The sequence below is a fragment of the Notolabrus celidotus genome, chromosome 9 (assembly GCF_009762535.1).
Source record: "Notolabrus celidotus isolate fNotCel1 chromosome 9, fNotCel1.pri, whole genome shotgun sequence".
Lineage (NCBI taxonomy): Eukaryota > Metazoa > Chordata > Actinopteri > Labriformes > Labridae > Notolabrus > Notolabrus celidotus.
In genome coordinates this window covers 17,934,388-17,995,335 of record NC_048280.1, presented here as the reverse complement: position 1 = coordinate 17,995,335, position 60,948 = coordinate 17,934,388, and the positions used below count along the sequence as shown (strand labels likewise).

The window sequence follows — 60,948 nt, the reverse complement described above, 5'->3', positions numbered from 1 at the left end:
TCTTCTGAATGTAGTGGAGTAAAAGTAATAAGTTCCCCCCAAAAATAATACTCAAGTAAAGATACTCAAAAATGTACTTAAGTACAGTACTCAAGTAAATTTACTGTCTTACTGTCCACCACTGACTGTATCCTCTTTACTTTTCTGACCAAAGTTCCCAGCCTTTGACGTTTTGAGTTTACGAGGCGTCCCTGAAGGCGGCGTAGCCTGTCCGAATAAACAGTAGGTGGAGCCAGACGAAGGTGTACACGGTGTACGCCAAGCACGCCAACACTGGAACTGAGAAGACGGGCACACAAGAAAATTAGATGTGATAAATCTTAGGTTTTACATCAAGCTGGAGCTAAAGTCAATACGTTTTTTTATTCAAGACGGGAAGTCCGGACTACAGCACTGAAAACACCCAACAGTCCTGTTCACACAGCCGCAGAATGGACGCTGCTCCAGGATAAAGTGAATCATGTCTCCTGCTGTTTATCTGTCACTTCTGGTTGTGTTATCGTGTCACCAGAGGATCTGCTCGGGATCCCATGTCCTCAGGTTCCAGGCAGGGTGGTCTTCAGACACAACACTAACCATGATGTATCAAAGCAACGAAGACAAGGTTTGTAAGACCCGATAGCACTCAACAAAACACCTTCTTTAGCTTACTGTCAGTGTTGTGTGATTTGTTTTCCAGGTGAGTGTGTGTTTATTGAGCACGGCGTGACTTCAGTGAGGCAGGTTGTCAGCAGGTTTTCCCGACTGTCACATGACATAGGAAATAACAGACACGATTAAGTTTAACAGCTCTGTTAAATGTGACATGTGCACGTTCACATGACGTCTGACATCATGGTCCCCTGATTGCCTCTGGACAGGTAGAAGTGTGCTATAGGCGTTTACTGTTGGTCTTTAGTATGAAGTGAGGACCGTGAGATGAACGGGGTCATTAGCCTGTTTTCACCTGTCTCTCTTTTTTATGGTGATTGACTTCATATAAAAACAACAGACATTCCCTCTCAACTAACCAGACCTTGTCAGACATTCAGGGGTCACAAAGCTCCATAGACCGAAATACTTAGCAGAGTAAATTTACTTGAGTACTGTACTTTACTTGAGTATTATTTTGGGGGGAACTTATTACTTTTACTCCACTACATTCAGAAGACAATTATTGTACTTTTTACTCCACTACATTTCTATCAATGCTCTAGTTACTCACTACTTTTGCTTTGAAGTCAGCTCGTGAATTTCCCTCTCTTTTCTGAAATCTGATCCCTAAGAAAGTCAAATGTGTTTGTGTAGTTCTGTTTGTCTCAGTGGTTTAGTCATACCTATATATTGTGCGTCTCCATGGTTAAACGTGGGGCAAACACAGAGCAAATTTCACTCAGATCAGGCAGTTCATTTAGAGGTGGTAATGATGGCTTTAATTCTCCACCTGAGCACCTATGGCCATATCTTCAGCCCATGTTAGAGGTTTTTAAAAAATTAAGAATGAATCGTATCATTTGAAATGTTCTTCCTGTTTCCCACTCTGCCCAAAAATACAAAAATTCACTGTCCAACCTGAGAAAGCGTGTTGAGCTATAGAACATTTGTTTCATTCCAGATGAACATTTCAAACTAAGCTGTCTGTGCTTGGAGTAACTTAGTTTCTGCTTTTATTCCATGGTATAGTTTTTAGAGATTTCAAGTAATGGTTTCTAGATAAACATAATGTTACAGAAAGTACTCCTATGTATACTTGACTGCACTCATGTATTGTGATAATACAACGTTTTGAAATTTTTTAAGAAGTACTTTGAATACTTAAGTATTTTTAAAAGCAAGTACTCCAGTACTTTAAATCAAGTAATGATTTGACTGAGTAACTTTCACTTGTATTGGAGTAATATTTGACATGGAGTATCTATACTTTGACTTAAGTAATGAAGCTGTGTACTTTGTCCACCACTGAATTTAACTGAAATGCTAAAGTCAGACTCAAAACCATAACCTAACTTATGTGAAGCGGAACCTTGTGGGGAGTTTTTGAGGCCAATTTTAGAAGCTTTATTATTTCACAACTAATATTAGGGCCTGAGCGGCTGCTTTATTAGGTACAACTTTTTAATCCAATGCAATCCACTGCAACCACTCTTCCACTCATTTACTTTCAAGAAGCTTAAATGACCAGCACCTAGTCAAACTTTCATTTAACTTTTAATTCATCATCACCACTGCAAACTACAACCTCAATAGTATACATATGGTGACATGAATATCAAAACAAAACATCAAGATCAAGTAAGAGAATAGATAATCAGATGTATGGATGATCTGGTGCATTTGTTTGCACTTCATCTCACACATGTTGCTTGCAAAGAAGCTATCGTGTAAGTGTTATGTATTAAATTCATCTTCTCTATGTATTTGAGGCCGGAGGAGTGTTGAGAATCAATAATCAGGATTGCTTTAAACCAACATTGAATTGTTCCAACGTTAATGCTTGTAGCAACATTTCGAGGAATCTAGACCAGTTAGAAAGAAGAATGATTATTTCTCTTTGTTTGTGTCTGTGTGTGTTTAGTGTGACCTTGTGATGAACCTCAACTCTTCAGAGCGTTGTGCCTTCGTGAAGAACACATCGGACTGTGACATGGAAGATGGCTTCATCAACTACATTAAAGTGGCCTTCTGTCTTCTTCCTACCAACCTCACACCTCTCGTCATTACCCTCTGTGTAAGACCTGCATGTGTGTGTAGTGTTTGTTTGTGGTTGTGTGTAGTGTGGGAGAGAGTGAAACTGATTCCTTGCACCAGCTAATAATTTGAGGAAGTTAACTTTGCTAAGGGCGTAACAGAGTTATCAGACTTAAGTCATTTCACTCTTTGCTTAATAATGGTTTTTTTGTATCAATAAGTGACCTGCTTGAATATCCCTGTTTGCAACATAAGTAATAATACTGTAACACTGCAAGACGCATAAATCTGTCTGTGTATAAAACTACATTTCAGATTAGGAACAACAGGATCAATGTGGTCACATAAGGCTGTGTTTTTACGGTTCAACGTATTTAGCCTGGCTCTTGTTTGCTTACCTGAGTGTGACTGACCCAAGCAGTTCTTGTGTTTTCTCTGAGAGTGTGTTAACACAACTTGCCATTATTCTGCTTCTTCACAGATTATATGGCTGCTCTTTTTGTTCCTCATTCTTGGACTCACAGCGTCTAAATTGTAAGTGTTGCTCACACTGTTTGTGGCAATATGTGTGTTGCACATATTGTTTCCCTTTTGTGTGTCTGAAACCAGCCCCTAACAGCTTGAGTAGATCATTAATTCTGTATTGATCTGTGTCAGCCATGGAAAGTGAAACAGCATATTTACAAGCCCTCATGTGCAGACCACACTTTCACACAAACACACTCGTGCCCTCAGTTTGTTTAGCTTAACGGTCAGATGACTTGTTCAATGCTGAAGTGTGAGATTTTATCAAAGGAAGTACAGTTTGTTCTGCATTTTTTCCCTGCATGCTTTTACTTAATTGAAAACTAGAAGCTCTAAAGGGTGCTTTGTAAATCTCTTTTCATTTTGAGCAAACAATCTTTTTTTCCCACAGTTTTTGTCCCAACCTGTCGGCCATCTCTACCAGTCTGCACCTCACTCACAACGTGGCTGTATCCTTTCCATTAAGCGGTCTTCTGTAATCTCCTCACCCGGTCTAGATTTGTTAGGATTTTATGTTGAATCAGTTCAAAACAGTCAGACTGCTGACTCGCTGAAACAGTTCCTCTCTGAGGTATATTTTTTTGAAGTTGTGAAATTATTCTCTAAAGAATACTCTCCTTGACTTGCTGAGGGTGTGACATTCCTCGCTCTCGGTAACGGGGCTCCTGATATCTTCAGTGCCATTGCGGCTTTCTCCAACCCGCACACTGCCGGGCTGGCTGTCGGAGCCTTATTTGGTAAGCACAGCCACATTATGATAAATTAATAACCCACATTTTATTAATATTAAAACCAATTGGTTGTTCTTTCCCTCATCATGCTCAATCTCTCCTCTCATTTAGGAGCCGGGATATTTGTTACCACAGTGGTTGCGGGAAGTGTAGCTCTGGTGAAGCCTTTCCCTGTTGCCTCACGTCCATTTCTGCGTGATGTCACCTTTTATATGGTGGCTGTGTTTTGGACTTTCCTCATGTTGTACAGAGGAACCACAACACTGAAAGAAACACTTGGTACACACACACTCACACACATCTCTGGATGGTTACTCATTTTAAACAGTATATGTGTGATCTTAGTTTTCTAGATAACAATAATATATTTTTTCTGGATGGATGGATAATGGATAATTTTACAGAAAAATATGTTTCCCCTGGTGTTGTTCTCCCTCAGCCCTCAACGTTTCCAGCCACTACATTCAAAGCCATTGTCTGTTCTCCTATCTTTTTAAATCTAAAACATGTCTTATTGAAATTCTGAAAACCGGTTATGATTGGTTATAAATGTCAAAGATTCTGCAGCCTTGCAAAGCGATGTGTCTCTGGGTGATTTCATGCTCTGGAGCAAACATCTACAGTACTGCCCCGGGATGTAATCTTAGCTGCTTAATGGAAAAATAAATCCCAGAATGCTTTCATTGCTCTCTGGGTGAAAGGAGTACTCAGACAGGAGCAACACCGTAGTGTAAGAATAAACGGTTTTATGTGCTCAGTGACTCGAAATCTTAAGTAAAAGCTCACAAATATTTACATGGAGATAAACACACTAGACCAGGGGTTCCCATACTTTTCAGCCCGCAACCCCAAAAATAGCAGTGCTGGAGTCCAGCGCCCCCCACTGTTCCTGGACGAGGTTAAAGTTCCTCACTGCCATGGGAATACACTAATAGACAAACCCTAAGATACTTCATTTAGCCGGTCGGTATAAATTTGGACTACCTATGTGCTCATATTGCTGTCACCTCAGGGGTCTTGAGGCAATGAAGAAAAGTGGAAAACAGATCAGACATTTTTCATTTGCATGGTGTTGTTTTAAATGTAACCACTATTATTGTTTACATTTTTATAATTGTTGATAAACTATGCAATTTTAAATTGGTTTTGTTTTTGGAAGGCATTACGCAACACCCCTATTAGTGTTTCCCGATCCCCACTTTGGGAACCACTGCACTAGACCAAAATTAAAATGACTTATCATGCACAATGGCCTTTTTCAGATACTGAATGTCATGCGATTATAATTAATGATGCATTGAAGTTCAAAGCTGGGACTGAGTTTCATCCCTCCTATACATGTAGCTTAACCCTCCTGTTATGTTAGTTATGTTAGTTTCTCTGGAACAGCAATAATGTTCCTGGGTCAATTTGTACTGCTTTGTACTGTTGGCACATGAGGTAAAGAAGCCAATAAAAACTCATAACATATCTTCTACTTTTTTTCCCAGCAAAAAAATTGTTTGCATAAGCCTTGGAACAACTTTCAGGTTTCATTCCAAGTTCTTAGTATTCTCCAAACACATCTTGAGCTTCTCTTTATTGCTTCATTTCCTCTCTCTAGGCTACCTGGCCCTCTATGTGGTGTATGTGTTGACTGTTATCATCAGTGCATATATCTACAACCGACAGAAACATTCAATGAATTCGAGTGACCACACTGTTGCACGTATTCCAGGTAAAAAATACAACAACACAAGTATTCTCACACAGACAAATTAAAGAAAGTGTTGCAACATTGAAAGTGTAAATATTTTTGTCTCTGCAGCAGAGTTTAGCTCTTCTGACTCATCTGATGACGACGTGCCCTGTGTGCTTGATGGATCCATCCAGCAGGAGTATGGTAGGAATGCATTACCCTACTATAAATAAGTTGACTTACACCAAAATGTTGCATGTACAAGACAAAAATATGAGTGCGTGTGTGCGTTTCAGAGTCAGAGTACAGACCACTTCTGCCATACACTGAGAGCACAGCTCAGATCCTGCTGAGTGCTCTGAACCCAGTCGACAGCAGGAAGTGGAGGAGGAAATCATGGAGGTGGAGAACTCTCAAAGTTCTGAAGGTTTGTTTGATTTCAAACTGACATTAGGGAAGTGTAAAAAAGCTGAATGTATGCATGAATTTGTTCCTGTTGTTTCTGATATTTGTGTTTGACACTCCTCAGACACCTTTAGAGGTTCTCCTACTGCTCTGTATCCCTGTGGTTGACCCTGATAAAGAGGACAAGAACTGGAGACGGCCATTAAACTGCCTCCATCTTATCACTTCTCCCTTGGTGTGTGTGCTTGCCTTCCAGTCTGGAATATGTAAGTGTGTCCCTACTCATGATAAATGCTAAGAAAGTGCTGTGGCAGATGAAAGACATCATCAAAAATCTTTTGCTTTTTCACCACATTTCTTGTCTAGATGGAAGTTACATGATCAAAGGGCAGTTTCCCCTGTGGCTGCTGATTCTGCTTTTGGGACTTTTCCTGTCTGCCATTGTCTTCTGTACCACCACAAATGACTGTCCTCCAAGATATCATTCAGTAAGCGACAGGGAGTGACACTGCTGGGAGGGTGTGGGAAACTTTCAGATCTTGTTATGTAAGAGTATGTAGTTGATGATTTTTACAAGAAAAATAGAACTTAAGAGTTAAAAGTATGAACTTATTGACCTTTTTGGGATAATGAGTGTCTGTAAAAAATTGAATAACATTTGTGTTTTGATGATGAAACATGCTTTCTTGCTCAGGGTCATGTCTGTTTGATTTTCCTACTGCAGTTGTTTGCTCTCCTGGGCTTCGTTGTGAGTGCTGTGCTGATCAGTGCAGCAGCCTCTGAAGTGGTCAGCCTTCTGCACATGCTCGGTGTGGTGCTGAGTCTCAGTAACACTGTGTTGGGTCTGACTCTGTTGGCCTGGGGAAACAGCATAGGAGGTGATATCCATGAACCCGTTTATTTGCTTGAATTTAACCTATGAATGCAAATAAACTTTAACATATAATCCTTGCATATTTTCTCTCTTTGACAGACTGTTTTTCTGACATTACCATTGCCCGGCAGGGCTACCCACGCATGGCCATATCTGCCTGCTTTGGAGGCATCATTTTCAGTATCCTTGTCTTTTTATGAGAGCATGTGGAAGTTTAAAACATACTGTTTTCACATGTATAGCGATTACTTTGTCCTTAACTGCTTTTCCTTCAGACATGCTGTTTGGAGTGGGGTTAGGGTGTCTGTTTCAAATATATAAAACACATTCTTATGTGCAGGTACTCTCAAACTTTAAGAAAGTTAAAAGTTAATGATTGCAGTTGATTACTGAAGTAGATGAGCATGTTTCATCTCTGACTCTGCCTCCTCCTCCTCAGTTTGAAATCGAGGGTTTACTGACGTGGATTCTCGCGGGGTCTCTGGGTTTATCTTTGGTCCTGTCCTTCATCATTGTTCCACTGTGCCAGTTCCACCTGGGTCGGCCATACGGGATCTTCCTCCTCTTCTTCTATGCCGTCTTTCTTGTCATTGCACTGCTCACGGAGTTCGGAGAGATCCACATGGTATAAATCTGACACTGAGGCCAGTCTGCAGCAAGGGATCCTTTTCCATGAAGCAACTTGAACAGAGGCAGCACTGACCTACACATGATATTAATGCACTATTTATATAAGAATCATGATTACACTCTGTGCACTGGCCTGCTGTTGAAAAACCAAAAGAGGCAACTTCTCAACAAACTCTTCTGCTCAGAGCTGAAACGAATCATCGCATTGTGCCTTTATTACAACTACTTATTTGTGCTGACTGAAGCTGTGACGGCACTTTGAGAGTCCACAGGGAAGACACATATATTTGTAAATTAAAACATTGGGTATGCACTAAATGCACTGTAAATCAAACTGTTAAATGACCCTGTACGAAGCTGCATTTGGGGCATTAAAATAATCTGGGTTTGGTATTTGCTTTTACATGTTATACAGCAGCAATGCTATGCTTATCTTTCTTCATTTTCTGTATCAGGTCATACAGCATGAGGAGTTCCCAACATCATGATAGTACAGCAAAAATACATTAATGCACATAAAAATTTTAACAGTTTAATAAAATTTCTTATCAACTAACTAAAATACATTACAGAATATGAAGTTATAAAAAAGTAAAACACTTGAAAGTTTTTGGAGACATGAGTTAGGAGAAACATTGGAGTGGTACTGTCGGGGCAGAGCTAAAAGGAGTGTGATGGTTTGAATTTTGGTCTTTATGTTATAGTAGAAGTTAATACCATTTGTATGAGCCACTGATCTAAGGCATCAGGTTACAGTTCTATGATGATTAATAGGAGGCCTTCAGCGGCATACGTACACAACATACTGTAATAGCTCAGGCTCCCTGCCCGGGTTTCCTGCAGTCTTCAAAAAGGCCAACAGAGGGCATCATTCCCACTTCACTGGTCCATCAACACACAGTGAAGTCTGTCTGTCAGTCTGAACTGATGGCTCCAGGCTCCTTTAATTCATCTCAATCTTACATGAGTTCAAAAGGTCCAGCATTTTTCTCCAGCTGTGGTAAAAAAAATGAGAACATGGGAAGAGGTGGAGAGCTTCTGGTTTTGTAGCATTATTATAACACCGATACTGTGGTGTGTATGTGTTGCTGGGAGTTAGTTGATGCTGTGAGGTCCAGTCTGTGAGTTGAGCTGAAGCTCAGGGAAGGAAGACAGGTCAGAGATGGGACTGTCCAGCTCCTGTTCTAGGCTTTGGTCTGTCTGAGGCAGGTTTTCCCTCGAGTACTCTGCATACCACTCCTGGAGGAGAAGTGTGGAGAAGGTTTGGAGAATGCCACATACACAGAGCTCTTAGTATTCAAGACAAGTCTTTCAGTTTCTTACCTGTATCTCCTCCTCGTACATCTTCATACTGAGGTCACTCTTTGTTCTTGACCTGCGGCCAAGGTACACCAGAGAAGTGTGCTGTACACACAAAAAACAGGAGGGGAAGCCAGTTAGTGGGACTCCAAGTGAAGAGCAGAGGTCCAGAGAGGTTTAGCTCTTACCCCGCTCCTGTCCATGGCTTGTAGGACTCCCTGAAGAGAGCTGAGGGAGGACAGTCCAGAGCAGATCTGTTTGTACAGCTCCAGAGTGGCCAGAGATTCATCACGACTCACCTCAACCTCGAACACAATCCCATTCTCATCTAAAGAAAGCACACAGAGATTAGAATGACTCACACACTTCACCAGCAGTCAAGTTTTAATTTACATGAGCTATATTCATCTAATATATGTGCAAAAAATACTGAAAATATTTCAAAATTCAAAAGCATGTTGTTTTGAAGTACCATACAGTGTGTAAACTAATGCATAACACCAGCACATGCAAAAATTCACACTAACACTCTGTCTCACCCTCTGGGTTCTCCACTGGTTCTCTGTTCTTGCGGCTGTAGTTCATGCGGAACACAAACGCATCCAAAATGAAGGCCACAATAATGGTCATCACCACCTTCAGAAGGACACGCAGAAATATAACACATGCATGATCACATTCACAAGCAGATTTCACACACACACACAGACACACACACACACACTAGCGCGCACACACACACACACACACACACAACACACACACACACAACACACACACACACACACACACACACACACACACACACACACACACACACACACACACACACACACACACACACACACACACACACAAACAACAGAATCCTCCAGCAGACACAACTGCACAGGCCTCCTCACCATGGTAACGATGTAGAAAGTCATGAAGTACAGCCGGCTCCAGTGGCTCGTCATAGAAGTGACTCCTTCCTATGGGAGAGTGGACAAGGGAGTGATCAAACAGTGACACCCACTGATCAATGACAAGACTGCAGAGCAGTGACAGATGATAGGGTTCAGAGGAGTGATGTGATCTCACCATGGTGATGTACCAGTTGTTGACCACAGTCAGCTCAAACAGAGTCACTGAAGGAAAAAACACATGAGAGTTATGCACAAATAAAAAAAAAGAAAGAATGCACACCTTGGGAGGAAAATACACAATTCTATCCCTGCAAGCAGTATGACTTTGAGAAGGGGGTCCCAAACTTTTTAGCCTGCAACCCCACAAATATAGGTGCCATAGACTTGCGACCCCCATTGTCCCTCAAAGTTATGTAATGTGGCTTCATTTAGCTGGGGTGTAGAAAACTGGCCTACCTACATGAGCACGTAGCTGTGTTTCCTGTGCCTTTATGAATTAACCTGCTGCTACTGATGCTTTGATAATTAACTGTTCACTAACCCTAAACTTAGCAGCATCTGGCAACAAAGAAAGGCAGGAAACTCATTACTTTTTCTATTTTCAAGATTTTATTTCAAGCTTAGCTACTATCTCAGACATCTCACGACCCCCCATTTGTGTCTCGTGACCCCCCCGGCAGAACCCCTGACTTAGAGGTTAGAGCTCATTTCAGTTCAGGGCCACATACAGCCCAAGTTGTTCTGAAGTGGGCCAGACCAGTAAAATTATAACATAATAACCTATAAATAAAGAAAAAAAAGTCCCGGAAAAAAGTGCCGTTCAGGTCCGCTCCGTCAGCACTATGATTTTATGCACCCCCCCCAGAGGACACATTTAAAATAGTTAATTTTATTGAAAAATTGCAGTTAATGTCTTCTCTGTAATTTATTCACTTTGTAAAGTTGTTCCGCGGGCCATGTTGGAACCTCTGGCGGGCAGGTTTTGGCCCGCGGGCCACATGTTCTCACCCCTGGGTTAGAGGTTTGGGATGCTCAACCATGTGCAGCCCCTCACTCTGACATCGGTCATTTGAAGCATGTTCTTGGGCTCCTATCTGTGCATGTGTGTGTTTCAGCTGTGTGTGTGGTATAGTTTAACAACAGGGTGAAAACATTGAATTACACCTCAGGAGTTAATCAAGTATATCTTCTTCTTCTGTGTTACAGATTTAGTTGAAGAAGTCTGACAGATGGATTATTGCCCAGCACATTTTAAGTATTTTATGGGTTTTATTGACAGTAACAACGATAGTACATTATACCTGTACAACCTAAAAATGAGAGGACTTACCGAAGCTGCTAAGAATGTTGTTGAAGTTGTTTAGATAATAGTAGCCCTCTTCCAACACTGTTTTGTTGCCAACTGTGTTGTTGATCAGTCTGTAGGAGTCTGCCACTGTGCTGGTGCTGAGAGACGAGGGATCAAAGTATATTGATAGTAAGTTGATGCCATTATTCACCATTAGCTTTTATACGTCCAAATCAGTCAATATGTAGACAAGAGAAATAAAGTGAGTATCTCAGAACAATGATGATGTAATGGCTCACTTGCAGCAGTTTGGATAAACCACGTCAGCAAAGAACTCCATCCCCACGATGGCAAAGGAGTAGTAGAAGATGATCAGAGTCAGACCCAGACTTGCCATCCTGGGGAAAAGCTCAAACATGGTGTCCAACACGTTACGATACCTCTGCTTTATCTTAAACAACCTGTGAGAGGTAACAGAGCGAGATTCAGACATCAAGTAAAGCATGAAGTAGTGCATATGTACACCAATCAGTCATAACTTTATGACCACCTGCCTAATATTGTGTACACCCCCCTCTCACCGGCCCTGATCTGAAGAGACATGGACTCTACAAGACCTCTACAGGTGTGCAGAGGTATCTGGCACCAGTATGTTAGGGCCTGGATGTTGCATGGTGATGCTTCCATGCACTGTACTTGCACTGTAACACTTTACACAGATTCAGGATTGAATTGAGATCCGTGGGAATTTGGACATCAAGTCAATACTGTCGTGTTTCTCCAGGCAACCCTGTTCCATTGCTTTGTTGTCCAGTTCTGAAGCGCATATGCCCACTGTAGGCACTTTGATCAGTAGTCAGCATGGTCACCCTGACCGCTCTGCAGCTACACAGCTGGTTAAACAACGAGCTATGCTGCAGCGTGTTCTGACAGCATTCACTTTTTCAGCAGTTTGAGCTCCAGTAGTTCTTCCGGATTGGACCACACGGGACAGCCTTAACTCCCCAAGTGCATCAGGGAGAGCAGCTGTTTTGGAGATGCTCTGACCGAATCGTGTAAACATCTTAGTTTGGTCCTTGTCAAAGTTGCTCACATCCTTACACTTACACATTTTTTCTGCTTCAAATACACAAATTCTAAGGACAAAATGTCCACTTACTGCCTAACATATCCCTCCTACCGGCAGGTGTCATCATAATGCAATAATCTGTGATATTAAAACTTGTCAGTGGTCATGATGTTATGGCTGATTGGCGTAAATATGCTTATATATACATATATGGATGCATACCGCAGCAGCTGGAGTGGTCTGAGAACTACAATGAAGTAAAAAGGCTCCATATCGAAGGCAAGAGCAATCAGGCCCAGGAATGCAAACACAGTCACAAAGAAGTCAAACCTAGAACAAAGAATATATAAAGGGAACATTTTTATTGTGTTTTTACTAAAACAGCCATATCAAAATTACAGATGTCTGATTGCTAGAGCTGAATTCAAATTCATAGACTAAAACAGGCTCTACCTATAGATATATCCCGTCTTATGCTCACTGTACTGCTCTCTATAACCTGCTTTTGTGAGTCTCAAATACTGCAAAGTCTATCTTTTCTGAAGTTTTGTATTCATCTCATTCACCCAGTATCCAAGTTATTACTCACAGATTCCACCCAGAGCTGAAATAAGCCATCGGGCCCAAACCGGAAATTTTCAATAACACCTCTACACCATAAACTACAAGTGGAAAGACAGAGGCAGAGTTAATGTAAGCATAGGTGAGTACAAGTTAGTATATGCTTCAAATACCCTCATGCTGTATGTGAACGCTGAGCCTACAGCATACTCACTGGTCAGGAAAACAATGTAACTCCAGGGGACGAATAGAGACCAGGAAAATCCACCTGTACAAGAAGAGAAGGTGAGAGAATCTGCTGTGCAAAAACACTCCTCACTCTTCAGTGACATTGTGTGTATTTAAAGGGGATTGATCTTACTATTCAGAGTGTACGTCTCCACAAGGATCCACACACCGTTGATGGCCACCACCACACCTGCAGCCACAAGATATGGATGAAAAGTTTAGGGGAAGCTTTGTCTCAGTGTGTAGGTGGTCAACTGAGTAAATGATTACACTTACACATGGCATACTGGAAGCCCTTTGACTTCACAAGCAGGTTGATGCCTATCAGAGTAGAAAGAGAAAGCACTGAAGACAAGGAAGAGAAACTGAATTCTTCCGCAATATGAAATAATGAAGTAAAAGGAGCAAAATAACAGAACTTGCCTTTGAAAATGAGGAAGGTTGTGTGTGGAAGGTCATCAAACCAGTGCTCTCCACTGCGTCGTGCCTGAACGTCACACAGAAACAGTACATGCATTTTAAATACAGCCTTAACTAAATACAGTGAATCAATTCTACATGCTACTTCTTACCTTCCATTTGAGGCCAGTGACCTCATAAAACTTATAAAAGTCCTGTAGACTGTAGCAGAAAAGACTCCCATTAGATTAAGTTCTATGAAACTGCAAAATGCATCAGACTGTGTCAAGCAGTCACCTGAGCATGGGAGCCCCCGAGGTGTTCAGAGCTTTATATGTGAGGAAACGATCCCGTGCAGACATCCGCGGTCTGTAAAACCGCATCAAACCGTCAAACTGTTTGAGCGACACGCCCATCGGCCTCTGGATAAACAGCAAATACAAGCAACACAAATTAACACATCTGCCATGATGGATTAATTAAAAGAAAAGGGCTTCAGATCAAATGTGTATTTAGACTATACAGGATAGTGAGTCCGTACCTGCCGACTGACTAGCAGCTGAAATGCGTGGTCAATCGCTGAGCGCTTGTGAAGCAGAAGAGATTTAAACTTCATCTTCTCAACATCGTTAAACGTATCAAACACCACGGCTAACAGCTGGAGCGGACAGAGAAAGTAACAGTGAAGTGAGTATAATAGTATTCATATATCAGTTGACATAAGTCCTGTTGTTGTATAGGATGCCATGTTTACCAGGTTCATGATGAAATAAAGCTCTATGGAGAGGTAAACAATGAAGAAAACACAGGACCAGCGGTTCTTCGAGTAAGACGGCATCATCACGTCAGGGAAACTACGATAAAAAGAGAAGCAATGGGTACAGTCCCAAGATACGTGCTTAAAACTGTGGACTCAGCCTAAACACACATGTAGTGAGGCAATACCACATGAAAAATGAGCACTGAAAATAGGAAGTACGGCTGCCATGCTGCGTATGTAAGATAATGTGCTTACTTTGCTGTGGTCAGCAGCACAAACAGACTGACCAGGCTGTTCTCCAGAGTTCTGAAGTACTGTGGTAAGAGGAAAGGGGTAAGTCAAGTCCCAAAACATTCAGAAATGAGACAAAGTAAGGACAGAAGGTTACAACACAAGTGGTTAATGAGGACATATATAACCCCTGAGAAACTCAATAAATGGTCCCCTGACATTCCAGATACATGTGTGAAATGTTCGGTTGAGAAAGGTACTTTGATTCATTGTGTATGGAGATGTTCTAAGCTGGTAGCTTTTTGGAAAATCACAGGTATTCAGGTACCCTGTGTAGCAAAACTTTGTATCTTAGGGATATACCCAGATTGCTTTCCTGTTAACTCTAAGTGTAAGACTCTGGTCAACTTTGGCATCCTGCAGGCCAGGAGGATGGTTGCTCTATCTTGGAGAGAGACAGAAGTATCCTCTGCACAATCTTGGATTAGAGAGATGGCAATGTGTGTTACACTAAAAGAGTTAACCTGTGTAATTAGGGGTAAAATGCAAGAATTTGAAGAGGTGTGGGCACCCTTAATGGACTTTCTCAGGCAACATTAGATTATACTTGTGAAAATTTTATTTTATTTTTCTTAATTTTATTTTATTATTAATATTAGTGTGTGTGTTTGTGTGTATGCAGCGAGGGCTGCTTGTATTTTATTTTGCAACTGGTGTGGTATGTGGTGATGTTTTCTGTATGTTCTTATTGAAAATCAATAAAAATATTGTTTAAAAAAAAAATGTAAGGACAGAAAAACTTAACACTCCACATACCGGGTCAGATGTGTTCGTGGAGAAGAGACAGAAACCTGGAGAGTGACAAAAGAACAGTCAAACACAGAAAAGCAGAGAACTCTCTGAAGACAGAAGGTGTCTCTCCCTTCATTTTTTTTTTTAATTTGAAGTACTAAAGAGCAAAAGAAGAAACAACTATTTGAATTAACATGCAGTAAATACTTTTTCTTACCTAACATAGCAAATATAACCATGAAGAAGAGCAGCAGAAGGAGGATGTCAATAAAAGGTGGGAGGGACTGGAAGATCTGACGCAAGTTTCTGATTGGATAAAAGAACCAAGTCGTGATGAGCGACATCAGTGAAAACATGGAAAGCGACAACACCAGTTCACCAAGTTTTAGAAATATGTTTTACAATCTCACTGTGGGATTTAAAAGTTAAATATGCTGGTGATAAGGTAGTACAGAAGCACCTTACAGTTGTATTTTAACTCTAATAGTTCTCGTTCTTTCTTCACACCCTGACCTTTACCTGACCAGTGTGTATCTGTGTGTGTGTGTCTGTGTGTTTGGGTCATTATGTACCTGCGCACAGCACCACAGTATCGACAGTCCACCAGGAAAATTGGTCTGAGGGCTCTGGTCACCCGCACATGCGACGTCTGTCTGATCAGAACCACTATAGCCTCCACGAACTGCAGCAGCAACACACAAGTCTGTACAAGAAAAGGAGACAACATGAACAGTGCACACAGATGGAAGTTAGATCCCAAACTATAATCTGGGCCCTGTAAATAGTAGTGGAACTTGGCTTTAAAAGAGTAAGCATTTAGGGTATTAAGGTTAAAGACCCTGACAAGAACAGGATTTAACTATGATCATCCCAGGTTTACTACTTTTTTACTCACCTTAACCATGGTCCTCTTGTGTCGTATGAAGGTGTGGAAGCCTAACCAGCGCAGTTTCATGCAAAGCTCAAATGCCACCATAACCAAAGCCAGCAGCTCCAAAGTGGCGTGGACCTGCAAGAATATAAGGCACTTATTTTTTTAACAGTATATATATATCAGCTTGTGTGTGTGTTTGTGCATATACGTATGTTAACTTACATAGACATCCAGGCGCAGAGAGGGAACAGCAGGAGCTTCACACAGAGACAGCATCATCAGCAGCAGGCCTGTCAACAGCTCCATCATGTAGAACAGGTGGTTGTGGGCAAACAGGTACGCGGCCAGCGCCTTTGGGTTCCGAGGATGGGTGAAGAACTTATCATTGTTCTCTCCTTCCTGTGTTTGAAATTTAAATACACACAGAAAACATAATGCACAGTTTTCCTCCTTCTTTCTTCATTTTTATGAATGACATTGGATCAAACGGGTGTTCTTGAGTCAAACACTGTCACAGCCAAAGCTTTAGAAATTGATTTGTTATAATAAGTTAACAGTTTTAACATTATTGCTTTAAGTTCTGCTTTTTCTGCTGAGTCAAGTCGTGATATTTTGAGGTTGGCCTCCGAAGGGCAACATGATGGAAAATGTTTGAAAAATGCGCTGTGTGGATGGAAGCTACTGTAACCCCAACTTGTAACCAGCTGCTGTCGAAACATTATGTTAACGCAAAAAGCTCAAATATCAGGGCACTGGTGGCTTAGCGTTCTAAGCGCCCCACATACAGAGGCTACAGTCCTCGTTCGCAGGGGTCGCCGGTTCGATTCCCAGTCGCGACCATTTCCTGCATGTCTTGCCCCGTTCTCTCCCCACATTTCCTGTCTCTTCAGCTGTCCTATCGAATAAAGGCAAAATGCCCAAAAATATATAACTTCTTTTAAAAAGAAAAGCTCAAATATTAGACAAGCAAGTAAATGAACTGCCTAGTATAGTTAAGGACAACATGTTAATAACAAATGTAGTAAAGACCTGGAAAAGATTAAAGAAGATATTTAAGGAAAATCACCCTTTGAATGCGTTTACAACACTGATGGACAACCCAGATCTATCAGTGGAGGGTGCAGGACCAAATTTCAAGTCATGGCAAACTGCAGGTTTAAAGAAGGTATATGAGCTCTATAGCGATGGGAATTTCAAAACATTTGAACTTTTAAGAGATCAGTACAATCTACCCACTAAGGATTTCTGCAAATATTTACAAGTCAGGCATTATGTACTTAAGAAGGCAAATACCTAAATTTCTTCAGTGTTTCTCACATGTTAGAAAGATTCTTCCTGAATCATTTGAAGCATGACCACTTTATATCAAGGTTTTGTTCTGAGTTACAGAATTTAAACTTGGACAAAGTTGTACCCCTAAGAACATCATGGTGTAGACTCCTAAATGTGACAATAGATGAAGAGACATGGGAGGAAGCTCTGACGCTGCCCTCGAGGATTTCAATATGCAACAGATATAGAGAATTGCAATACAATATATTACATAATGTTTATATCTCTCCATATATTTACAGTAAGTTTACAGCAGGAGCCTCCCCGATCTGTCCCAAGTGCAAAACAAATACTGGAACTAGAATACACTGTCTCTGGGAGTGTGAAAAGATTCAATTATTCTGGAAGGCAGTATGTGGAGAAATAAGTATGCTGATAGGGCAAAATCTGCCTCCTAGACCACTTTTGTGCCTACTTGGAGGTGTACCAGACACTTTGAGGACACAAAATGAAATAATTTAATTTCTTTTAAGGTTGGCAAGGAAGGCTATAATGACAAAGAGGGTGGGAGATGAATCTTCATCTATTATATTGTGGAAATCTCTGATATCTGATGTTGTCACTTTAGAGAAGTTGAGATATTGTATTGGAGGAAGAGCTCATCTTTTTAAAAGAAAATGGGAGAAACTTCTGAATGTTCTAAATATTAAGTGCAATTTATAATGAAGATACTTAAGGGCTTAAGGATTGTTCTACTAATGTACAATACAACTGTCTATTACAACTGTACTATGCTGGACTGATGAATGCTGGGTGTGACTATTAGACCAACTATGCAAAAAGTATGTTAAACTGTCCTGAGCTATTGTTTTCAATGTGAAAATCAATAAAAAAGAATGTTGAAAAAAACCCAACTCAAATATCAAACACGCATCATTCAAAGTTGCTTGCTGTGATTGAGGTATATGTCACCCATCTACAAAGCTGTAAGTGTTTTCTTGACATACATGCTAAAGCTTGCCAGCAGCATAAATACATTTCTGATGGTAGCTCTGTTCTGATTTTTTTTAAATCGCTGAGGCAGTCTGTGACAAAAAACTCACCAAACCCTAAGCCGAACCAACAAAGGCAAAGTAAAAAAAATACTTTTCAAATATGTCATTAAGGACAAAATTCACTCAACATGTCATTAGGTATGTTAGAAATAAACACTGATTTTGTCTGAGAAACCAATCACATTTTAAACACAATGAGATATCCTGCTGCCTTCCTGCTTGTTTGTTAGTTACTACTTAAGATTATCAGCCAAGGAATGTGTGCATTCCTACTGTGTTAACATTTTAAAGACCCCTGTATCATAGCTTATCTTCAATTCGTTATTTACAGCAGTTGGTCATGATGTAACACATCCAATTGAAGCCGTAGTGGTTTAATATCAACAACAAACACAGAATGACAGGTGCAATAAAAGCCAGTATACGACCATGTGATCTCAGTTTCAGTTTCCTTGTGCACTTCACTCAGTAACAAACACACACAACAGTCCACTGCTTGTGAATACCTGAAGGTAGATGGCTGCCTCTTGGTAGTTCATCTCCCAGCTTTGTCGTAAGGACACATTTTGGGCTCTGTGGTTTGGTGGGCCAGGTGTCGAGATCACTGCATTGTTGACTATGTCGTAGTTGCCTCCTCCTCCATCTGGAAGAGAATGTTTCAGTTTATTGATATGCTCACACATTATATTAATGTGTAAACCAGAAGCACACAGTGACATCAATCAAGGTTGTTATTGGTTTATTCTTTATCTTTCATTTGGTACCAATATCTACATATGTCTTTCTCTCCCTCTCCCACACACACACACACTGAGGTTAAGATGCCTACCAATGCAGTCTAGTTCTAGTTGTAAGGCGTAGGAAGAGATCACTACTGGACTCTCAGTTCGGATCTGATCTTCATGGAAACCAGCTGCTCGCCCACATGAGCAATCCATTGATCAGTTTGTGTGCTGCAGCTGTGTGAATGTATTAAAGGTCCCTAAAGTTCACAACACACGTGTGCCTGTGTGTGCCTGTGTGTCATTCACAATACGCTGGTCTTGTTCCGGCATCCACACACATCTGGAGATACAGATGGCCGTACATTCCACTTCAGCCTGATGCAATCTCCAGGAACTATGAGGTACAAGTCCTCACAGATCAGGAAATATCCAGGCCAAGCTTGGGGTTTAGAGTAACAGTGGAGACAGAACACCACTCACAACAACTGAAAGTGAATGTAACATTGAGTGAATCTGAGACAAAGGGTTACTACTTTTGGAGAATGTCTCTTTTCACTTGAGATAGGATCACTGGAATTTCCCTCCTGTCTTAGCCACAGAGTTTGAACTTTGAACCCAGTGAGAACGTTCTGTGTGAGTGCTGATGTCACACTGTCCTTGACACCTCCGTCCTGGGACAGACGGGAAACAGACACAAGACAGATACACCCCAAGAGAAGTTATTGTCTTACCAGAAGAAGAGAGACTGAATTCAGAGGACAGAGAAGACATCTAAATCATAGAAAGTAGCCTGTCATTATAAGACATAAGGCAAAGTAATAACAACTAACTTTGAAAGGACACGGTTGGTATTTCTTTCTTAAACCTGCATTGACATCTCAGAAAAAAAAGGAATTCCAGATTCTCACAGAGTCTCTCACAAATATAAAATAACACTTTCCCCCCATGTGTGTGTCTGCAGCTGCAAATGTAATCCTGTCTGAGTCCTTCAGGGTGCTCTTCTCATGCACTGCACATCACATGTTTCTGCTTCAGGCCCCACTCCTTGGAATAAAAGACCATATGAGTCTCTGAAAGGCAGTCACAGGCTATTCCCATCCACCATGACAGCAGCAGATCAAGCAGCAGTGTATGGTTCAAATTCCAGTGTAGCGGCAGCCTGGCTGTTATCCTGACAGTAGTACACCCCGTGTCCGCAGTGTTCAACTCAAACTCGTCATTTGTTTGAGAACAATAACATGTTTGTAACTCCCAGTCAAAAACACAGATGGGTCGGGCTCACAGAGACACAAACAGGCTCAGCAGTCATGACGGTTTCTCCCAGGATGAATAAAATTGAGTGCTGTGGTGCTCTGATGTCTCCTGACAATCTGCAATAAAACTGGACTTCCAACCAAGCATGTGATCTCTCTCTCTAAGGTGATACGATGCAGCCTCCTTTCTGAGTGTCCAGTTCAAACTCCCTCTCTTTCCAGAAAAAAAAGCTCCCAGCTCAATCAGCAAGAACAGTTTGATACTTCATCCTGCTGTCCACCTCTCCCAGATATCCTGAGCAAAAACACCCCTCTCCTCTTCCTGTTCACCTCCATGGCCAGAGAAAATGTCCCAGTAAGCTCACACACACACTCACACACACTTGCACACAGGCTGTAGACATTCACACATACAACACACACATGCAGCCCAGGGAGGGGCTGAGGGGCTCATGGTCTGCTGAACCAGCAGTTTCTCAGGTGGGTCATTTTGTCGCTTATATGTGAGGAACACAAAGGCAGCAGGATTACTATGTAGAGAGGATGCATGGACAACCATATATAGTGTGTACACACGTGATCTCAGAGCCTGGTGGACAGTCTGGTTCCTACATTACAGCAGTATGGCCTGGACATGCAGCATGTATGCAGTGAGTGTCAATACTGTTAAATGGCCTCAAAATGCAAAGGTGCAGCTCTGGTAAGTTGACGAGCATTTACTTCATATCATAAACTCAATGTGTAATATCATTTTAAAAATGTACTTGTTCAATCTAAGATAACCAAGGCTCCATAACTATGCAAGAAACATTCATGATCATCTCTTATTGCACAAAAATTGCATTTATTACAAGTACATCTAATTTTGTTGACACTGTTTTACAGATGTGGGTTCAGCTTTACATAGGATTGGAGGCTGTACTGAATCCAATATAAGGTTCACAATCAAAATCTGTAAACCCTTCCATCAGAATACAGCAGTACCACAAACGCAGCCTCCAAACGAGCATACAGTCGCATCGACATTAAAAACAGACCCAACAAAATCTGAACATCATGACCTTCACGAAAGAAGGATTAGTGGCAGGCTTTAAATAAGACTTAGGCTTTGTGTACTAAAAAATAGAAGAATGGATTATCTAATTATATATCAAATACCATGCCACCTAGTCACACATATAGTTTAAATGTCTCCACACTGACTATAAGGAAGCTGTAACTTACTTTCGTCTCCTCTCCCCGGCTCCTCACTGAGCAGACCGCTGTTTGCTTCATCCCAGGTCAGGATGAGAGGCACGTCGTCGTCAGCCTCCATACTGGCAGATGAAAAAGCTGCAGCGAGCCTTGATTTGTCAAAGTTAATCTAAGCTACGCACTTGTTATACAAGACCATGGTTTGTTTGACTCATAGCAAGACGACTGCATATCTTTGCTCACGGCTAACACCAGGGCGAGTTGAGGCTAACAAACAGAGTACTTTTTCACGATGTGCTAACAGAGATCGAAGCTAACTACAAGTTCAAATGTTTGGTTAAATGAGCAGCTTTCAGGCTGTGTAAAGCGATCAAGGTATTCTGGTGGCAGATTTTGCTTTCGTTCTGGCACAGATGGTATCTGTCACGGAACCAAGTGGATCACAGTCCCTCGGGCTAACAAGCAGAGAGAGTCCGTCTCTGTCCATCACTACATGGTCTCTGCAGACTTACAGGCTCTTCTTCAGACAAACATCAACCGACTACTTACAAACCCATTCTCTTAGTTATAACAACTTTCTCACGAGCAACAGGAACACGCACAAGATGATACAACAGAAGCTCTACGCATACAAACTATGTGCACATCTATGGTACAGCTAGATCAACAAATGCTTTCACGACACTGAATCAGTTTACGGCAGGGCTGAGTAATCGTTGCCAAACTTCAAAATAAATGTCAGGAAATTCAATGTGAGTGCTGTGTGACAGACCAAATGAAATGCTATAACATTTAATAACATATGTATTCGTTTCTGAAACACTTGTAAACATTTATACACATACAGTTTTGCAGTTTATAAGCTACTCTTGAATTTCCCCCTGAGCAGGTGATCTGATACTGCCTCCCGCATTAGTGGTATCCTAGCAACGGAAGAAGAAAGCTCCGAAACATTTCCTTCTTGCAGTCGACATATATCAGAAAGCAGGTAATTTTACAGTTTAGAGAAAATAATGATTATAACCTCTTCTGAAATATGTAATGTGTTTTTAATAGTCTTTGTTTTATACAGGACTTTTTGGATTGTTTAATCCAATGTTTTCTCACACGTAGGCTTGTGCTAACTTGCCACATTAGTGTAGCATTAACTGCTACTACTGCTATTGGTTTGATTTAGTTTTATTCATTTGTAACTTATACTCTTTGAAGATGTATGTATGTATGTATGTATGTATGTATGTATGTATGTATGTATGTATGTATGTATGTATGTATGTGTATATGTATGAATGAATGTACACATGTATGTATGTATGTATGTGTGTGTGTGTGTGTGTGTGTGTGTGTGTGTGTGTGTGTGTGTATGTATGCATGTATGTATGTATGTTTGTATGTGTATGTGTATATGTTTGTATGTGTGCATGTGTGTATGTTTGTATGTATGCTTGTTTAGGAACAAGAGCCAAAAGGGCGTGAATAGTACTGTGTAATGGGTACTGACAACATAATACCATTTGAAGATGTTTTTGACAACCTAGTTTTTGTTGTTTTGTTGGTTTTTATTAATTATAATAACTTTGGTTCTAAATCTGTATTTCAATACCAAAGCTAACAACCTAGTCCTGTTTAATATTCCTGTTCATTAAAAATCAGAGTTGCCTCAGAAAAAAATGGTCAAATTTAAAAGAAAAGAGAAAAGTATTAAAGATTAATGCAGGTCATGTGGCACTAGATTTCAATTTGCAAGAGTCTGTTGAAAAATAAGATGTATCTCAGTTTCTATGTACATACTCTGATTGTTACAGAATGTTGAGAAAAGGGGTGAAAGTGCTTTCTACAAAGACCCAATCTGAAGATGCTCCAGAGAGCCATGACGTGCTGCCAGGGAAGAAGTCGCACTCCCCTGAGGCTCAACGCATCTTGAACATATTAGAGAACTGCATCAGTCAAATTGAGTTTGCAGCAACTCTGCCATGCATTCTCAAGTTAGGCAGTGTGTCAAGTGATGTAGACAAGGGGTTGAGTAGAGCACTTCAAGAGCATCAAACACTGTCTGAAAGACTGGAGACACTAGAGGGTCTCAAGAATAAGTCCAATGGAGAGCAAGAGGGAATAGACGGGAAAGAAAGCGCTCAGCTTGAAGAGGACTTTCAGAACTCTTTCAGGAATCTGCTCAGGCTTGTGCGAGTCCATCCAGAAGCCATTTCTTATTTGAGGGCAGAGCAGAAAATGGAAGCAGGGGAGAGTGAGTCCATACTAATTAAAGAGCTAAAAAAGTTTCACAGCCATGCAAAGGACAAGTTGCTAACCAGTGTTGATGAGGAGTTACAGCAAGTCCTCTGCAAGTCTTCATCCTCCAACCACTTGGACAACATAGATTCACAGGAAGGAAAATTAGATGCAGATTTAAAGAAAGTCAATGAACAGGTGAGGCACCATGTTAAAGTGAAGTCTGGAGAAAAAAACAAGTTTCATATGTTTATTCAGGCTAACATATCCTTTTGCTTTTGATCTTTGTCCTATCTCACTGTATGTTCTTATATCCCAGATTTCTGAGAAAAATATACAGATTGAAAATTTGCAGAGTTTACTGGGGGAGAAAAACACTGAGGAGGCTGGCTTGACAATTCCTGACAGTCACCAGACACGTGCCACCGGATCAAAGATGAGCCGTTTCCAAAAGGAAATTGACCAAGTAAAATCACAGCTAAACAATGAGATGTTTGAACAGAGAAAGGCAGAGAGAGAAATACAGGAGGTAATGTTCATACATTTTCATGGTAAAAGCTTTATATATTAGTTGTGATAACATATTTGTTTTAATAATGTTTATGGTTTTTTCTTTCTTGGCAGAAAAGTGAGGAACTGGAAACAGAAATTGAACACTTGCTTCAAACTTTTGACAATGATGCAGGAGAAATCCAGGTACAAACACCAAGACTTGTCAACACAAATTGCTCAAAGCCAATGGAATTAATAAGTAAAACTGTTGATATTGTTTTAATGCTTTTTAATCTTTTCCCCTCACTTATCATCCTGGAACCCCCCCTCAACAACATAACTGCCATCGTTATGTGTCCCAGGCCCGCCTGGAGTTGAATGAAATTAATTATAAAAAGGAGTTAGAGGAGCTGAGGGAACTGGAGATGCCGTTTTCAGTCCTTGAGGTGGAGTTCAATCAAATCCAAGAGAAGAAGTATTACCTTGAGGAAGTGAAGATGAAGGAGGAGATGAGGGAGCTGGAGCTGAAGACCAAAGCTGCTATCTATGCCCAGGCCTGGTGGAGAGGCTACTGCGTCCGCAGAACTTTGAAGAACAAGGGAAAAAACAAAAAGGCCAAAAAAGGCAAAGGCAAGAAAACCAAATGAACTAACTACTACTCTGATGATACAGTGACATATTCTACCCAAAGGTACTGCAAATTAAATATGTCTGATGTTAAGTTTGTTTATGTTTATGTCTTGTTGCTTAATAGAGTACTTTAATGCTTTACCAGTATTTACTCTTTTTTTTTCAATCTACAGATTTTGAGTTTGCTTTATAGATTTATAGGGCGACTTGATACTGTGTTTCAGTTGGCAATTTCAGCTTATACAAAATGATAAACACGGTTGGCAGTCGAGACCTTTTCTCTGGACTATAGAAAACTCCAAACTCAGTGATTGGCATCCCTTTGACACTGTGTGGTTTGTTGAACATCTGAATAATCCTTGTAAGAACATGGGGTTTAATGTCCGCAACTGTGCAACACTTATCTACTCAACTTCAAACTGAAACCAGGTCTTATCACTGATGGACTGATTGTTTAATGTTACCGATTCCTTAAATGACCACAGGGTGGCAGTGCAGACCTTGTATATGTTCAAACATCAGCTGTATATTGCTGCTAGATATAAATTAGGCTGTTTAACGGGCTTAAACATGTCAACTTACAATTTATTCCCAAAGCTTAATTGATACTTGTGAATTAGTCGTATGCACTAATCACCAAAAATGGACACAGCTGTGACGAAATCAGTATACAAACCAGAAAGACTAATACGTGATCAATTATGCCAGGGTATGTCAAACGCTTTTATTATTGATGAAAGTCTTAAAAGGTTTCCAGATTGCTTATAACACATTATGTTTACTTCTTAACTTGTTACTTAACCTCTCTATTACAGTAACCTGCATTAAGCCCTTTTGTCGGTCCAGTCTTCTACACCTGACTGTTTGGCTTCACCCACACCTTCAGATGTGCATATTCCTTCTTTCTCGGTTTGGCTTTCCGCAATTTAAGTTTTATGGAGACCTGTACGTAGAATATTACACCCATCAAAAGTGTTTCTTCTTTACAAAAATAACAATACAAATAAAATAAAAAGAAATAAATAAATCTCAAATTGGTATAAGCCCATGTATTTATTTCCGACATTTCTGATAGGCATAGGCTGCTGCATATCATTACACAAACATGCCATACAGTCGTGTCTGTTTATTTGAATGGGGCAGTTAAATTATTACAGTTTAAAATGTATATACGTGAATAATATAATCTTAAAGCATAATTTCATCAATTCTCATTTTAAATCATACATATTTTTCTAATGTTTTCTGTGATACCAAAGAAACGGATTCTGAAACATGAAGAAGAACCAGTGGGCGTTCTTGTAGCTTTCTCGACAGCCAATCAAAACCGATTCAATTTTAGGGGCGTGGCTTCACACCGTCGCTTCAGGTGCCGCAGTAGGAAGTGACCCTTTATTCATGTGTTAATGCATAAGTATAAAGCAGCCCACTTACCTGGAAAACTAAGCTTCTGTGAGGCAATTTGAATTTGCTCCCGTGATGACGCTATGACAGGAGTAATTTGCATAGACATGCATGCAAAACAGCTCTAGCGGTTCTGCTGCCTCCTAGCTATTGGGGTTTGCTTTGACGTTGCAGAGTCAAGATGTCTAAAGCCTTTAAGGCTGATTTATACTTATGCGTTGAATCAACGGCGTACCCTACGCCGGGGGTCCTCATAGCTCCCGTACCTACGCCGAGGCCTACGCACGTAGCTGACGTGCACCTCCTCCAAAATGTAACTCCCCGTAGAGCCTACGGGGACCGCAAGCTCTGTGATTGGTCTGCTCGGCGGCTTTGTCTTTCCCGCATTTACAGCACTTCTGGGATCCCGCACATTGGCCGCACATCGGCCATGTATTTCATCTCCTCCTTTCTATTCTTCATGTAATCATGTCTGTATGATAAACAGCAACATGTATCAGCTGTAGATTAGCAGAACACGCTCTGAATCGCTGTGGAAAAGTAAACAGAGATCGTAGCAGGGCCGGAAGCAGGCGACCAACTATCACAGAGACCACACTGCCCTAAAGCGTTTCGGCGGAGAATTCAAATTCAAAGAATTCGAAGGTATCAGCCTTAAGATTAGAGTCAGACACACTCTTCTGCTCTGTTTTTGGTTGCAAAAGCAAACACAAAGGTCTTTATTATATCCAAGCACCAGAGGACCAACACCTGGGGATGCTTTTGTTTTTTCATTAAAAATAAAAACAAAATGCAGGTTAAAGGCTGATTACTTGGTATTGTCCAGGTATTTTCCCAGAAACTTACCAAAGACTGGGAAAAGAAAACCTTACCCTAGCAGTGTGACCATACGAAGGGCACGTGGGATAGCACCAACGTCCTGGACGCCTTGAAATATTCAGGTGCCTAAAGATAACGTGAGCTTCCATGCTACGGTGTGAGAAAATACAACTTATTGAGCCCCATACTCAAGAGCTAATTTATGTACCCCATCCCTCATCAATTTTCTCACCCTGCATCATTTTTGTTCCCTCGTTATGCTACTTTAAGGCTTTAACTGTTCCACCATGTTGCTGTCCGTTTGTTTACATGTGCTTCCACATGAGATTGCAGTTTTTTTCGAGCGCTTAAACACGATTTTAGAAACAGGGCACATTTTGTCAAAACACTACACACAATTCACACAACCACACACAAGTAGCAGAACACCTCAGATCCTTTGCAAAATGAAACACTCTTGTGAAAACTACATACACTAATTTATCAAAACCATATTTTGCTACCATATGAAACACACACATTTCAATTGACTAAATTTTGTTAAACCAGTTACACACTGCTGCTGCTGCTAACCTAAAACACTTTTAGCAACTCTGTTTCTCAGTGATAAGAGTACTGTAAGTGAAGTACACAGAGAAAGTGCAAATACACAATAAATTCACTAAACACTAAACAAGACCAATGCTGTAGACTGATGAACATATCATTTATTTCTCTCTATATATTCAAATCAGTCAACATGGCAACATGGAGAATCACAACAAAACATGTCCTAGTTTTCATGCTACTACAGTAGTGTGCATAACACTGTAAGCTCAGCAAATATCAGACAAACATAAAATACTGGATCCAGTTGAAGATAGGTGAACTCACCTGCTGCATTTTCACAGTGCTTAAACCTGATTGGTGTGTCTACAATTAAGCAATCATGTGTATGTGCACCTGATGGCTGTGTTTAACCAATCGGCTCATAGGTGTGGTAATGTGACAGTCAATGCTTTAGAATTGAAGGAAGTGACATCATGATATATTTCTTTGTCTAATGTATACAAGTGTGTTTATTGTTTTGCAAAAAGCGTGAGGCTGACATTGTGCTTATAGTGGTGCAGATCTTGGCCGATGTTTTGCTTCTTGAGTGTAAGGTTTTGATAATTGTGTAATACTTATGATTTTAGTGTTTATTCAGTCGTAAAAAAAACTGTAAATGGAACCATGTTAGGTAGTTTCTGCATTTTCTCTGGTAGGCCTCATCATTTTCAGTAAAAAATCAAATACACATTCATTTAAAATATCTTTGTAGGTTTTGGATTAGTAAGATGTAAGATGATCTATTACGTTTGTCCCTGTGTGGGGGTTGCAACCCAGTTTCAAAACGGGTAGTCCTGGGCCTGGTTTAGCTGATTCCACACTTATTTGCACCCTGTCTTTGCCTAAATATCTTTATATTCCTGACGTTTCTTCTGCAAATCTAAGAGGGTAGTGGTCCTGTCAAGTAAGAAGCATCCTGTCATCACACCGCTCGCCCCGTGGGCAACCCCCTGTTCACACACAAGCATGGTAGAAAGTTATTAACATTGATCCCACAGATTGATTCTGGCAGGGCTTCACACGCTCTGCACCAAGCAGAACTGCTCCAGATAAACTCACTGTTTCACTGAAACCTAATCCTCCTCCCTGATGATCCTGATGTTCATGGCTTGTTTTTGTCCTCTCTGGTACATTCAACAATGCAAAGAAATACACAGACTACACATTTTGATTTAAGTAAATAATATATATAATATAAATAAATATTTGCCTTATTTTTTTTGTTGCATATGAAATCTGTCTCTAGTTTCAGATAACTTATCTACCATGGCTTTTGATTTGTTTTATTCAAGTGTTTCCTATGCTCAGCTTTTGGGTTTTGATTGATTTTACATGAAGATCAGATGGTTAAAAACCCTTGGTGTTTCCTTCTGATTGTAAATTATTAGTGGGTGTCTAGCTCTGCAAAATGAACCTGCAGTTCTCATCATGGTTGTGTTGTTTGCCATGGGTGGATATAGCTATGATGACAGGGTGGTCCCCAAACCTTTGTCACAAAAGCCTGAGAGACACTATGGCTTTACTTTTTATTGCATTTCCTGACATATTGAAACTCCCGGATACTATTATGGCTAAATGTAGAAGGGACTCATACTATGTTTAATGGTATAATTTATGGTAAACCACAATTTTTTCCCCCTACATTTAGAGCATTCTTGAAAAATCCTGACAAGTTGTGTTCATGATTACTGCCAGGGCCCAGTTTCCACTATGTTGTACTATTATGTTCAGCTGTTGTTTTCATTCTCTTAGTAGGAGACAGCAGAAAAAGGCTGTGCCAGAGAAAAACAAAAGGAAGGAGAAGAAAGGTGCAGAGTATTGATCCAACAGACCAGCAAGTCTATTTATAGATACATAAGACACATTTGGACATGAGTTATAGCTTAAGTTTGACACAACCCCAACAAACACCTCTTATCTAGTTACAGCATGAACTAAGATCTAAGATCCCCAACACCACAACAGAAAAGTTGGTGATATAGCATTAGGTGCCAAAAAAGGCGGAAAGCATTCTGAAAGTCTGCACAACTGGTAAACATCTTTACATTGTTTATTTTGGTAGCCCTTAGTATGTATATTGTCAGAGGGAGCCGATGTGTTTGGGGGGAAGACAGTTTAACTTTTACTTACATTAATCAGCCATAACAGTATGACCAGTGATAATAAATATCATTGATTTTCTCTTTATGACACTTGACACTGGGTGGGATATGTTGGGCAGCAGATGGAGATTTTGTCCTCAGAGTTGATATGGGAAAAATGGACAGATCCAAGGGTGTAAGTGACTTGGGTCAGATAATCTCCAAAACTGCCCCTCTTGTGGGGTATTCTCAATCTGCAATGGTCAACACCTGCCAAATATGGCAAGAGGAAGTGAAACCAGTGAATTAGCAACAGGGTCATTGGTGGCCTGTGCTCAGTGGTTTGCATGTGGAGTGAAAGCTGCCTCGTGATCTGATTGTCTTGTATGAAGTATTTTGAATTACCTGGTTACTGGAATGTGCGATATAAACAAACTTGCCTTGCTTTGCCTTGCTTTGCCTTGCTTTGCCTTGCGTTGATCTAACAGAAGAGCTACTGGAGCTCATATTGCTATAAAAGTTAATGCTGGTTCTGATAGAAAGGCGTCAAGACAGTGCATTGGAGTTTGTTGCATATGGGGTTGCATGGTCACAGGCCAGTCAGTGCCCTGCTGACCCCACAAAGGTGCCCCACAATGGAGGATTCACTTCACAACTTACAGAAATGTTTTTGTTTTTTACCTGATGACAAGTCACACTAGATTAGGTGGGTGTTCATGATGTTATGGCTGATCGGTGCATATCATTTAGCCTATTATACTATTAAATACAGTTCAAAACAGTAAGCATAGACAGCTGACAAACACTGCAGTTCATTAACCAGCCACCTGACTCCTAAATCTCTTTCCCATTAGGTCCAATTTGATCGTACCTAGAAAAATGCCAATTTTACAATCGAATTTACTAAGTGTAAAGCTTTTTGGAGTCTAATACTGTTTATTCTATTAGTGATAGCTGTGAGAGGTATAAAGTCACCCTAATAAATGTATATTCAGGCCTCAGGTCACGAGTTAAAGAGTGTTTGTTTTATTGGCAAAGCTTTGATATAATTATGTTATCAATAATGTATGATTGAACAGGGAAAACAGACAATGCACATGAACCTTTTGGATTTTTGGACCCCTTAAGCTAATGCCTGTATTTGAAGTTCGTTTTTTATGTTATGTCAATATAAGTTGAAGTGCTGGGGCAAAAGAAGGCTGCTTGCTGAGTTGCCTCTAATCAGGCCTTGTAAAGGACCAATATGATTATAAAACAACAGTATAACAGTGTCCAGTCCGGACCTCAGTGAAGTGACCCACGAATGACGAGTTTCAGATATTTGATTGACAGGTGTTACAGAAGAGACGTGTTGTGTTTTCACTTAAAGCACAAAAATCACACTTCATGTCACACCTTTATGCTGCTGAAGCTTCCAAAGACCATGGACAGCGCACGCAAACACACCATAGTTACACACCATGTTCGTCAGCACACACTAGACTGACAGACACAGGCAGACGTGATGACACTTTGCTGTAAACATGTCAAAAACAAGATCCGCAGTGTGAAAATTGTTAAGGCTACTTTGGATCAAAAGATGTAGGCCTAATTTCTCTAAGCATATAAATGGGTCCAACAAGTAGTTCTAAGACTGAACTAAGTGCTGGAAATTTGACACAAATGACACGAAACATATTTCATTGCTTTAATTGAAGTAGGGGTGTTGCACAGCAAATGCATCTTAAACCACTGGGCTGACTGAAAACTGCAGCATTGTTCCAAAACTAAAATGTTTCTGGAGTTACTGATGTAAGAAAAGGCTTTGTGATGCAAGAGATCCTCTAAAATATTTCAATTTTCAGTCTTTGCTTTGAATATTTCACTCAGTGCAATAAGTTTTAGTTACAGATATTTATCAGTCTGCTGATTCCCTCATCCCCCTTTTGGACAGAGACGCTCAAACAGCGAGTCAGATGGTCTGTCCATCCCTGGAAACTTTGATTTAAATATTACCCAAGAGATCTTGGTCTCAAAATAAACCAGATATGAAAACTGCGACACAAAAACTGTCTTTTAGACACAGTATTTTTTTTTCCTTTTAATGTAACAGCTCATAAACAGGATTAATAGTAAAAAGAGTGCAATTGTTAATTAAGCTAAGGTTATTTAACTTTGGTGACGTACTCCGTTATATAATTGAAAATGAAGAAGTAATTCAAGGGGATAAATAGTAACATTTAAGATGATGAAGCCAACTGTTCATATGATTTCATGATAGACTTTGCGCCTGTTCTTCTCCCGCTCAGCTGTTAAAAGGTCTGTCGGTGTTAACAAGGTGTGACCTCTCCATCTCCTCCGCCTCTCACCGTGCCTTTCTCCCGGCATAACATGCTTTTATTATTATAGCATCTTTCCATTAGTATTAATAGACTACTTTGTGTGTGGCTGTGTGTGTGCTCACGAACTGTAAGCCAGCAAGCGATCCATTCATCAAAAATAGATACAGTGGCATCTCTGCCTGCAGCAATCTGTGTTGTTGTTTTTCCCCTTCACTGCCCTTTGGTCATGCCTTTTCTTTTTTACTTTCTCTGCCATTTCCCCTGCTCATTTTGCGTGTGTCTGTATGTGTGTATATGCATGTGTGTGTGTGTATGTGCATGTTTGTGTGTGTGTGTGTGTGTGTGTGTGTGTGTGTGTGTGTGTGTGTGTGTGTGTGTGTGTGTGTGTTTGAGTGTGTGCAAGGCATACACTTAAATCAGATGCATTTTTCTAGTTCTGCCTCCTTCATGTCAGCACCACACCTGGCAATTATTATGCAAAAATAACAGCACACAGCATTTCCATTAAGTGTGTTAATGCCACCTCCCTCTGCCACCATGTTGCACAGAATGAACATGTAATGTCTAATAGCCATTAACTCTACACTGTATGCCTGTAAGCCCAGAGGTCATGAGGATATTTTAGCTGTCAATTACAACCCAAATACCCCAAAGGAGTTGGGACACTATCTAAAATGTTGATAAAAACAGAATTTGATGCTGTGCAAATCATTCAAAGCCTATATTGAAATGAAAATAGTGCAGAGAAAACACATCAAATGTTGAAACTGAAAATTGGTAATGTTTTATGGAGTTCTGAAAGTGAAATGTCCCAATCTTGACTGATATAAGATTTCAGCGGCTCAACAGGGGTCTCTGTTGTAGTATTTTTGTGTCATGATGTGCCCAATGCTTTCACCGGGTTACAATTTGGGACTGCAGGTAGGTATAGGTCAGGTATAGCACCTGACCTTTCCAATTACAGAGCTATGCTCTTGTAATATGAGCATAATGGGATTTGGCATCTGCATTATGTAAGGTATTTCCGGAAAAATACATTATCTCGATGGCAGCATGTGTTGCTCCCAAACCTGTTTCATTCAGCATTAATGGTACCTTCTCGGATGTATTAACTAACCTTTCTATATCTATTAATGCATCCCCATACCATCAGGGATGCTAGCTTTGGCACTGTGTGCTGATAACAAGCCAGGTGGTCCCTCCCCTCCTCAGAGCAGAGGATGCAGTGTCAATGATTTTCAAAAAGAACACATTTTGTCACATTTTGGTTCCTTAGACTGTGGGACAGTTTTCCACCTCCCCTCAGTCCATCTTAAATGGGCTCAGGCCCAGAGAGGTCGCAGACATTTCTGGATCATGTTTATATATGGTTTTCTCTTTGCATGGTAACCTGCATTTGTTGATGCATCGTCAAACTGCAATCACACAGTGGTATTTGGATATGATTTTGAGCCCATGCAGTGATTTCCACTTCAGAGTCATGTCTGATTTTAATGAGGAGCTGCCTGAAGGCCCCAAGATCATGCCGAGGGGCCAAGATTTGATTTCTGTGTCCTAACTGTTTTGAAATGGGTTACCGGTGTCTGATATAAAAAAGTTTTCATAGAAGTACATCGCCACAAAGTCAATTTTATAATCTCTTCTGGAGCTTTTGTTCACCTTACATTCATTTCTTCTACTGGTGGCTTATTTACATTTCTGTATCTTCTGAACAAATTTCAATTCAAACATATAAATCATTTTAATTAATCTTTGTTGGGACACACTATGGATCCAGAGATGATAAACTAATTTAGCAATGTGTCTCAGTGATGCTTCTTCATATTGTTTTGTGACTAGTTTTTTAAAACACCTTTTCAGTTGCCACATGTTGTTTTCTGACCTAGATGACTCTACAGGTTCAGGTTTTTGTTTTGTTTTTTGATCTCTTGCTACATATTCCCGTCCACTGTCCTTCTGTTTCTCTGTTTTCTTTTAGCGCAATACTCAAAGGAATGTTTTACGATATGGTTTGGTGCTCCCGTCTGTCTCTCCTTCCTTTTGCTTTGCTTGTTAAAGTTGTATTTTAGTAAATTAAGTTTTATTTTTGAGTCAGTCTGCTTTTTTCTCAGTCTCTAACCTTTATTTAAATCTCTAAAATGTAAACTTTTCTTGTACACACACACACACACACACACACACGCACGCACACACGTGCATACACACACGTGCATACACAGATACACACCCTCACTTGCATGCAGAGACTCCCACACATGAGTGGGCAGGTAACAAACATTTAGACATCCATAATTAAAGGTCAACAGTGGGTTGCAAACAGATACTGAGAGGAAGTCTGTGTTTATGCTAATGCCTTGTCAGACAGAGAGGCCAGCGACTCTCTGACACCATCTATTAGTAATGAGACAAGATTGCAGAAATGCACTGGATATGAACCAAACAAATGCTGCTTCTGGCAAACAATGGGACCTGACAGTAGTCTGAGTGAGTGCTTTAAAATTGGGCAGCGTGTGCATGCAGTGTATGGAGGGAGCGAGCTGTATGAATGGATTTGTTTGTTTATTGATGTTTGTGTTTAGTGTTTGTCTCACAGCAGTGGTCCTGTCTGGCCTGTTTGCAAACATGCTTGAACACAAGTGGGAACAAGTGTACAGGAGAGCTCAGGCAGCCAAGATGCAATCAGAAGGGGAGGCCTGCTGAAGGATGCTGAGGCACAGAGGATTTTTACAAAAGACAAAATAAAGCTAAACTTTTATGATTTCTAAACACAAAAATATGTGTGAAATGTCTTTTATACTTAAAAATACTTTTTCTGAAATATTTTTTCATACATCTGATAATCTTAACCAATTAAGACCACTATGCCTGGACAAGACCTGAGAATCACTAACCAGAACACATCTCTACACAAAACTATGCCTTTTGTGTTTGATGAAAATGTTTGCCTTTTTTCAACAAACACTTTTCAAGTCATAAGAAATGGAGAAAAGTCCCTTTTTTGTTGTTAACAACTTGCATCCACACAACAATATCATTACATCTGTTGGTAAACCTCCCCTCTCTGGAGAAAGACTTTATCAAGTTACAATATCAAATTTTCAAACACATGCCCTAAACCTTTGCTTTGTGTTTATGCTAATAAGCTAATGTTGCCTTGCTGGCACACCCAACTATGGTGAAAATTTTACCACCCATTTATTGTTTTTAATAAACAGGGTATAATGCTGATTTATACATTTGGCTATGTGACGCCTCACATAGCAGCTTGTGTGACTCTTAACCTGTATTTCTTGGAATTAGGCAAGTAGAGACTTATTCCTGTAAATCTGTACCTACCATCTTGAGTTTGGCTGCAATATGTTTTTTTTTGGGCCACTTAAGTGTCAGCATTTTCAGACTTCAAGAGAAAGAATATGCGTGAAGTTGGGTGGGGACCGGTGGGGACTTAGTAGTCATGATGCATAAGAAGTGCCAGTAATGCTAACCAATCGATGACTGCTGCTGCTTAGGTAAGTGTGCAAGTAACTTTAGAAGAGGGGAGAAAAATCAACATCAGAATCAGATCAGATCAGAAATCAGAAATACTTTATTTATCCGGGGAGGGAAATTCGTTCATGACAGTGCTCTTATGAACAGTGTGCAAGAAAGTCACAATATTAATAGAAGAAGGAATAACATAAGATACTAATACGTATAACATAAAATAAAATAAAGATCAAATAAATAGAATAAAATAATACTTAAGTATATACAGAAGCTCAGAATAGTTAGAATTATCTATGTACAAATGAAGGAGATGTATACAAGGATGTTAAAGTGGCAGGGATATTGCACAGTGTATTGCACTGTCATTGTACAGTGATTGCACAGAGTATAGGTTATTGTTCAGTGATCAGAGGGATGAGTTGTTGAGTCTGATGGCCACAGGCAGGAATGACTTCCTGTGGCGTTCTGTGTTGCATTTAGGGGGAATGAGTCTCACACTGAATGTGCTCCTGTGTTTCCCCAGCACATTGTAGAGAGGGTGGTGGATGTTGTCCATGATGGCATGGAGCTTTGACAGGGTCCTCCTCTGTGTCACTGCTGTCAGAGAATCAGGCTCCACCCTGACATCACTGGCCTTAAGGATGAGTTTGTTCAGTCTGTTGGAATTGGCTCCCCTCAGCCTGCTGCCCCAGCACACCACAGCAAACAGGATAGCACTGGCCACCACAGACTCATAAAACACCCTCAGCATCGTCCTGCAGATGTTGAAGGACCTCCTCAGGAAGTAGAGGCGGCTCAGTCCCTTCTTGTAGACGGCTTCAGTGTTCCTTCCCCAGTCCAGTTTATTGTCCAAGTACAACCCCAGGTACTTGTAGTCCTCCACAATGTCCACAAAAAGGGGTCCCTGGTGCCTTTCTCCTCTTCAGATCCACAATCAGCTCTTTGGTCTTTGTCACATTGAGCTGGAAGTGGTTCTACTCGCAGCATGTGACAAAGTTGCCCACCACAGCCCTGTATTCAACCCTTCCTGATCATAGACTGTATAAAATGTTCCTGATGCATCAAACTACAGCAGAGTCATCAGAGAGCTTCTGAAGGTGGCAGGACTCTGTGTTGTAGTTGAAGACTGTGGTGTAGAGGGTGAAGAGGAAAGGAGACAGGACTGTATCCCCTGTGGAGCCCTGGTGTTGCTGATCACTCTCTCTCTCTCTCTCTCTCTCTCTCTCTCTCTCTCTCTCTCTCTCTCTCTCTCTCTCTCTCTCTCTCTCTCTCTCTCTCTCTCTCTCTCTGAAACACACTGTTACAAAAATACAGTAATTGTTCTATTTTGCCCTTCAGTAACTTAAGAAAATTACTATTTCCATGTGTTCTGAACCAAACTGAGGTGGACTACTATACAGAAATGAATGTTCTGCTCACCAGCTAGTCCAATTATCTGTTTCTGCTGTTTTGTGCCAATAGGTTCAGTAAAGAGATATATACTGTATGTGCCTCTTTGTCCACCATGGCTACCACAATCAGAACCCATAGACTATATAATACATGGACTTAGTCTCCATAAAGTCACACATTTGTTCCTGAAGCAGAGTTTTGAAGCTTATTGTCAGTAGCTGCCATGTTGAAAATGCTGACTATGCCTAACATTGGTTGATCTAGTATAGGATGCAAAGACATGGAGTTGAGGCGGGCCTTTAGCATCTTTGTTAATGGCTACACGGTGCCTGCCATATATTCAAGTCAGCCATGCCCTTATTTATGAAAAACTTGTAAGTTTAATATCTTCAAAATAAACGAGTTCTAAAAAAATTCACCCCGTACAGTGTGTGCTTACCATAGACTGTATAAAATATGAATGTAGTATCCGTGACGTCACCCATCTGTGCGCTGTTTTGAAGCCAATCGACGGCATATGGCGGCAGCGATATTGGAAATACGGACCTCAACCAGGCAGAGAGTTACGTAGAGAGGCAGGGTTTGAGCCTCCTAGCCAACAGCTATGTGTTCCCGTCCACGAGTCCAGTCAGTCATGTCCTTGTTTGGGCAAAAACTTGTAATCTTAATATCTTCTGATCCATCGCGTTTGAATAAAATTCACCCCCTGTACAGTGTGTGCCGATAGAGAAATTAGTTACATAGAGCCAAGCCGTTTTTTGAACCAGGCTGAAATTGAAATCTAAAGACACTTCAGTAAATGTGAGGGGGGCGGGGGGAGCATTACAATACATTGGGCTTAGTGTTGTGGAAATCCTTGCTACGACCCTGGCCCCACATGCACAATAAAGACCTGACAATGTTCCTTTATTCAGAACCAGGAGACTGTGAGGGGCCGCTCTCAGTCAGTACAGTGAGCAAACAAGCAGAGCGGCAAAGTGAAGTCCTGCTGGTAGTGATATCATTATGTGTGTCCTGTCTGGACGAGGGGACCAAAGCGAGGTCAGGGGCTATGGGGTGTAATCTCTTGATTGAATAGGTTTATGTGTGTGAGTATGTGTGTGCGTGTGTCTTTCTGTCTTGCTGGTTGGGTGTCTTTGTCTCAAAGAAACTGTGTATCTATGTGTGTGTGTGTGTGTGTGTGTGTGTGTGTGTGTGTGTGTGTGTGTGTGTGTGCGTGTGTGTGTGTGTGTGTGTGTGTGCGTGTGCGTGTGTGTGTGCGTGTGTGTGTGTGTGTGTGCATGTGTGTGTGTGTGTTTGTGTGTGTGTGTGTGTGTGTGTGTGTGGAGGATTAGCGTGCCTCTCCAGTCCTCTGGCTGTAATCAGACGGGACATTGGCTCCATGACGTCCCACAACCCCCCACCACCCTCTGCGGGAGCGCCTCTATCCCTTTCACCCTGTCATGTGTGTTTGGCTGCCGGTCTTTGGACTATTGGTGGTAAGTTAGGAGTTAAAACGATTATTTCCGCTCACATCACAGGTTTCTTTTTTTAACATCCATTTACTATTTAATAGATCTGCATTTAAACCTGATCCTTGGACATGACGGTTGCATGACATACAACATCAACATTATTTCTTACGTCTGCTTTGTTTACGATCTTTTTTGCTCATATCTTTCAACGGGACCAGCTTTTTATCTCAACTAGCTCTCTGATTATCTGAACTGGTCTAAAAGTGAGAGTCCAGTCCAAGAGGGGCAGATAAAGCAGCTCCATCCGGGTGACAGTTGGAAGGTCGTCAGATAAACAACCATCACTGATCAGGTTAGTCTGAGCCCTCTGACCCTGCACTGGCCTGTCTGCTGTTAGTTTGACCCTTCACCTCTCCCTTTGTCTTTAAGACCAACACACAGTCCAACCTTAGCACACTCACCAACCACACACACTTACACACTCCTACATGGCCTCTTATCCTTGACAGCCCTGAGGCTCATATTAAGATCTACTTCAGTGATTTCAGGACGGTTTCAGCCATAAACTCTCATTTAGAGGAAAATTAGCTGGGGTCTCAGTCTTGTTACTACACTGTGCTTAATCACATTAGACCATTCTTGTGGCTTTTAAATAACAACAAGGATGGATAGTATCATTTAAATAAACCTCAGAAAGCCTACTTTGTTGCACCATATGTAATGGCAAAGCATTTAATGTTTTACATCATTGTACTCCAATCTTGATGTGCTCTTAGTGTCATGCAGAGCTCACAGATAATACATAACAGATAAATAGGTTATCTTATGAACACATGGTGGGAAAAATTGGTTTGATGTGTTCATTTTAAAACAATGCCCTTGCAACTTTAAAATACTACTTGGTCTGATGAAAGTCTAAAAACACCAAAAACTCACCAGAGCAGGTTTTGGTGAGATTTCTTCTGATGTACTGAAAAAAAAAAAGATTCAGATACACACAGTTTTAACATTTACTACCAAACTTTAAAAAGTGAAAAATCATACAGCTTCAAACCTTTCTCTTTGTTTTGTTGCATTCCAACATCAGAGCCACCATGTAGTCCCTCTTTACTGCCTCACAGATAGAGCACTATCAGACCCCATACACATGCACCATAATCAACTTTACCAATTACACTCCATCTCAGAGCACTTATTCCTCACAGAATGGCATCACTAATGCAAGACATCACACAAACGTCCCTCTGCAAATACACATTTATATTTTCAAACAAATTGTTTAAACCATAATGAAATAAGCCTTAAATAAGTCTTATATGCTTTTTAAAAAAGCTTACTTTGCAAGAGGAATTGCTCTGCAAAGCTTTAACATACCATGCAGCAGAAACATGAGTGCCTCTCTGCAATCCATTCAGATTGGACCTTAAAAAAAATTATTTCCTGCAGGCCAAATGGGTGACATTTGAAAATGTCAGTCAATTTTTGTTTTAGCATGTGGTGTCCCGTGGGTGCATATGGCAAACATTTTTTTTAGGAATGATCATGGACTTGTAAACATGGATAAGGCTGAAAAAAGAAGACTATGCAGAGGGCAGGCAGAGAGGTTAGTCGTACGTGCGTGCATGCTCATGTGTGTTGGGGGAGTCAGAGAGATAACGATAAGCACCACTTAGGCTCTTTGATCACAAAAATTCATCAATCTACTGTCCAACCACTGTGTCTGAGAAAGTCCTGAAGAGATGGATTGAGGTCCTCTGCACACACCCCCACACACATACCCATGCACACACTTTTCTCTTAACCCAAAGCTTTATTCTCCCAGCTACGTGTTCGTCACAGAGCTCTGTTACTGTACAAGCAAGCATGAAGCAATCCGTCCTCTGAGTTGGAGGCCCTCTCTTGGGACCCCCTTTTCTCCCCCTCCTCACCCTGGACAGAGTTTGTCTGGAGACGAAGGGTTAAGGAGGAACAGACCCTCTGAAGAGCTGCCTGCTTAACCTCTGACCTCATGGTGTATGAGAGAGAGAGAGAAGGAGAGAGGGAGAGAGAAAGGAGAGAGAGGGAGGTGTGACAGCTAAAATATTACTATGCGATTAAATGAAATGCTGTGTGTTACAGTTTTGTGACTTAAGAACCTTTCAAAATAAATCTCTGCATGTTGTGTCTATTTGTTCTTTAAAAAAGCATGTTGTAAACTCTCAGCAGGTGCAAGGAGCAAGGGGCTCACTTTACTGTGAGAGGAGCAGAAACATGAAAGTCCGAAGAGAAGAAAGGCAACTATCAACGCACCCCCACCCTGCTTTTGTCCTGCAACCCGGCAGACCTCACCCCCTCTCTGGGCAGCAGGTTGTCAGTGATGGGGTCCAGCTGGAGGAGACTGGTGATGCCAAACAACCTGTCAGAGATAAGAGGAGGCGGACAAGGTATGCATAGGAACCCAGTACCCATACCACAAGTACACAATGTTACATTTCAAACAATACTCTCTCCTCCACTCACTGAAGCTCTTGGATACTTCTCTGGAAATACATGTGGGAAAAGGTGGAGGCTGTTTGTCTTTTGTTTTCATACATGCACCAAAACTGATAAACTGCACTTCACTTTGAAGAGTTTCCACTCCTGAGGTGGGGAACACACTTTAAATAACCCACTGGGAATGTTAATAGCATGCCTCTGCTGTGTTTGTTGTCTAATCACAGAAGAAGAACACTATGACCACTTGACTTTCCAAAATTCTTTTAAATTTATTTCACTTTTTGAATATAAATCTGCCTTTATTTCCATATAACAGAAAATGTGGTTCATTTATCACAACTATTTATCACCACTTGGAGATGGAGGGTGAAACCCGAGACAATTCTTCCAAGAGACACAAAAAAATCTCTGAACAATACTGTTAACGACAAAGTCATCTTTACAAATCTAGAGTAATAAATACTATGAGCAGGAACATGGCTATAAAAAAAAATCTCATTGTAATACCCACACATACCAACAGACACACATACACATAAATCAAAGACGTATAAAGGAATGACGAGGATCCACCCTCTTAATACTGATGGTTGTAAAGTTACTGCATGTAAAGCACCTGGGCAGAACTATCAAAACTGCTTCATTACACAAAAATGTACAAAAGCTTGAACTTGCTTCAGCAAGTGCCACAAATGTCTCCTCTCTGCAAGAAAATGTATTTAACCAAGTCTTTTCAGAGCAATTAAATGCTGTATGGATGTAGGAGGGAGCCTTTAAATAAAAGCAGAGACTGAAATGAATATTATTAGGAGTTGGTGCATCAATATTATCACATTAACAGCCCTGTGACTCTGTGTTTGCTGAGCAATCCTCGCATGTCAAGGATCGACACTGGACTCATGAATAATTCAGAAACAAATAAAAATGGGCCAACACACGCACACAATAAAACATGCTGCACTCCAGCTATGACTGGTCAGCTAGGGATAAAAGAGAGCCGCCAGCTCATTGGCTGGCTTTCAGTGAACGGACAAAGCTGATTGGCCGGCTGGGGGTGTCTAAGAGGACATTGGTGACATCTGCATGACGCTGAGTAGTGCATTTACCCAGAATGCAGTGGAAACAGTGTTTACAGGTCCTTCAGCCTGTAGCGTCGTCTAAACAAACTGTTTATCTCTATGGTGCAGCGCCTGCAGCCACTGCTGCCTGTCTCATTGGAAATTAACTCATAGCATCTTTGAGTGGAGCTGACATAGGCTTTACATACAAACACGCACACACAGACAACTCATGCCTTTTCTCCTTCGCTGACACTGAGCTCGCAGCTGGGAAAAAAATGCCTCCCTCAGGCTCTGCAGTGGGAGCTGAGATAATTTTGGTCAGTAAATGTTACTGCCTGTCTGACAACTGGTCACAATTAACATGCTTCACCATGGAGGGAGTGGGAGTCAATGAGAGGGGAGCAGCCTGGCTTTAAAAAGGCGCACAGTACAAACAAATGAATGACACCCATCTTTAGGGTTCTGAAACTCATATGCTACAACTCTGATTGTCCTGCATTAGAAGCGTCATAGATTTCCAAGGGGACATGATCAACAGATGAAACCTCTTCACGCAGCACAAAACACACTTTGACAGTTATTTTACAGATAATATCACATTTACTCAGAATGCTTTGCAGCATCTTTCAGAGGGGTGGTTGAATATGAAACAAGAATCTCTGTCCACTGATCAGTCTTTTTAGTGACCTCTTGTTCAGTTAGGAGGCTGCACTCCACTCTGGGACTCCACAGCGGATGTGTGTGTGTGTCTCTAGTGTGTGGTAGAGAGGAGGGGACAAGTTGGGCGTGTAGCGAGGATACTCTCTGAGAGGAGGGCTGAGCTGCCTGCTGTTAGAGCTCTGAGGTGGAGGTGCACAGCTCTGGCTCTGGTAGTGGTCGTGGGTCATATGTTCTCCCAGTGGAGGTGAGCTCTGGTGGGCTATAGCACTGAGTCGAGAGCCCTGAGGACTGGAGCTGTAGGGGGGGTGTGGGGTATAAGGCGGGTAAGGGTCCACAGGGGTCATTGCAGAGGGGAGTGGGCAGGTGTAAGACCAGGATGTACAGTTGAGTTCATCCAGTCTTTGCTCTGAGCTGGCAAACATGCACGCCTGACGCTGTCCCATGTCTGAGCTGTAGGGGGAGTCAGTGAGGCCCAGGGCAGGGGTGTTGGAGAGAGGGGGAGGGAAAGAGGAAGGGTGATAGTAGGATTCGCCCTCGCTTAGTGAGCTACCAGTGAAGGGTTTCTTGTATGGGTGATGGCGATGTCCTGAAGAGCAGTTCTCATCTGCTGTAGAGAGAAAGACAATCATAATGTTTATTTTTACATTTGATGTGAAAGAAGTGAAGTAAAAAATATCCAACTCAGAATTCCAGACTCCCCTTTAAACTGTAGATTAGAAAGAACAAAGGGTCCTGCCTGTATCAGCCTGTTTCTGACTAGAACCCCTCTAAATGTGCCCAAATCTCAAAATCATGTGGAGCAAAAACAAAATCTGCCTATGACTGCATCAGAGGACTCTGGTCAACACCCATTTATCAGTCATAGAGATTATTTTATCAAGGCAAAATGCTTTTGCTCTATCATAGTGGGAAAAAATGTGATTCTAGACTTTTCGTTTCTTTTTGGCAAGTAATAGAAAAATATTGTATTCTGTATCTGTATTCTTCAAATGTTTTAAAAAATGTGAAAAAATATTTTCTTTTGGTTTCATACTGAGATTAATATTTTAATTTCAGGATACTGTAATGTGAAAAATACATTAGCAGAATGCAAAAGTAGTCACACGGTCATGGTTACAGATTGTTTTAATGTTGTGCTGAATGTCTGAATTAGCTCATGCATGCATGTGCAAAGAAGCAGACATAAAAATCAATTATTCATTCATTCATTCAACTCTTGTTTTGGAGAATCCAAAGCTTCTTACACACAGTTGACAAACATAAACTGAATGCCAGTCTCAAAACAAATTAATGTTAATCTGGTGTTTGAGTTGACACCCTGCTTCTCAAGCAGCAACAGTTTTCATTCATTTTAGTAGGCTGCATAAAAAGCATTGGACAGACTTTACTCGGAGGTCCTACAGGTCCTTAGTTACGTTTTTGACCTGATGCATCTTCTCTGAAATCTGGAATAATGGAGCATCCATGAAGAATAGTTTTCAAACAGTGTTTAAATGGATGTGAAAATAAATATGGCTCTTTTGTTTACAGTGTGAGGCTGCGACACTGATGAGACCCAGCCCCTGCCTACCTTTCCTCTTGGTGCAGTGGTAGACCTGCGACTGTTGGCCATGCTGCAGGTGTGGGTGAGGCAGGATGTAATGTGCTGTGGGGGAATTCAGCAGCTCCTGGGGACTACTGCTGTTCAAGCCATTCTCACAGCTGTAGGGGGATCCGACAGCTTCGGGTGAGGCCCGCAGACCCCGACCTTCCCCGCTGAAGGGACTCCCAGAGGCGCAGGCTTTCTGACGGACCGTACTGCGAGGGACCACAGGGTAGTCCTTACTGAAACAAAGATGGTAGTGAGAATTAAAACAGAGGGGACAATTTGCATCTGATGTTGTTATGGCTTCAGGTTTGTTGCACAAAATTGCCTCTCTTTACTCTGCATACATTTTCTCTGATTCTATTCTTTTCTCTTTTCTTTTCCTTTTCTTTCAAGTCTACTTAGCTGTTCTCAATCCTTTCAGTTCAGATCTCTCTCCACACACACTGCCCTCTCTGTGAACTCTGTGGTATGTAGGGGACAGCCGACTGCATCTCCCTGACTCTCACTGAGATAGTGAAACACAACACACACACTTTTACACACACATGTGTACTCACACAGTCAGTACTGCTGTGAGATAATACACAGGTCTAAAAATAAACATCCATCCATGTGTCACTTCAGATAGACTCTCCTCTCTTCTCCTCTGCAGCACAATAACACTGGGGTCTCCCTCCTACTCCTCCATCGCTCCCATTGGCTCGTTACATTTTCTAAACTGCCTGCCACAGCAGCGCTTAAATAAAGATTACTTCAGCAAGCAGACAGACACCATGTTTGTCCATCAGCTGATCCACAGTGACAGCACAATAGACCAGCAGCAATATGGTGATATCATCTTTCCATCAATGCAGCACAGGGCCTGATGCTCGCTGTGTCGTGTTTGTGCCGCACAATCTGGACGAGCTTTCAGGCAAAGATCAACCTTCAGGTGACAATGGCTTTCATCTCTTTATACCACTTGGCTCCACTCACACACACATACACACACACACACACACACACACACACACACACACACACACACACACACACACACACACACACACACAAACACACACACACACACACACACACACACACACACACACACACACACACACACACACACACACACACACACACACACACACACACACACACACACCCCAAATGCCTTGGACCATATGTGCCCTATCATAACATCCCTTAGAGTGAAAAGTAGTTTCCTACGAAGAAACACACACACACACACAGAGAGAGAGAGAGAGAGAAAGCTGCACTCACCCTTGTAGCTTGGCCATGCGGTGCAGCTCGTTGTCGTCGCTGCCTCTGAAGCCTTTAGCAAAGGGATTATTCTCTATCTTCAGCTGTGTAATCTGTGCACAAAACAGAAAATATTTAACTCACAACATCACAGTGCATGCACAGGTCCACGGGAACACACATTTCTGTTGAAGTACATGAAAGAAATTACACATTTTTTACTTTCTTCATTAACTTAAAGCCAATAGTTCACTGAGGTGCTGCAGATGTTAAAAAACGCCCCACTGCAGCTTCACACGGCCGACATTCCTCAGCTGCTGATGTTTGAAATGGAGCGAAATATCGTTCTCGCCAGCTGACACAGAATAAACTGTTTACCCAAACAGCCGCCAGGTTTAAGGATTTCAGGCCAAAGCTTTTAGAGGTCCAGAGCTCGGAGCTTTGATGTTAAGTCCTTCAACTTTTCCCAGTGATGTCATGGAGGGAAACCTCCAAGCTCCATGTCCATCACATAGCCCGGGAAGTTGAAAAAAAACTAGCTCTGTAGGCCTGATGGTACTCGTAACATCTACCATCTACTTGCTCAGTAATTAAAATTGTTTACATACAAAAGTAAGGATTAAAAAAAGCTTTGATACTTGCAGTATTAATACATTCATGACTGAAATACAAGTTAGATCTTGTTTTGCACACAATGACAAAAGTTTATTTCAAGAGAGTGAGAACATAAAAACAGAGAAAAAAACTTTTTTTAAGTCATTTGATGACTTTATCTTACCATTATTATCTGTGACTCCTTAAATACACAATTACATAAATTATTTTTTAGTGAACTGCTACTAATTATTATTATTAATATATAATTTAAAAACAACATAATTCATTACTTTAGAATAATATATAAATACCATATGAAATTATGTTGCTCTATCTACTACTGTAAATAAATGATGCACTACTTCATTAATTAAATACTTGAAAATATATATATATATAATTATTTTAAAGTTTTTTTATTTAAAAAAGAATAAAAAATACAAATAAAAGAATATATCAAGGGGACGTTTGAAAGTTAGACCTATTTTGTTGAATGTCCCGTTGAGTAAACTACTTTTGAACTAAAGAAAAAACTGTATGAATTTGTAAAAATCAATTTTATTTTTACAGTATTTATGATAATTCGCGCTATTTTTGGACTGTGATCAAAATGAAGCCTTATTCTGGAAACTGCTGAGCTTAACAGAGAGCTTAAAGCTTTAGCAATGCGTCTTTCCATGAGAGGACGAGGAAACCTCATCAGCCAAGATCAAGGGAAGGAAACAGGTCATTACAGAGCAACACACACACACGCACACACACTCTCCCCCACACATGTGCACTCACACACACTAAATGACACTCACACAAAGATCATTTGATTTTGGACGTGATTACAAATACTGAGAAAGTGCACAAAACAAGTAATACACATATTGACTTTCTGGATATGAAATACAGTCATACAAACAAAAAGTGTTTGTACTTGTGAGAGTGTGTCTTATTGTGTGTGTGTGTGTGTGTGTGTATGTGTGTGTATTGTAAATAATTTAATGAGACCGAATTTTGAAAGTGGCAGAGATCAAATAGAAAGCTTTATACACTATACCTTCCAACTTTACCTCCAAAAGTTACTTGTTTTTTAATGTATTCAATTTGTTTTAAACCTCAAAAACTATTACTTTAAGTTCTTTGAAAGTTTTCCTTTACTTTAACATTATTTGTTCTGCTGTGTCTACCATGTGCTGTTTGCGTAAAGCTCACCTTGTGGTTCTGGTAAGACGTCACAGCAATAAAGGCGGTCTCAGAGAAGACATGGGTGCAGAAAGCTGTGTTTTTGGAGCCGAAGCCATTGTTCTCGTCCGCCTTCACTATGTGTAGACGGGGCTGATATTTGTGCATGGAGTTCAGTATTATCTGCACAGGGGAGAGATTGAGAGGGTGAGATTGATGGACATCATGTTCCCAGAAACCGACATGCAGATGCTGGGGGTCCAGTCCAGTCTGGTTTAAACCACACAAATAGTGCAGGAGGGTAAACCTATGGGGTGAACTCAACAATGCAAAAGTAGCCAGTTGTTTTTTTCCCCCCAATTAATCTGTTTTTTTTTAATGCAGATTTTACTAGAAGATTATGCATGGATTCAAACAGTTGAAAATATGTTAGGGTAATCAAGAACAATAGTTGATTTTATTTAATCAACCAAACATAGCATCTCTGACTTTTTTTCCAACCACAACATTAGAGTGTGGGGCCACAGATTCAGTCTAGCCTTACATATGTACGTAGATGCTTACATTGTATAATAGAACCTGAGAAATATCCTGGTCGGTTCTGGAAGCAGATTTTCATAGAAATTGAAAGTCACTTAATAATAGCTGTTTGCTATACATTTTGCAGAGACCTATGTGTGGACCCTAAGACCTTTTATCTGTTTAAGAGTGATACAGTAAAATAACTGCAAAATATAACTAAGTAGTTTAAAAATAAAACAGCTCGGCCTATATTCTGTCATTGTAAGATATAAAGGGTTTCACATCTCTGTACTACAAGTGGCTTTTAATTGGATCACGGCCCTCGGTGCGTGCGCAAGTTTGCAAGCACGTTTATTTATACAGTGGGGGGTCAGTTTAATCGCAGTAACGTATCCGCCGTTGACATGCATTAGCTAATGGATCTAAGAGTCACTGAAATCATTAGGTCTAATTTAACAAGTACGAAAGATGACGCTTCTGATAGTTGGTATGCGCGCATGTGACCAATAGACACCATGACGCTTGCGCATAACAACATATGCAACACCTGCGTCTATTTGTAGCTGTATGACACAAGGTACTCTAATAGAGCACAATGCAGTGTGTGTGGATATGAAATAAAAAAAGTAAGGAACAATGGAAGGAATGCGCGCTCGTTGAGCCCTCGTGGTGATTTGTGCTGTGTTGTGATGGCTGCAGAATTACTTTCACAAGAGTGAGCTGCACGTGCTGCCTCTGCCTGCCTGGACCTGCGGCTGTAGTTTGTGTAATCACTCTTTTTCCATTTAAAACATCTCTCAAGGTTGATTATTTAAAATGCACATTATGGCAATCTGAATGCCCAACAAACCATTTTCACTTGGAAATCAATTATCGTTTCCTTTTCTTTTTAGATAATGGACATGTGGAATTATGAAGCCTCAAACTGTCAGACAACCCGTTTGCCTACTGTAGGGGAATAGGCCTATATGCATTTTTATATTCAACTTTTTTTTTAAGGTTTCCTTGTGGAAATAGATACACTACACTTTAAAAACATGTTAAAAAGACAGACTTACGTGTCCAAATGGGTCTAGGTGGTTGTTAGTGAGTTTGAGCTTTTGGAAAGACACGAGCTGGCGGCTCCAGTGAGCTCCGGTGGCGGGAGAGTCCGGGTGAACGTAGAGCCTCCCGGGCATCGCGGGCTCCGCCTTTCCCGTCACGGACCTATACAGTGAAGATTTAAACCAGTGAGACATTGACAGTCAGTGGGTCACAGCGGTATGTCTGTGGCGCAGGAGGCCTAGCTGGTGTTTTAATTAGACAGACACAAAATGCACCTTGTTTTGCTGGTGTGAAAACACAGCTCAGCCAATCATATTAACCCCAAAATATACTTCAGCCTCTTAGCCATAATTCGAAAGTGTAATTTTATGAGAACAAAAAATGCAACCTCCCTGTATTTGCCGGGAAAAAAATACTACAATTAAGCAGAACAATAAAAATACTACAATGTAGCATAACAATGACCACCAATATCCGAAAACTGTGCTGGTTTTACCATTTAATCTGTGGGCTATTAAAGCATTGTCCTGTTTTGTTTTTTTACCAACAGTAGGCCAAAAGAGCAGGCTCTACAGAGAGGGCAGAATAAGGAGCACACTCAAACCATTAATTCCCTTCATGCACGACCACACAAAGGATTAAGAAAATAGAAAATCGACAAAGACAGGGTCAGTCTGTATGAACTTTCGTTTATGCTGCATCAATTTTTAATGCGTTAAAATGTTACAGGTGGGTTTCTGCTAATGTGAACATTCTCTAAAATAAATGCAAAATAAGCTAAAGAAAAACGATCTGGGCTGTAACCGTAAAATGATTGTACAAAAGGTGTCTAAAAATAAATGTTGACCATTTGATAGTCTTTGCATAGAGTCTTTGTTAATAACAACAGCTTACAGCCTAACCGTCGGCTAAAGATACAACATTAAAGTGAACTTTAAAAGTGGCACGTGATATGTCATTAAATATGCGACCGATATCTCTATAGTCTAGGCTACAAAGTGACCTCGAAGATAAGTTGGTTATTGAATAGTAGAAACTAAATGTTTGACCGAAGCCATTGATGGATCTCATTTTAAGTACAAAGCAACTAAAGTATTCTGTTCATATTTCCCCGATGCACATCAGCACGTTCACTGGTGGACTTTAATCCGGTCTGTGCCGTGTGTCCGCCGGGTGAACCCTCCGGTTTGACCGCCGGGAAGGCACGAGGGCAAACGCGGGGAACTAGGCCATCCTGGTTTGAAAGTGTGACCCGGTCTTAACACCGTGTAGAGGCAGGGAGAGGATTGTGAAGCCACACCAGTGTGGTTTGCACAGCATGTCACAGAGGTCATCGACTGAGATTTCTGATGTAAACATTTCTGAATGGTGTGTTGTTGTCCTTTTTTTTTAACCTTTCCCTTCTAAAAATAATCCGTGAAGGTTTAATTATTTCAGAATGATAGGGTATTATCATCAACCCATTCAGTCAATAGTGTAGACGCAAATTTGAGTATTTAGGGATGATATGTGTTACAATGTTGATTTTGGGTCCATACGAACCATTTGTTGTCTGCGAACTTGTAGCGATGGTCATCCGCGGGGACGATGTCCATCAGTAGGATGTACTTGGTTTTTGGGTTGAGTCCTGTGACCTTTACCTTGTAGCTGGGGAACATTCTCCTACAGGGAAGAGAGGAGAAATATTAATATCCTGTGCTTAGATATGCTGAATTATAAACAGGCTTGCTCAAAGCTAAATAGTAACACACAGGTGAGACAAAAAGTCTCAGGGGCCTGGCAACATACAGTTTATAAATGTTTCAGATTTAAGAATATAAAATCTGTCTTGACCATTCAATTCTCCCTTGAGCTTGTCTGTAAACACAGTCTCATAGAAGACATGATAATCCAGCTATACATAAGATTAAGCCTCATACCTCCCAGCCTTAGTGATGATCATTTCAGTTCCCACTTCATCAAACTTGGTCCAAAGTTCTCTGTCATGAAGGAAAACTTTGATGCCCTCCATCCCCTGCAGCAGAACAGAAACAGAGCTGAGGAAAGAGTGGAAATGAAGCCCGAGAACAGGCCTCAGAATGACTCCCAGTAAACGGGCTATGCATCATGGCTGTTTATTTAAAAAAATGGTTCAGATGTTTTTGACCGCGCGCTGCTTTACAGACCTAAACAGAAACATCCGTTAACCTACATAGAGGTGGACATTTCTACGTCCTAAATTATTTGCAGTTTCATTTCTCAAGAAAAAAGTTGACAAGCACGCGGTTAGTTCCAAATGAAGTAAGTGCAATAAAGCAATAACGAAGGAGCATTATTCAGGCTACATGGTGATCTTGGTACAGGCTGGTACCTGCTGGCTGGAGGCAGACTGTGGTGAAGATGGTGCGTTCAGGGTGTAGCTCGGTTTCTCTTGTTTGGTGCCTTTTGGGGAATCCATGCAGTCCGAGTCCGGGCAATCTGCAAGGCCGAACTGGTCTCCTCCGTTAGCCATGTCCCACTGACATAACACATAAAAACACACAAACATAAATGGTTTATTGGTTTGCATACTCGACCCTTGCACATGTGTTACATTTGACAAGAAATGTAGGACGTTTTAGGGAGCGCATTGATAGTGATGGTTGTCCGTGAACATTTTATATAACATTCAACCACCTACTAGGAATTTCGATTGTTTGGAGTTACAAATCAGTTTCTTTTCAGGTTAGAGTTATAGAAACAAATATGTATATATATATATATATATATATATATATATATATATATATATATATATATATATATATATATATATATATTACGTATTTGTTTTCACTAAATGCACTACTATGCAGACCAATTTAGTGAGGAAATATTTTTAAAGAAAGAGGTGGCTAATGTTGGCTTTGATTATTTAATTCTACTCCCTTTTTTTAGAATTCATTTGATCAATAGCTTATAAAGCACGTCGTATTTGATTTTAATTGTTTGATGACTGATTGTAAAAACGCTGGCACATAAAAAATACTTACATTCTTCTCTTTACACAATAGCAAAAGAGATGACTTCTAGGCCATTACAGAACACACACAGCTGACCCATAAACACTCTCTCAAGATATTAAATGTAGGCTACATGCATGCACTAAAATGCATGAACTTTCACACTGTTTTGTAGGGTGTAGGCTATAGCTCATTGTCCACCATGCATAAATATGTCATACTAACACACCACATTTAAAACTGAACTCATGTTACCATCGTGTTCATAATAACATTAATATTACTGTGCTGTATTTAAATATCAGTGCATTGAGATAACTGGAGCTGGAAGTGTGTTAGCAGTTAAACTCAACAAAAGTCTGCAAGCTGTTTAAAAATGGAAGCAGCCTTTAAAAGTGCAGATCTCTGACATCAAACGAGCTAACCAGCGCCTGTGTCTGTGCTGTGCGTGTATATTTTGGATGGTCTCCCTGCGGGCCTTTACCTCAAACGCACTGCTCTGACCTCCGCGCACAGAACACGCTCATCCTGCTCCCGCGCGCTCTGCAGCGTGTATGTGTTGCTCGTTTTGATTTCCACTAAATCAAAAATCCAACTCTTCAATTATAGTAGCGTCGGTCCGTAATATCCACCATGCCGCTCGTGCAGCTCTGAAATAGAAATCGCCGGGTTGTTTTCTCGCTCTGTTGTTTGTTGTCCCTGCGCGTAGCCCACGTCTCGTGCGCTCCGCTGCCTCCTTACACGAGATCCGTTCAAAGCGGAGGTAATTTCCTTCTCATTTATATCGCTCCTCTCCTCATTGGCCTCGTGGACTCGGTGGCAGCCCTGATCTGAACCCCGCTCATCAGATCCTTCATTACAAATGGAGTCAAGTCCGCCTCAGACTCTGCTCCCTCCCCCTCCTGCCTTCACTGCGCTCCCATAGGTCTGCACAGATCAGCCGTATATGCTGCCCGGACCACGGCTGTCACACTGGCCAATCACACGTACACACTCTCTGTCTCTTTTTCACACACACACACACACACACACACACACACACACACACACACACACACACACACACACACACACACACACACACACAAAAACAAACCTAAACACACTTTTGCACAGACTCACTCGCGCGAATATAGACAAGCAGATATGGGACTGCGCACACGCAAGCGCACTCAGTCGAGGATGATTTATATGAAACCATTTGTTTAACTTTCATGATGCCTATTTGTCACAATATGCCATAGCCTTCTGAATTAGTTTGACATCTCACACGTACAAACATATACCCACACATACCCACACATCATAATGACAACCTTTTTATAAAAAAAACAACAACAAAACAAAACATGAAACTTGTTATTTCTAGTAGCTTATAGTTTTGAAAACACAAGGATATTTTATTCAGCCCCCCCCCCCCCCCAAATTCGGGGGTTAAAATCCCCTCTCCAAAGGGAAGGGGCTGTGATAAGATTTTTTATTTTCCCTGCAGCAATGGGGTGCTTTAGAAAATATATTATTTCATGTCACAGGATAAAACAGAAGATGTGATGCTGATTTGAATTGTGCAATTCCTAAAATGCTAAATAACACAGGCCTTGGCTTACGTAACACACACACTCTCTCACACACACACACACACACACACACACACACACACACACACACACCACGCACACACACACACACACACACACACACACACACACACACACACACACACACACACACACACACACACACACAGTTTATAGATCTGCCTATAGCATGATCATCTTCAGCAGCGGCAGCATCACTTTGACTGGATTACTGAGATCCTGATGACCGGGGGCATGTAGAGTTGAAAGTTGACGGGGTCATCAGGGGGTCAACATGTCGGATCTGCATGTTAGGCCGCAGAATTCTACCGTTTTATAAAGCCGTGATCCCAAGTTTCAACTCTACTTCCTTCCAAGAGAGCACTAGAAGACTGTACAGACCGAGCACTAATGCGTCTAAAACAGGACATGGTAAATATCTATTTACAGAAGGGGACCTTCAATCTGTCATTATATTGGGAGATTAAGAGAAGGTAGCCTACATCTGAAAAAGCCTAACATAGATAATATACACTAAAGCCTATTGATCATTAGATATTAACAAAAACTGCAACGTGCTGTATCATCAAAATATGCACTAACAATAAAATTATTTGTCATAGCTCGTGGATAACTTCCCCATGTTTGCGCATGTGCATGTGCCTATCTTTCGCCCACAACAGCATCAATCTCTGCAGCTCTTGCCGTGTTTAAATATGAAATTCCTCGGTGGTTAATACCTGCAGTTCGGTGCACAGTCTGTCCTGCAGAGCGCGACAAGCGGCTCCTGCAGTGAGTCTGGATCTGTGCCCCATGAGTGTGTGTGTGTTTAGAATTTGCTCTGATACCCTACTAATAAGCCTATTTACTCCCAGACAGACAGACAGTTTGGCTGTGCCTAAAGACGATGTCCTGAAATTTCCTGCGTCTTACATCGCCCAAAAAAGAAAAAGAATGTTCCCTTAGTTGTTTTTTGTCTATCCAGAAGAACCCGTGCAAGACAGAATAAAAAAAAACAATGTTTTTTCTTTAAAAATCTAGATTATATTTACTGTAACCTATAACAGGCAAGACAGAGGCAAAGGAGCTTGTTTTAACACTGATAACACGACTATTAACTGGATTACCGTGAACCATCCATTATATTTGTTTACAGTGTCGCGTCTACACCAGGCCCTGTATCTACCCGCAGAGGAAAATGTAGGCTACCCCCCCAAAAAAGAAAAAAAGAAAAACAGAAAAGTGGGGGTCGAAATATCGTCTTAATATTTTTATGATATAAGAACACAATTGGTATTATTGCTAATAATTTACAATGAAGTTTAATTGTACGAAAAATATTAAAAACAAAAGACAAGGCAAAGTAAACAGATATGTTTATCAAACAATGTTTGGAGTCCTAAGGTGAAAATGTGGAGTCATATTGAACATTTTCTTCACATTTTTAAGATCTGAAACGAGAGCACATGACGCAGACGTTTAGCCAAGCTTAAATGTGTTCAATCATCCGAACTCAACACTCTTTAAAAACAGAAAGCTTAAATGTGGCTTAAATCCGTCAAATAAGTTCTATAATAATTCAGTGACATTTATTTTTTGTCCTAAACAATAGGCCATACCATTAACGGATTGATTTCTAAAAGGTTTCCCTGTTAGGCTACAGGTTGCATTTACAAATACGATCGAAAAACTAAAGGCTCTAATTGAAATCTGTGTGATTAGCATTGAAATTTATCTAAACAGATTAAATGAATTCTCTTTCGTTGGGTATAGACACGTATCTTTATTCTGTGCATGTAGAAATTAAAAACTGCTAAAGTTTGTCAGGTTTTGGTGGGGTTTTTTTCTAGTGGTCTGTCAAAATTTTGGCAATCTTTGTACGGCTTGATTTGGCTCAATATTAATAAAGTTTACTGAAGAAAACAACGAATTAACTCTAAAAAAGATCGACTGACCAACTCAGATAAAGCCGAAATAATTTTTGTTTTGTCCATTGGCCAATTATACAAAAAAAATTTCAAGTTCAAGTGTTTCTCTTGAACTTAAAGTTTCGTTTACTTTCTATCTGATATTTCTTATCTCAAAATCAAATGAAACTCAAACAAACTCAACGCATTAAAACTATAACGTTTTCCTTGTGTTTATTAGGATTTGAATTTATCTTCTTTGTTTGCCTATTTGAATCTGAAATACTGAGTCCATTTTCTAATATCATATCGCGTTTTTTATTAACTCTTTCATGTAGCTTGATCTTTTGTTTTATCTATTAAAGAAAGTGAAAGGAGTGTGCTTCAATCATACCTGAAATGAGCTGCTGCTGCTGCTGGAGGTGGAGGTGAAGGTGGAGGCGGTGGTGGTGGTGGAGGCTGGCCGACTCATTATTGTCCCATCCTGGCTTCAGCTGACTGGGCCCTCTGTTCTCCGTCTGGAGGAAGTGGTGACGGGGGTCCCAGACCTCCTGCACTCAGCAGGTCTGTCTCACACACCTCTTGCTCAGTCGGGGCCAGTGTGTGCGTGTGTGTGTGGCATAAGAGGGCAAGGTCAACCCATTCCTCTGCAAACAATCACATCACACAGGGCAAAATACATTCCAACCCCCCAACACAGCCCCCAGTTTGTAAGGTGGTCTGATGTGGGAACGGGGGGGTTGGCAGCAATCCAGACGGGGCCTGCTCAAGGAAAAACCTGGTCCACATTAATATGACTCCATATTACACATGTCAGGCAAACTGTGCTCTCTGCACAGGCTTAGTTAAATGTTATGTTCCTCTTTAAAGACAGACACTTGATGTGAAAGTGTTTTCTGATCAGATCACTTGGTGGTTTAGAGGAAAGAGAAGAGGTTTACATCTGCTCAACGTGCTCTCTTAAAACTAAATATACAAAAGAGAGCAAAGATGTATGCATTCTTTATCTTCTTGACTAAAAAACATCACATAGAAAAAGTAGTGCTATAATTAGACAAATGTGTTACGTTCAGTATAATTAATATCTGGCACTTACTTTTTAACTGCTGACTACTTAAAAACCTGACGACTATTTCATTGATCATGAAATAGGCCTTTTTAAAATCTAATTTTAATCATCTTTAAATACTATTTCAAATGTATGTTATTTAAGTACAGTTACAGTTGATTTATGGCCATTTAATGATGACTTATGCATTAATACTACGTTGTCGTTATTTGAGCTGAGCATATTTCAAGTTGGGACATTTATTTTGAAGGGCACACACTTCTACGAGGTGTGCCTTCGTGAGCAGAGGGCAGTGTGGAAGAGTATCAAACACGAGCTCAAGAAACGTGCGTGTTCTGTCATTATTTTGTGACAGGTTTATTCTTCATCCTTAATTCCATCAGGTTTTTCACACTGATTCTAAATGGCATTTGTGAACGGATGAAACGAGTTTAGTGTGACCTCTACTATGGGTTGATATCTTCTGCTGCATGCACATGGTCTAGACAGTGCTGCTGAATGAAGTGCGCCGGTGTCTCGTAGCTCCCTCTAGTGGCTCTAATTTGCACATAGGGAAATGTTAGCGCAAAGCAAGAAAATCAATGAATACATCCTTAAGAAACACACAATGCAGTTGTCTTAATCACATGTTCCTGAAATTACACAACAAAGCACAACCACCCAGTTACAGAGAGAGCATCTTAAGTCAGCGGAGTGTGAGGACATCAGAGAGTCATTCATGTGGGAACATTAACATTTAGTGAAGCTCTCTCTCTCTCTCTGTGTGTGTGTGTGTGTGTGTGTGTGTGTGTGTGTGTGTGTGTGCGTGGTATGTGTGTGTGTGTGTGCGTGCGTGCGTGTTGTGTGTGTGTGTGCGTGCGTGCGTGCGTGTTATGTGTGCGTGTGTGTATGTGTGTGTGTGTGTGTGTGTGTGTGTGTGTGTGTGTGTCTGCCCTCAGAGCTGCTGTCACTCACAGGTGTCAAACTGAAGCGCTACGTGACCTTTACATTGTTGCAAATTCAGACCTGGAAGGCTTATAGTGTGTCGCCATATTTTCAGACTTTTCTATCTTTATTTATTTATCTTTATTTATATAAACATATTTCTGTAATACGACCCAGAACATTCAAGGGAAGGAGAGTTGCCTGTAAAACCCAAGTCAACCTTTGCAGAAGAATCATATATCATCATGTATACAAACATTGGGTTCATAGGACTCAGATTATGTGTTATGGCTTAGTGCTTTAGATACTTGGTGGTTAGCAGCAGGGATTTAACTGCACGTTTTCACTGCTGTGATGACAAATTTAAAACATGGCAAAGGAAGAAACATGTTATTGCACCCTCAGTGGGGTTAAAGACTGGAAGCCTGCTAACTAATAGGTATAAGGAAACATGAGTCACTTGTGGCCTAAACTGATAACAGTATTAAAAAGGAAGAATAGTTTCTTTCAGGAACTATGAACAAATAAGTAAATCTGAATATGGTTCACTTGATACAGCTGACTGATGAAACAGAGGATAAGAGAAAAACCATTGCTGGACAATACTCATTATCTCTTTAGTACCCTTTTCAAAATGGTATAGCAACAATAATTTATGGAAAAACAATCAGGTTACATAGCACACTGGCTACCCCAGAGTTTATCAAGTGATGGGTTTTGCCAAGAATACCAGTACTTTAGGCACATTTATTTGGTTATGCACTGGATAAGAGGTTTCCAACATAGAGCTTCTCCAAGCAAAATGCCAAGGGAACAGACGTGACTGCACATCAGATATGTTGGGATGCAACAGGTTATAATTTTAAACAACAAGTTTTTTTTTATATACATTTTTTGGGACTTAACACACTTAAAAAACTCAGGTTTTCATTGAAAACATTGAGGATTGTGCCAGCGTCTTGATGTGAATAAGGAAATTTGTAGCTTCTGCGAATAAAACATAAATATATATGAAAAAGGGGCCTGAGAACGGAGCCAAGTGGTATGCAGCAGAGTGTGGTAAGGTAACAAGACTTTGTTCCAACACAGGATTCGACGACTGTTCCTTCAACACCCAGTTCTCATTTGTATATAGGGAAATATTTCAGGCTAATTTAGTTGAAAGGGAAACATTTCCCTTTTGAACTGAATTATTAGAGGTCTTTATTGATGTTTCAACTCAACTTAAAAGCTTCCAAGATGAGTTTATTAGATTGCTGTGGAGTTTGGATCTGTGTGCTTCAAACTAATTCCTTTAAAATTGAGTGAGTTATTTAAAAGGCCACACTAGCTTGTCCCCATCCCCACCATGGTTATGTCCTTAAACTAACCAAACTTTTATCATTGCCCGTCCTGACACATGTTTCTGCTTGGATTTCTCTGAGTACCTGGAGGAGCTCCGTCTTTAACAGACTGAAAACTAATTTCAACACAGCTGACATTTCACAGGCACTCAGGGCCTTTTTACCTACCGACACAAATTAAACTGTTCAGTGGAGACATTTTAGTCACGGCAGTCCAGCTACACTGCAGGGCAGAGAGCAGAGTGGACCGAGGTCAGGATAGAGTTTTAGGCATTTTACCTAATGGACCTTTGCACTGAATGTGTGAAACACTTCACTTTACACAACCTCTGGGCACAAGATTGGCATGTGCATGTGTGCATGTGTGTGTTTGTGTCTACATGGCGTGCACACTTTTGAGGCGACAGTGTTTAAGGTCAAACATGTTAGCCTTGACCCTTTAAAGGCCTTTCAGCTGGACATTTTGCACTTGAGGAAAATATATGTTAAAATAAAACTTTGAAAATGTTGATTTCACATCTTCTAATGGCTATTTGGAAAACTATTTTGTTGTTAGTTGGCCCAACTTCAGTGAGACACAACAGGTCTTAAGATGTCAAACTGAAACAAAATATTAACCTCAAACCAAAAAAAATCACAAACAAGACAAATAAAAAGCAGCATTTAATTTACAAGAGAGACATTTTACATTGTTTGCAGACAGAAGAGTGCACACAGCTTCAGCAAACAGAAACAGAGATAAACATGGTACTACATCAATGGAGCCTTGAGGTGAACCTGAGAGGAGACTAATGGTGTAAAGACAAAGTATCCGAGGTGTCAACTCAGAAGCTGTTTTGCAAAAAAAAACAAAAAAAAAAAACGTTGTAAAAAGGAGAAAAGCAAAATGTTGAATTACATTTAAATTACCATAAGTAGTGGCACATTTTCCCCACGTAATGCTGCAAAAGGAAAATCACATTAACAAAGCTGTCAACCAGCTGATCAGCTGTACTTTACTGTATGCAGTACATTCTAATAAAAAGTACCCATTAGAAACACTGCTGTATTGTTATGGTACCTTGTTAAAAAGATAAGAGGAGTCACAGTTTACTGACAATTGATCTTCAGGCAAATGTTAAAAGCTCAAACATAAGACCTGCTGCTGACTCTACATTCTCTGTCTGCAACAACAGACAGCATGTACCTATTTCATGAGACCAACAGGATCCTTTACCCCACACACCTGATTGCATGCTACTAATAAAAGGCTTGTTAATTATAAATGAAGGTATAGCTGATGTGAGGCTTTTCAAATAATGTATGTTCAGAAAAGAGAGGATAAAACTGCTGGGCTTAAGAGAAACTAATAGACCCAAGTGAACATAAGCTTAAATATAAAAATAATGGATACTGATTTGTTTAAAATGCCTTAAAACACTTGTTTCAATGTCAGAAGTAAGTACATGTTTTTGATGACAGAGTAACATCTCTGATTGGAGCCAAGTGCAAAAGATTAAAAGCATGTGCCATAATTTGTATGCAGGGACAATTAACGACAAGATTATTCAAGTTTTCAGAGGAAGTTGCACTTAAAAACACTCCATCATACTTCTCACAGTCCTGTGAACAACAAACTAACACTGTGCCCCTTCTTGGTCCCCTTCCAGCTGGGTGCATCCTTCGACTGCACTACAGCTACATGACCAGCAGAGGGCCCCAGTCTCACGTCTGGGCCTCGTCGCAGGTGGTCACAGTGTGACTTCATTTTCAGGGAATACTATCACAACCAGTCACATTCATTTCAAAGCAGGTGCGTACCAACACTTAAGACTTCATCCAATTAGACGTCAGTGGTGCGGATGCCGTCATCATCCAGGCTGAAAGGGAAGCTGCTGTGAGGCTGAGGCTGTGAGCGATGCCTCCGGCGCCCGCAGGCCGCATCCCCTGATGCTGTGAGGATCCCCAGTCCGCTGGAAGAAGCAGCAGGAGGCACATAGGGGCAAGGAGCTGGGTTGGAGAGGGAGTTAGATGAGGAGGAGGTGGAGGAAGAGGTGGAAGAGGAGGAAAGAGAAGGCAAGGTGGGCACAGAGCTGAACTGGCTGTCTTCATCGTCTACATCCAGGATGGAGGGCTCGCAAGGTGGGACGGGCATCCAAGGCTGCCAGCCCGGGTTCACAGAGCAGGACTTTACCAGAGGAGGTCTGTGATCGTTGCCATGATGACCTCGAGATGAGGAGTTGTGACTTCGATAGAGAGAGGACGCTCGTTTGAATGAAAAAACCTGAAATGAGACAAAGCCACCAACATAGTTTTTGAAGAAAAATTATTGCAAATCTCTTGTTATTTTTGTGCTAGGTGACAGAACAGACTTACTTTATGGGGACCTCTGAAGTCCTGGATCTTCATTTCAACATCCTGATCCAGCCATGCATCTCCTCTGGAGAATCCGTCTATGGAGAATTTTGACCAAAGATAAAAGCCTGTTGAAG

The 60,948-nt window shown here is 40.8% G+C and overlaps 5 protein-coding genes and 1 long non-coding RNA gene across 8 annotated transcripts in view; 3 read left to right on the top strand and 3 right to left on the bottom strand.

Moving 5' to 3' along the window:
- Positions 1–218: 218 nt before the first annotated feature.
- On the top strand, positions 219–7,913 carry slc8b1 (solute carrier family 8 member B1). The gene is made up of 15 exons (XM_034691132.1): positions 219–604; positions 2,555–2,707; positions 3,149–3,201; positions 3,584–3,641; positions 3,824–3,929; positions 4,035–4,202; positions 5,527–5,640; positions 5,731–5,805; positions 5,898–6,028; positions 6,131–6,272; positions 6,373–6,494; positions 6,731–6,884; positions 6,980–7,060; positions 7,156–7,220; positions 7,320–7,913. Exons 1-15 carry the CDS (start codon positions 461–463, stop codon positions 7,509–7,511), a joined length of 1,758 nt encoding a protein of 585 aa, XP_034547023.1. The 5' UTR covers positions 219–460; the 3' UTR covers positions 7,512–7,913.
- On the bottom strand, positions 7,711–22,131 carry tpcn1 (two pore segment channel 1). 2 transcript variants are annotated; one of them, XM_034691130.1, is made up of 26 exons: positions 19,073–19,181; positions 18,750–18,886; positions 16,139–16,315; positions 15,938–16,051; positions 15,615–15,745; positions 15,260–15,348; positions 15,067–15,101; positions 14,275–14,333; positions 14,014–14,113; positions 13,801–13,917; positions 13,557–13,681; positions 13,433–13,481; positions 13,284–13,347; positions 13,137–13,181; positions 12,994–13,050; positions 12,847–12,900; positions 12,661–12,733; positions 12,294–12,401; positions 11,302–11,463; positions 11,045–11,160; positions 9,890–9,936; positions 9,712–9,780; positions 9,349–9,445; positions 8,998–9,137; positions 8,834–8,914; positions 7,711–8,749 (listed from the first exon to the last, which is right to left on the bottom strand). In XM_034691130.1, the coding sequence occupies exons 1-26, from the start codon at positions 19,179–19,181 to the stop codon at positions 8,606–8,608; spliced, it is 2,499 nt and encodes an 832-aa protein (XP_034547021.1). In that variant the 3' UTR covers positions 7,711–8,605. The 2 variants fall into 2 exon arrangements, with proteins under 2 accessions (XP_034547021.1, XP_034547022.1); XM_034691131.1 differs by lacking the exon at positions 19,073–19,181 and adding an exon at positions 21,446–22,131 and having other exon boundaries at positions 8,029–8,749.
- Positions 22,070–25,750, top strand: iqcd (IQ motif containing D). 2 transcript variants are annotated; one of them, XM_034691135.1, is made up of 7 exons: positions 22,070–22,167; positions 22,305–22,403; positions 23,221–23,842; positions 23,964–24,173; positions 24,269–24,340; positions 24,499–24,827; positions 25,582–25,750. In XM_034691135.1, the coding sequence occupies exons 3-6, from the start codon at positions 23,222–23,224 to the stop codon at positions 24,781–24,783; spliced, it is 1,188 nt and encodes a 395-aa protein (XP_034547026.1). In that variant the 5' UTR covers positions 22,070–22,167; positions 22,305–22,403; position 23,221; the 3' UTR covers positions 24,784–24,827; positions 25,582–25,750. The 2 variants fall into 2 exon arrangements, with proteins under 2 accessions (XP_034547026.1, XP_034547025.1); XM_034691134.1 differs by lacking the exon at positions 25,582–25,750 and having other exon boundaries at positions 24,499–24,857.
- Positions 25,751–38,225: 12,475 nt separating this feature from the next.
- Positions 38,226–44,365, top strand: LOC117818319. The gene is made up of 4 exons (XR_004632339.1): positions 38,226–38,335; positions 38,530–38,663; positions 40,514–40,734; positions 44,038–44,365. It is a non-coding gene; the product is annotated as an uncharacterized LOC117818319 (long non-coding RNA).
- LOC117818317 (T-box transcription factor TBX5-like) lies at positions 41,031–52,558 on the bottom strand. The gene is made up of 9 exons (XM_034691133.1): positions 52,142–52,558; positions 51,027–51,173; positions 50,596–50,690; positions 50,219–50,338; positions 48,691–48,838; positions 47,141–47,293; positions 45,362–45,453; positions 44,078–44,331; positions 41,031–43,114 (listed from the first exon to the last, which is right to left on the bottom strand). The coding sequence occupies exons 2-9, from the start codon at positions 51,165–51,167 to the stop codon at positions 42,546–42,548; spliced, it is 1,572 nt and encodes a 523-aa protein (XP_034547024.1). The 5' UTR covers positions 51,168–51,173; positions 52,142–52,558; the 3' UTR covers positions 41,031–42,545.
- Positions 52,559–59,127: 6,569 nt separating this feature from the next.
- si:ch211-204d2.4 (uncharacterized protein LOC100003662 homolog) overlaps positions 59,128–60,948 on the bottom strand; it is a 14,638-nt gene continuing 12,817 nt past the window's right edge. Inside the window, 3 exon segments of the mRNA XM_034692642.1 lie at positions 59,128–60,740; positions 60,833–60,876; positions 60,879–60,909. Coding sequence (XP_034548533.1) covers positions 60,300–60,740; positions 60,833–60,876; positions 60,879–60,909 — 516 coding nt within the window. The 3' untranslated portion in view covers positions 59,128–60,299.

Excerpts from the sequence above, each read along its gene's own strand:
- tpcn1 (XM_034691130.1), bottom strand. The coding sequence starts at position 19,181 with ATGGATTGCTCATGTGGGCGAGCAGCTGGTTTCCATGAAGATCAGATC. Across the intron at positions 15,102-15,259 it reads GGTTATATTTGCTATGTTAG|GTTTCTGTCTCTTCTCCACG; the intron begins GTAAGAAAAAGT and ends GTCACTCTCCAG. Across the intron at positions 8,915-8,997 it reads AAGCCATGGACAGGAGCGGG|CACACTTCTCTGGTGTACCT; the intron begins GTAAGAGCTAAA and ends TTGTGTGTACAG.
- LOC117818317 (XM_034691133.1), bottom strand. The coding sequence starts at position 51,167 with ATGGCTAACGGAGGAGACCAGTTCGGCCTTGCAGATTGCCCGGACTCG. Across the intron at positions 47,294-48,690 it reads ACCTAGACCCATTTGGACAC|ATAATACTGAACTCCATGCA; the intron begins GTAAGTCTGTCT and ends TCCCCTGTGCAG. Across the intron at positions 44,332-45,361 it reads CGCATGGCCAAGCTACAAGG|TAAGGACTACCCTGTGGTCC; the intron begins GTGAGTGCAGCT and ends TCTTTGTTTCAG.
- slc8b1 (XM_034691132.1), top strand. The coding sequence starts at position 461 with ATGTCTCCTGCTGTTTATCTGTCACTTCTGGTTGTGTTATCGTGTCAC. Across the intron at positions 3,642-3,823 it reads ACCTCACTCACAACGTGGCT|GGTGTGACATTCCTCGCTCT; the intron begins GTATCCTTTCCA and ends TGACTTGCTGAG. Across the intron at positions 6,029-6,130 it reads GAACTCTCAAAGTTCTGAAG|ACACCTTTAGAGGTTCTCCT; the intron begins GTTTGTTTGATT and ends GACACTCCTCAG.
- iqcd (XM_034691135.1), top strand. The coding sequence starts at position 23,222 with ATGTTGAGAAAAGGGGTGAAAGTGCTTTCTACAAAGACCCAATCTGAA. Across the intron at positions 24,174-24,268 it reads CAGAGAGAGAAATACAGGAG|AAAAGTGAGGAACTGGAAAC; the intron begins GTAATGTTCATA and ends CTTTCTTGGCAG. Across the intron at positions 24,341-24,498 it reads ATGATGCAGGAGAAATCCAG|GCCCGCCTGGAGTTGAATGA; the intron begins GTACAAACACCA and ends TATGTGTCCCAG.